Source organism: Chiloscyllium plagiosum, unplaced genomic scaffold, assembly GCF_037043375.1.
Source record: "Chiloscyllium plagiosum isolate Xiang-an unplaced genomic scaffold, Cpla_swu_hap1 HiC_scaffold_35, whole genome shotgun sequence".
Taxonomy (NCBI): domain Eukaryota; kingdom Metazoa; phylum Chordata; class Chondrichthyes; order Orectolobiformes; family Hemiscylliidae; genus Chiloscyllium; species Chiloscyllium plagiosum.
Genome location: NW_028270173.1, coordinates 13094191 through 13166279, shown reverse-complemented (window position 1 = coordinate 13166279; position 72089 = coordinate 13094191). Strand labels below are relative to the sequence as shown.

The following is a 72089-nucleotide window of genomic DNA, read 5'->3' as shown; positions in this document are numbered from 1 at the left end:
TATGATACACTGGATTGTGGAATGTGAGAACCAGGTATCAGTGCTGAGTTGGTCACTGGAGATGGACAGGTGCAGGAAGGGAAGGTAGGGGTCAGAGATGGTCCAGGAGAATTTGAGGTCAGGGTGGAATGTGTTGGTGTGGTGAATGAACTGCTCAAGACCCTCATGGAAGAATAGAGACAGTCTTGTATCCTATTTGGTGGAGTTGGGTGCTGGAAAAAGCAGCATCTGAGAAACAAAAGAGTCAACATTGATATTGTCATTGATGTTGAGGAGGAAAAGGTGCGGGATGGTACCAGTGTAGCTATGGAAGAGGGACTGTTCTATTACCCTACAAAGAGGCAGGCATAGCTGAGACCCATGCAGGTTCCCATAGCCACCTCTCTGGTTTGTAGGAAGTGGGAGGATTGAAAGACGAAGTTGTTAAAGATGAGGACCAATTCTGCCAATTGAAAGAGAGTGTCATTGGATGGCTGGGTCAGCAGGAGAGCTTCTGGGCTTTCCTTGTGGGAAATGCCGGTGTAGCTGGACTGGATACCCACTGTGAAGATGAGGTGTTGGGGCCACAGAATCGGAAGTCAAGGAGGAGGTGGATGGTGTGGCTGATGCCTTGAATGTATGTGGTGAGATCCAAGGCAAAGTCCAACAGGGATTTACTTTTATATCCTCAAACCTCATTTACTGCAACTACTACTCTCAAAGTAGTCTGCTCTACATCGGAGAGACCGAGCGCAAACTCATGGAATAGTTTGTCTCTGGTCCTTACACACCAAACAACCCCATCTTCCTGTAGCCATCCACTTCAATTCCCTTCCCACTCTCCTGATGTCATGTCCATTCTGGGCCTCCTTCACCACCGACACAATGCCCCCCAAGCACTGGAGGACAATCACCTCATCTTTGGCCCCTGGACCTGAAAACCATATGACCTCAACATTGAAATCACCAGTATCCAAATCTCCCCTCCCTCTACCCCAACCCAGATCCAACACTCCAAGTCAACTCTGCCTTCAGGACCTGACCTATCTGTCCATTTTCCCTGTCATATATCTGCTCCACATTTCCTGCCGAAATATCACCATCACTTCCAACCTTCCCCCACCAATTGCTATCCCACCTCCCTTTTCCCAGCCCCACCATCACTATTTATTTCTCAGGCCCCTTCCCTCTCCCCAGTCCTGAAGACGGGTTCTGCCTGAAACGTTGACTCTCTTGCTCCTTAGATGCTGCCTGATGTGCTTCCTGACCTGCTCTGTTTTTTCCAGCACCACACTTTATCAACTTTGAATCTCCAGCATCTGCAGTCCTCACTTTCTCCTTGTTCCTGGATGGTGGAATTGTCTTTTGAAGAGAGATGAGAAAATTGGGTTTGTATTCTGCGGGAATTTGAATATTGAGAAATAATCCCATTTAAATTTATAATGTACTTACAGCTGTGATAGGGTATATGCAGGAAAGGTGTTTCTTGGATAGATGTCCACAAAATATAAAGGGAGATGGCCCTTTTTTCCTGAAGATGAACAGAATTCATTTTCACTTCGAGGGTTTTGTACCTGAAGGCCTGTGGTACTTCAGTATTTAAATATGATTATTAAAAATAAGTTGATAATTTTCAGATTATCATTTATGTATGGGAAAATGGAGATTGGGTGTGTGAAAAGCATTGCAGTGTTCAATTAGCCCATGATAGCACTGAGTGCCTGAACACACTTAATCTGTTGAGTGACTTACTTCTGTTCCTTTTTCCCCATTTCCTCCAGAATCTTTCAGTGAGCATTTATGAAATTCCATGTTTGTTTTGGTTTCGTAATCTACTTATAGCATCCATGTGGACTTTTATAATTGGAAACAAAGCTTTAGCAGATGAAGAAGAAATGTAACTTGCAGCTTATGTTATGTGATAGTTCCTCCTGGAATGGCTGCCTGCTTTTCAGGCCTCAGTCTTGATCCCCTTGGTCACTGCTAAGAAGAGAATTATCACAGGCTCATAGCTGCTAAGGTACAGTATAATTGACAGTGTTGTGAGAAACAAAGCTCACACACTTCAATAATTGCAGTCCGAGACAAAATCTGAATCAGTAGTGTCCTTTATTTTACTCTTGCAAGAGGGTGTGATGTCCACTGTCTATAAGGCAAGAGACATACACACCCCAAATTCAATTAATACACAACATTTATATAATTTGATTTCTTTTGTTTTACATTGCTCCTCCCCTGTTTACATCTTCCACTTCCCTAAGACCGGCACCCATTACTCCTGTTTATCTCTTGCCTTATCCGGCCTTGTCTGTGACAAAATGCTTTTTTCTGGCCTCACAAGGCCGTTTGACCTCATCCCGCTGTAGGTCATTGTTGGGCATATTCTTTCTTCACCATTATCTACTCCCTCCATCTGTACCTTCCCCTGATCCTTATGATCCTTTTAATTGAGGTTTGTTCCTGTGTTTCTGTAAAAATGGGAAACAGATGTTTATACCTACTGTTTGTACAGATGTATCTAGCTTAACTACCTCCCCTCACAGCATCTTATCTATTCGCCTGTAATATCTACCATTGTTTTGCAGTCACGTTTCATTCTAGCATACAATTTTAGCTAATACAAAAACAATTATGTATGTCCTCCACATAGTTTCCATTCTTGTTGACTCAGCTCTTGGCTAAAGCAATTACACACTGGTGTGAGTTCATTTACTTTGTATAAGTAAATGGAATTGCAGAAGTAACACTATTTTTTCCACATCCCACAATTTCCCCTTTTTCTTTAATTACCATTTGTTATCTTCTGCAATTTTTCTTTTAAGCATCGCCCCCGAAATTCGCAAGCATCATTCCGGAGATTTCATCCATCTTGGTCTCACTCATCCCCCTCATTATTTAGTCGATGAAGTTCCTCTGCCTGATTCCCTTTTAGGGGCATCTGTTTCATCAAGGCTGTTTCAATCAGTCTTTGGGTGAGCCCTCATATACAGGGTATGATACAACAGCCAATGGCCACCAATACCCCGACTACTACTATCAGGGAAGTAAGGATAGAAACCACCACCCCCTTCCATTTTCCACACCATGATTCAAGCCATCCCGTGAGAGATGTGTCTACTCCTGAATTCTCAGCCAATTCCTCTGCTAAGATAGTCAATCCCCTTAAGGTCCAAGTAATTGAACCATCAGGTGCAGTGTTATTAGGAATAAAAATACAACAGCTTCCTCCTAACATCACACACACACACCCTTTTTCTGCTAAAATCATATCAAGGGCCAATCTGTTTTCCCATGCCATCCTACTTGTCGCATCAAGCTGTTCTGATATTCCTTTAATCGCATCTCTTGTATAATTTATAAATCGCTGTTGATTATAGTAAATGTAATTTATCCAATCTACATTTTTATTAATTGTTACCCACCAAAAGAGAGCTGACTCAAAGCCTGCTGCAATCTGGTTACGAGCCTTGAATTCATCAGGTACTCCCCTAGGGACTCCTACTGAATCGAGATAAATCCTGTCATCGAAAGAAGTGTCTAACAGTAATCTCTTACCCCTTCCCTTTTTCCCTACTATCTTTTCCTTCTCAAATGCCAGGGTAAATGAAATTGTCAATTGTACAATTGCACATATCCCTCTCCAATCCGGAGGTAGCGTGGGTCTCAATATTTTGCCTCCACAGTACCACCACAGATCCGCTCGGGGAACTTTTAGTGCTGAGTAGTTCCCTCCCTTTTCTGTTTCGGTAACGTTCTTAATCTCTGTACATAATTTCAGCTCCCTCAAATCTCTTGACCGACTCGTACCTCGCCTGTGCACACACGACGTGTGATTTCCAACTGCGGCGGAAAATGTGGGGGAGACTTTTGCATCTTTCTTCTCCAAGGGAGGGAACATCAGAGATAGGGAGGTACAATTCCTATCATTCCATGCAGTCTCATCCTGATACAAGGCTATCATACATTTCATGCCCCTCCTGTCTCGCTTCCACCCGAGTGGAAAGGGAACCACCTGGGCCACTGGTCTACCGGAGGCACGTGCATAGCAATTGCTTTTGTTCAGACTTTTTACAGTATACTTTACCCATTCAATCCAGGCATTTGCATCCCCATACCCAGTTTCTATTTCGATGGTCTGTTTCAAGTCCTTTACCTCTATAATTTTTACTACTTTAATTTTTACTACTGGGCGGCATGGTGGCACAGTGGTTAGCACTGCTGCCTCACAGCGCCTGAGACTCGGGTTCAATTCCCACCTCAGGCGACTGTGTGGAGTTTGCACGTTCTCCCCGTGTCTGCGTGGGTTTCCTTCGGGTGCTCCGGTTTCCTCCCACAGTCCAAAGATGTGCAGGTCAGGTGAATTAGCCATGCCAAATTGCCCATAGTGTTAGGTAAGGAGTAAATGTAGGGGTATGGGTGGGTTGCGATTCGGTGGTTCGGTGTGGACTTGTTGGGCCGAAGGGCCTGTTTCCACACTGTAATGTAATCATAATCTAATCTACTTTAGGATCATCGGGAGAGGTGAAAGGTTGTATCTTATTACCCAGTAATTCTACCCGTTTTCCCTGTCCTATGCTAATTCGAAAACAACAGCCCAAGAAATCCTTCCCATTTGCTTTCATTTCTATCCCAAATGTTTCATTTAATTGTATCTCATAGGTGCCCCCCCCCCCCCCAGAATTGCTTCGTGCCATGTGGTTTTCTTTATTGTTAGGTATATTGGGTTACACTTTTTATCGGGACAATCACGAGCTAGTCGGAAGGGGGCCCAGTGTACTGTGACAAGACCATTATACCAAGTACCATCCCCGAGGCCATCCCCATAGGACTTGAGATGTATCTCAGAGCTGCGGTACTGTCTCTGATTATCTACATCCCCACAATTTACTAAGCTTCATGCATCAGCATCTATTACTTGTGGATTATCAGACTCAGGAACCATTAATAATACATATGAAAATGATATTTGACAAAATCCCAATACTAAGAGGGCTAGCATCATAACTCTAAACATTCCCAGTATTCTAAACATCATGCTGAAGCACAAAAAGATTTAATATACAATCTTACAGAAATAATCCCGCGCTCGTGTCGCCACTGTATAATCAGTTACTCAAAGTCTCTTTGGTCTGAGTTTCAGCGGGTCTTGCGTTGATTCGGCCGTCCAGACTTCTTCCTCAACTGGAGCGTCCACTGGTCCTTTGATCCGAGTGTAGTGAGTCCAGCCTTTCTCCGCCGTCCTTATTGCCGTTTCGGTAGTCAAAAGAGCCTGGTATGGCCCTTCCCAGTCCGGCTGCAATTTAATCTTTACCCATGATTTTACTAAGATCCAATCGCCCGGCCGGATGGGATGAACGGTGAATTCAAGGGGTGGAGTCTGTGTCAATAAACCCTGTTTCCTGAGGAAAGACAAAGAGGAGGACAAGCCCAGTATATACTTCTTTAAAAACAAATCTTTAGTTTTGGCAATTGGGAATTCTCCATTCGTTTCCAGGTAAGGTAATCCAAATAAGATTTCATAGGGGGATAGTCCCAGATCTTTCCTTGGGGCTGTTTGTACTCACAAGAGAGCTATAGGTAAACATTTGGTCCAAGGGAGTCTGGTTTCTATTATCAATTTAGAGAGCTGTCGTTTGAGTGTTTGGTTCATTCTCTCAACCCTTCCTGATGATGGCGGGTGCCATGGTGTATGGAACTCCCAGGAAATTCCCAACCGTTTCATTACCCCCTGTAACACTTTAGAGGTAAAATGAGTGCCTTGGTCAGAATCTATACGGTTCACTAGCCCATATCAGGGAATTGTGTGCTCCAATATTGTTTTAGACACCCCACTCGCAGTGGCAGTAGCTAGGGGGTATGCCTCAACCCAACCGAATAGATGATCTACTATGACCAATATATATTTTCGTCTTCCTACTCTGGGTAGTTCAGTACAATCTACTTGTATACTCTGGTAGGATCTCAGTCCTGGGTCTCTTCCTCCCGGGGTCTGTTTTCTCAAGACTTTCTTATTTATCTTTCTGCATATTACACATCCCTCACATATTTGTTTAGCAATTGTATATATTCCTTTACATCCATATTCCCTAAGAACTAAATCACACATTGCTTGTACTCCCTAATGACTGCCTTGGTGTAGGATGGCCATAATCTCTCACATCATCATTTTGTTTAACATTTCCCTTCCATCAGGTAACCGCCAATGCCCATCTGCTGTTTTTACATCCCCTAAATCTCTCAATTCTTTTTCTTCACTTTTGGTAAATATAGGAGCTTCCCTAGGACCTGGGACAGTAAGTATTAGGGAATGAATCACCACTTCTTGTGGGTTCAGGGCGGCTTCCCTAGCCACTTCATCGGCTAATCTATTTCCCCTAACTTCTGGTTCATTTCCTTTCTGATGACCATTTACATGCACTACTGCTATTTCTCAGGGGAGTAATAGGGATTCCAAGACCCGTTTAATCAATTCTTCATGTACTAATTCCTTCCCCCGGCTATTGATCAGTCCTCTTTCCTGCCATATCTTTCTGAAAGTGTGCACGACACCAAATGCATATTTAGAGTAAGTGTATACTGTTCCCTCTTTATTTTCTAATGCCCTTAGGGCTCTTTCCATTGCATAGAGTTTGCAGGTCTGAGCTGACCACCCATTTGGCAACCTTCCTGCCTCCACTACACTACCTTTTGTCCCGTCTACGACTGCATACCCATTATGTCTTTTCCCTTCAGTCACCTGGGATGACCCGTCTATAAAAAGTCTAGCCCCTGCATGAAGTGAAACATCTCTCAGGTCCATGCGGACCTTAGTTTGGTATTCTATAATGTCAAGGCAGTCGTGCCCTGGATTCTGAGGAGAGTCTCCTTCCCCTTTCCAAAGAAAGGCAGCTGGATTTAAACAATTATCCATGACCAACACTAGATCATCCTTTTCTATTAATATTGCCTCATAGTTCAGAATCCGCGAGTCTGTCAACCATCGCCCAGCTTTTTGGATTAGGATCGTTCTCACTTGGTGTGGGGTGCTTACTATTAGGGCTCCCCCAAATGTAAGCTTTCTGCTTTTCTCCACCAACAGTGCAGTGACAGCCACAACCTGCACACACTCAGGCCACCCCCAGGATACTGGATCCAATATCTTCGAAAGATATGCTACTGGCTGTCTCATTCCTCCCCACCTCTGGGTTAATACTCCCAAAGCCGCTCTCTTATCTACAGTAACAAAGAGGTGGAAAGGTTTATCTAGGGAAGGTAAGGCTAGCACGGGGGCATGGATCAGATCTCTTTTGAGTTCCTCAACTAGTTCTTTTTCCTCATCATCCCAACTTAGACATTTTGGTTCCCCCTCTAATAGTTTGAGATATAATTTCTTAGTCTTCTGAGCATAGGAATCAATCCACAATCTGCAATATCCCGTTAGACCGAAAATTTGCGTAACTCCCGTTTAGTGCTGGGCAGTGGCATCCCCACTATTCCCTCTATCCGTTCCGGGTTTATCTTTCGCTTTCCCTCACTAACTAAATGTCCCAAGTATTTCACTTCTTGCTCCACATATTGTAGTTTGTTTTTAGATACTCACAGTCCCTGCTGGCCCAGGAAATTCAATAATTTGTTAGTGGCTTCTATTACTCTTTCTCTTCTTTTTCCTGTTACTAAGAGGTCGTCTACATACTGCAACAGGGTAGTCCCCTTGGGGCTGCTAAATTTCTCCAATATTTGTTCTAACATCTGTCCAAATAAATTTGCGGATTCCGTAAACCCCTGGGGGAGCACTGTCCACCGGTGTTGCTGTTTCCGTCCTGTCTTGGGGTCTTCCCATTCAAAGGCGAACAAATTCCTCCTTTCCTCCGCCAAGGGACAAGCCCAAAAGGCATCCTTTAAATCTATCACACTAAACCATTTGTGGTCATGAGGGATCTTACTTAATAACGCATAGGGATTTGGCATCACTGGGTGCCTGATCTGTACAATTCGATTTAATGTTTTCAAATCCTGCACCAATCGATAAGTTTCATCAGATTTCCGCACTGGTAGAATTGGGGTATTATAAGGAGACAGTCCATCTCTAATCAGTCCTTCAATTACTGGCTGCAGTTCCCTCGTTTACCTTCTATGGAAATGGGATATTTTCGCTCACAGACAATGTCCCCTTTCCTTTTTAAATTTATTAGAAGGGGAGGGATCTGTAGTTTTCCACGATTCCCTTCTCTAGCCCATACAATAGGGTCTATCTCTCTCTCCACATCCTCTGTCAACATTGCCATTTGTACAACTAATTCTTTATCCTGAATTCCAATCTCCAGTCCTAAGAGGATAATTAAGTCTCTCCCTAGTAACCTCCTTCCTATATCAGGGATATACAGCAGTTCCCCTGTGACCCTGTCCTTAGGACCTTCTATCATCATAGGTTCAAATACTGGAACAGTAAATCCTTCCCCTTTTACCCCCGAAACAGTAATTGACCATGTCGACATTTCTACTTTCTTTGGTTTAAAATTCAGCGATGACCATGCTGCCCCCATATCTACTAGGAAGACTACCTCTTCCCTATAGGGTCCGACCTTCAAGTTTATCAAAGGTTCCTAGTGGGCCCGCGAGGGCAGGAACCCCTGACACCCCTATTCTTCATCAAAATTCATAAGCGGAATTGCCCCTTCTTCCCTTTGTAGATCAGGACAGTCCCGCTTAAAATGCCCTATCTTTCTGCAATAATAGCGTCTTGCCTGTGGAGACCTCCATCTCTGCCCCTGTTGCTTGAACCCTCTATCAAATGCTCCCCTTTGTTCTCTCCCTCTCCCTCTTCCTCTCTGTCCTACATGCTGCCACTCGCCGCTCCGTTTGCTCACTATTGGTTCCATTCTTTTCTTAACTACCTCATCAACCGCAGCTACCATCATTTTCACCTTCTGTTTTTGCCTCTCATCCTCTCTCTTTACAAACACTTTCTGTGCCTCTCTTAACAATTCATCTAATGGTTTTTCACTCCACCCTTCTATCTTCTGTATCTTTCTCTGTATGTCTGGCGATGCCTTTGTCACAAAATGTACTTTTAAAAGACCCTGTGCCACTGGGTCCTCAGGGTTCATTCCAGAATATTTCCGCATTGAATCTCTTAATCTTTGCAAGAAAGCTGAGGGAGTCTCATCTTTCTCCTGTCTAACTTCAAAGGCTTTAGTCAAATTCTGTGACTTCGGAACTGCCTCTCTTATTCCTTTTAGAATCAGGTCTTTCAATTCCCTCATTTCTTCCCTATGCTCCGGGTTTTGGTTTTCCCACTGGGGGTCTCTGAGGGGAAACTTCATCTCTCCCTGTCCAGCATCCCCATCTCCAATCAGGTGTTCCCTGTCCCATATTTTAATGGCTGCTCCTCGTATAAGTCCCCTTTCTTCCCCAGTAAATAGACATTAACTCAGCCCAGGTATACAGATTGGGCCCTAAAAATTGATCAATTTGTTCAGACAACCGCACCGGATCCTCAACCAGGACCTTCATTTCCTTTTTAAATGTTCTGACCTCCCCACTGGTGAGGGGGGCACTTACAAACCCAATCTCTTTGTCCCCTATGGGTACCTCCCGAAGGGGATAAGTCGTTACGTTCTTCCCTTTTTTTTTGTTTTCTCCCCCTTAAGCTTTGATTTAGATCCTCCGGAGGCCTCCTCTACATCTACTGTAGCTTCCCTTTCTTTTGCTGAGGATTGAGGGTCAGGAACAACAACATCCCCGTCCAACGCCCCTTCGCCCTCCTCTTGTGAGTCTCTGTTCCCTGTCCCTGTCTGTCTGTCTCTCCTCCTCCCCCATTTTCACCTAACCTGATTTTATAGTACGGGGGGGGGAACAGCCAAGAGGATCCCAGGGACTAGGTGGGGCAGAGGAGGAATCCTTTGTCTTTACTACCATCATTCCCAAACTGCCCTTCCAACAGGACGCATAGTCCGCCTCCACTTGACTAAAAGGTTGTTTTTTATTCACATGCAAATCTAAATACTGACAGACCCAATCCTCGTCTGAACCATACTTTGGCCAGAAGACAGCCGGACGAAGGATTGGGTCTTTGGTCCATACTAAACAACAATATTTAATCATTTTCTTTTTATCTTTTGCCCTTGTACAAGTATTGCTTGTCCATTCCTGCAACATCCTCCCCAACAGACTTTCAGGAGGAATGTTACCAGGGGGTTTTTCTTCTTCCTTTACTCCGTGACAGCTACTCTGCCTATGCCCCCATTTCGCGGGGCCCTCGTCAGTCCCTCAGCGAGTAAATACCCCTTTTCTCGGCCACCAAGGCAATACTTAAAAGTCAGGTTTCTTACCTTGGTCTGTGCACAGAATTGCCTGGCCCCTTTTCGCCGTATGTTCTATCGAGCTCCTATCACTGTCTGATTCAGATGTCTGTCTTGTGGGATCCGTACCAGTCGCCCAAGAGAGCGGACCAAACCGGAACACGAGACCGCTCCTCAATGGGGAATGGGACACGTCTTCCCAGTGTCCAAGGCCAGCCACTCCCCCCGGCGATGGAAGAACACCCCGGACAGCCGCGAATTGTGAGAAACAAAGCTCACACACTTCAATAATTGCAGTCCGAGACAAAATCTGAATCAGTAGTGTCCTTTATTATACACTTGCAAGAGGGTGTGATGTCCAGAGACATACACACCCCGAATTCAATTAAGACACAACATTTATATAATTTGGTTTCTTTTGTTTTACATTGCTCCTCCCCTGTTTACATCTTCCACTTCCCTAAGACCGGCCCCCATTACTCCTGTTTGTCTCTTGCCTTATCCGGCCTTGTCTGTGACAAAATGCTTTTTTTGGCCTCACAAGGCCGTTTGACCTCATCCCGCTGTAGGTCATTGTTAGGCATATTCTTTCTTCATCATTATCTACTCCCTCCATCTGTGCCTTCCCCTACCATACTGATCCTTATGACCCTTTTAATTTGGGTTTTTTCCTGTGTCTCTGTAAAAGTGGGAAACAGATGTTTATACCTACTGTTTGTACAGGCGTATTGTGAGAGACGATTTCGGTACAAATAGTTAAGATGTGCATGACCTCAGAGTCTAAGGGGAATAGAGCCGTGGGGGTAGGGTAAAACATGCTTCTCTATAATAAAGGACGAGACATCTGCTGCTACAGAGTAGAAAAACAAGTCCTTGATTGATAAGACCACTAACTCTGACAGAGAAGAATAAGTCCTTGACTGATAAGACTACAGGGTAGAAAAACAACTCGGGAAACTGTTGCAGACTTTGTGAGAATGTGAACCTCGTGACTCTTTAGAGCTATAGAGGGGAGGGACTTGTACTGTATTTATTCAGAAACATTGTTAGCCTGGGGCGCCTTTTTTCTAAGGGTGCCCAACTCTGCAGACTTGTTAATAAAACTTTGTTTTCCTGAATTTGTCTAGAGCGATTATTGAGAAGCGATTTTCGTTTCTAACACGTATCTAGCTTAACTTCCTCTCTTCACAGCATCTGAATCGATTTGCCCGTAATATCTACCATTGTTTTGCAGTTACGTTTCATTCTAGCATACAATTTTAGCTAAGACAAAAACAATTATGTATTTCCTCCACATAGTTTCCATTCTTGTTGACTAAGCTCTTGGCTAAAACAATTACACACTGGTGTGAGTTCATTTACTTTGTATAAGTAAATGGAATTGCAGAAGTAACACTATTTTTCCCACATCCCACAACCACCCTTTGGCTGAATGCATACCTCCTCATCTGAGTTCTGAGTTGTCATCCCTTCACTCTGAGGCTGTGCCCTCATCTCTGAGTCTCTCCTTCTGGTGGAAACATCGTTTCGATGTTAGCTCTATCTAGGCATCACAGAATTATGTACGTTTCAATCAGACCCCCTCACGTCATTCTATACACTAATGAGTAAGGACCCAGAGTCCGCATATGGCAGGATATTCATCCCAGAATCATGCTTGTAAACCTCTGCTGGATCCCCTCCCCTTAGAGCTACTGAACAGTGGGATTTAGGAGTCCTCATTCATGTATCACAGAAAACTGGCATCGATTTCAGTGGGTGTTAGAGAAGCCAAATGAGATGTTGGTATTTATTTCAAAGATCATGGAAAATAAAATTAGGTCAGTTCTGTTAAAGGATTATAAAGCACTAGCCAGACCACAGCTGGGTTACATGAATAGTTTTGGGCTCCTTATCTCAGGTAAGATTTACTGGCATTGAAGACAGTACAGAGAAGCTTCATTTTGCTGTTACCATGTTTGGAAGGACTGTCTTGAAAGAGGGGTTGAGTGATTGAGCCTGTGATCATTGGAATATAGAAGAATGAATTCCCTGTAAGCTGCTCATGTGCATGGCCACACGTGGGATTTCAGAACCTACCCACGCAGCAATGTCATCTGTTTGGACAGTCAATGAAAGGAGTGCCCTCGAGCTCCACGCCGTACAAGTCCAACAGCCATATAAACAACCCTGGAATACCAGATGCCTCCACAAACCAGAACAAAGTCCAGGCCTTTGAAGTTCACTACTTAGCCATGCAATCACTTCGAGCTCCAGCCAAGTTGTAATCACCGGTGTTCATTGAAGCAGACTCTGGAAAGAGGAAGGAGTCAGGTCACTTCATCCTCACTTGGGGAGTCAAGTCGCAAGCTGTAGGAATAGGGATTGGAAATCCTGGGGAGTTTGCAGTATTGTCTTATTCATCCTTAAAAATAGTGAGGCAACTTCAACCTGAATGTGATGAATGAACTTGCCCAGGTGGCCCAAAACACTGAAGTGGTCAAATCACTAAAAAGGGCTCCATCCTGAAACTTCGATTCTCCTGCTCCTTGGATGCTGCCTGACCTGCTGCGCTTTTCCAGCAACACATTTTCAGCTCTGATCTCCAGCATCTGCAGTCCTCACTTCCTCCTAAATCACTATGAACACAAGCTGGTACTAATATAAACAATTCCAACTTTATTAGGCAACAAGTTAGAATAAACTTTAATAGTAACATTCTGTTTCCAATCATATTTGACCCCTTAAGCTGACAATATTACCCAAGTCTCTTGTGGATTGACACAATTGCTTGCTCTCTGGCTCTGTCTTTGGGTCTGTAATGTTGTTCTCTCTCTCTCTGTTTCTCTCTCTCTCTCTCTGGATGGTCAGATGGTCTCGGCCTCTTGCCTTTGCTGGTCCCCTCAAAAGGTCTCCACAAGGTGTCAAGAGCTTGTTTTGCAGGTGAACTCTGATTTGATACATTTTTGGATAGTTTTCTGAAACATTCTCCATGTCTAGCGAATCAGTGACACTCATTTAACAGTTTGAAACATTGTTAATCATTTGGATGGCTTGCTGCTGTTTGTTTCGTTGTGCAGCAGGACCCGGTGCCTCTCTGTCTGGGCCCTCCTTTGTTTGGTGGATAAATTGCTGGGGATATTCTGTTCAGAGTAACTGTTGCCTTTTATATTATGCTAACATTATTAGCACCTGACTGCTGCATTTGCACTGCTTCCATTGTCCATGTTTGTGACTTCAGAATTTTACTTGGCCAATGTGCCCAGAATCCCTTGCTGTTTGACCACACTGTCGATCAATTTGCCTTTTTACAGCCAGGAGCCTATGACAACTGCCTTCCCAGCAGTGACCAAGAGGATCAAAACTGAGGCCTGGAAAGCAGGCAGCCATTACAGAAGGAACTACCATATGCAAGTTACATAAGCTGCAAATTTCATTTCTTCTTAATCTGTTAAAGCTTTGTTTCAAATTGAAAAAGACCACATGGGTGCTGTAAGTAGTTTATAAAACCAAAACAAACATGGAATTTCATAAATGTTCGCTGAAAGGTTCTGGAGGAAATTGGGAAAAAGGAACAGAAGTAAGGCATTCAACACATTACGTGTGTTCAGGCACTTAGTGCTATCATGGGCTAATTGAACACTACAATGCTTCTCACACACCCAATCCCCATTTTCCCATACATAAATGATAATCTGAAAATTATCAATTTATTTTTATTAATCATATGTAAATCTAACTGAAAATTAATTCTATTCATCTCCAGGAAAGGGCCATCTCCATTTATATTTTGTAGATATCTATCCAAGAAACAACTTTCCTGCATATACCCTGTCACATTTAAATGGGATTATTTCTCAATATTCAAAATCCTGCAGAATACAAACCCAATTTTCTCATCGCTCTTCAAAAGACAATTCCACCACCCAGGAACAAGGAGAAAGTGAGGACTGCAGATGCTGGAGAGTCAGAGTTGATAAAGTGTGGTGCTGGAAAAAACAGAGCAGGTCAGGAAGCACGTCAGGCAGCATCAGGACTGCGGAGAGGGAAGTGGGCTGAGAAATAAATAGTGGTGGTGGGGCTGGGGAAAGGGAGGTGGGATAGCAATTGGTGGGGGAAAATTGGAGGTGATGGTGATATGTCGGCAAGACGTGTTGAGCGGATAGTTGACAGGGAAAATGGACAGGTAAGTCAGGTCATGAGGCAGAGTTGACTCGGAGTGTTGGGGATCTGGGATGGGGTTTGGGGGAGGGGTGATTTGGAAACTGGTGATTTCATTGTTGAGGCCATGTGGTTCTTGGGTCCAGGGGCCAAAGGTGAGGTGATTGTCCTCCAGTGCTTGGGTGGCATTGTGTCGGTGGTGGAGGAGGCCCAAAATGGACATGTCATCAGGAGAGTGGGAGGGGGAATTGAAGTGGATGGCCACAGGAAGGACCAGAGACAAAGTGTTCCATGGGTTTGTGCTCGGTCTCTCTGGTGTAGAGCAGACTACTTTGACAGCAATGGTTGCAGTAAATGAGGTTTGAGGATATAAAAGTAAATCCCTGCTGGACTTTGCCTTGGATCTCACCACATACATTCAAGACATCATCCACACCATCCACCTCCTCCTTGACTTCCGATTCCCTGACCCCAACACCTCATCTTCACCATGGGCATCCTGTCCATCGACACCGGCATTTCCCACAAGGAAAGCCCAAAAGCTCTCCTGCTGACCCAGCCATCCAATGACACTCTCTTTCAATTGGCAGAATTGGTCCTCATCTTTAACAACTTTGTCTTTCAATCCTCCCACTTCCTACAAACCAGAGGGGTGGCTATGGAAACCTGCATAGGTATCAGCTATGCCTGCCTCTTTGTAGGGTAATAGAACAGTTCCTCATCCATAGCTACACTGGTACCATCCCGCACCTTTTCCTCCTCAACATCAATGACAATATCAATGTTGACTCTTTTGTTTCTCAGATGCTGCCTGACCTGTTGTGCTTTTTCCAGCACCAACTCCACCAAACAGGATACAAGACTGTCTCTATGCTCTCACTAGGGTCTTGAGCAGTTCATTCACCTTCCACCCTGATCTCAAATTCTCCTGGACCATCTCTGACCCCTACCTTCCCTTCCTGCACCTGTCCATCTCCAGTGACCAATTCAGCACTGATTCCTGGTTCTCACATTCCACAATCCAGTGTATCATACTCCGCCAGTTTTGCACCTACTGTCAAATCCCAAAACCAACAATGTATTTCCCTCCCCATTCCTATTTGTATTCCGTAGGGACCATTCCCTCCACAACTCCCTTGTCAGGCCTACAATCCAAACCAAGCCCCTCTCTCAAATTGGAACTATTCCTTACCACTGAAAGTATGCAAAACCTGTGCCCATACCACTCACCATCCCATCCCCCCACCTCCATCCAAGGCCCTGAATGTCAATTCCAAATCTGGCAGAGATTTAGTTGTATATCCTTGAATTTAGTTTGTTGCAATGTTGCTCTTGATGTGGTCTCTTCCAACATCATGTATACTGTGCTCAAACTCATAGAACAGTCCAGGGAAATTTCTCGTCCATACCCACCAACCAACCCCACCTTCCTGTGGCCATCCACTTCAACTCCCCCTCCCACTCTCTCAATGACATGTCCACTCTGAGCCTTCTCCACTGCCTACACAAGGCCACCCACAACTGGAGGAGGAACACCTTATCTTCTATCTCAGGAGTCTACAACCACACAGTCTCAACATTGAATTCACCAGTTTATACATCTCCTCTCCCCCACCCCATCCTGGATCCTACCCTGCAACTCAGCTCCATCCTTTTGACCTGATTTACCTGTCCATCTATCTACCCTCCTGCCTGCTCCACACTTCCCACTGACCTATCATCGTCACCTCCTAACTTTGCCCACCTATTGCCATCCCACAACCTTTCTCCAGTCCCACTCACCGATTTATTTCTCAGCCCACTTCACCCTCCATGTGCCTGAAGAAGAGTTATGCCCGAAACATTGACGCTGCTCCTAGATACTACCTGACCTGTTGTGCTTTTTCCAGCGCCATGCTTTATCAACCCCACCAAGCAGGACACAAGACTGTCTCTATCTATGGCAATATTATGTTGTACTTTTGTACTCAACAACCCTTGCTACAAGGGCTAACATTCTATTAATCAATCAAGCATTCTGCTGAGCCTGCAAATTAGACTTCAGTGACTTATTAACACAGACTACATCCCTTTATACCTCTAGGCATTCCAAATTCTTACCAATTAAAACCAAGCTGTCCATGTCTTTCACCAACAAAGGGATAACTTCACAATTAATCATGTTATATTCCATCTTCTGTGCTTTTTTGTTAATTCAATAATCCTGTCCCAATCCTCCTAATCCTGCCTTACGCCTTTCTCCAACAAACATTCTCACACTGCATTGCATCGGTCACAACTTTTGAAATATTATGCTTGATACTCCCCTTGAAATAACTGATCAATGTTGTGAATTGATGGGGTCCAATTATTAATCTTTGTGTCCCCCACTAGTCACAGCCTGACAATGTGAGAAAGCCCTGTTTATTCCTACTCTGTCTGTCAAGCAATTCTGAATGCACCTCAATATATTGCCTCCTGTTCAATGTGCTTTTATTTTACTAAAGCAATCTCCACTGGGGGATTTTGACAAAAGCCTCCAAGAAATATTAGGATATTGTTTCCATCTGCTCTCTTTTATCAATTTCATTCATAACATTTTCAAAACAAAATCCACAGCTGCATAAAAACTGATTTTCTATTCGTAAATCATGCAGTTTCCAAGTAGATCATTGTCATCCCAAGTGTCTGTTCCATCCTTTTCATTGATTCTAGCATTTTTCATACTACTGTAATATTGTTTTACATAGATGTTTTGATTGAAAGTAAGAATTTTTATAAAATTACAAAATTACAGCAAAATTATAACACTAACAAACCAACAAGAGGAAAGTAACATTACTCTATATGAATATAACAGCGAAAGAGAGAAAAAAATACAAACAAAACACAACTATACTCATGTGCAAAGTAGGCAAATCAGTAAAGGTAATAAATAAATAAATAAATAAATAGAATGTCTCAGCACAGTAAAACATTAACTCCCAACCTCTGAGAGCACTAAGTTTTACACACAATTTTATTCAAAATTCTTCAAGGACATCAAGTGCACTGGATCAGACCATCACAGCTACACAAAACCCTGATTAAAATGGTAGATAAATCTACATCCAAATAGTCCAGAAAGAGCTGCTATAACCTATAAAAACTTTCAGTTTACTGGTGTATCATATTCGGAAGAAAGAACAGAGGAATATGTTCCAATAATAAGCCTATGCCAACCTGACAGACCCGGCAGGGTTTCAAAAGTCCAACACTTTAGAATATATTTCCTTGCACAAGAAGTGACAATATTATAAAGTTTTTTTTCTTATGTTTGCCCAGGGAAGATAATATTGGGTAGGCCCAGGAGAAAAGAGATAGGGTCCCTCTTAAATCTGGCCCCCAAGAATTGCTCTATAACTCCTGCTACAGCACTCCAGTATGTATGGAGCCTGTTGCAAGACCACAGACAATGAGTGAGAGTACTGATGCTTATTTTACACTGAGAACATAAGGAAGATACTCCCACCTCTAATTTTGAGAGGCTGTTTGGGGCCAGATGGACCTCATGCATGGCATGCGTCCTATTACAGACTGAAATCTTCCTCGCATTCCTACAAATGTCCCTCATGCCTCCATAGAGATCTCAACCTGAGTTCTCTCTCCCAGACCATACAGTGTCACTCAACATCTGCTGAAAGATCAACCCCTAACATATGATGAAGAGTAGCAATAGAGAGACCACTTTTAGCATGAAGCATCCTCTTCTCCATAACAGATCTGCAAGGGTTGGTCAAAAGCATTGTCCCTGTTTGAATAAAATCCCTGACCTGCAAAAATCCCTGACCTACTAGCCAGGCCATATTTATGAATTATTTGGTCAAAGGACATCATTATTTCACCTTCAAATAAATCACTCAGACAGGAGATTCCCCGAGCTGCCCAGAGCTTAAATCTGATGCCCATTATCCTGGCTGAAAACCTGGCATATCAGCTATAGAGGTAAGAAAGGACGTTTTGGACATATTAACCTCCCTCTGCTGCATTGCCCTCTATGCCTTCGTAGTATTGATAATTATTGGATTATGGCAATATTCCGTGACCGTCTTCATTTTGTCAAAGAATACAGGATAATAAGGGGACATTTTGGCTGGGAGGACTCAATGTCTAGCCATATTGACACCTAGTCTTTCCAAGTCCAGTTACTGATAAAAGATAGAAGGGAACTTAATTGGTATCTTTTAATATCCGGGAAATCCACATCCCCTCCAACTCATGAGGCAACTGTAATTTAGACAGCTTGTTAAGAGGTCACCTGCAGCACCAAACAGGGGAGCTTAACCATCCATTAAGTCTCTGGAATGTTTCACTCGGAAAAATGAAGGGGAGTGTTTGTGTAAGGTATGACAAAAGGGGGAGAACATTCATTTTGATAAGAGCTACCCAGCCAAGTCAAGATATTGGAAACACCACCCACCGCTGGAGATCTTGCTTAATCCTGGCAAGCAAATGGGCAAAAGTGGCCTTAAGCAACTGATCAAAGTCAAAAATAACAAAGATGCCTAAATAAAGAAAACCCCTGTGACCATTTGAAGGGGAACCATGATTCACCCTCCACCTCAGATGTTCTCATAAGACCACCCCGGCCCCCTCATAGACATAGCCTTCAGTTGAGACGAATTAATCTCATAATCCAAAAAGCAGGTACTGAGTTGATATATTGTATGAGATGAGATACAGAGACCACTGGATGCGACAGAAAAAACAAAAACATTATCTGTGTATAATGAGATCTTATGCGATTTAGATTCTACTTTCAGGGCAGCTATATTCTGATCCCGACGGACCGCCTCTGCCAGCGGCTGAATCACCAATGTGAAAAGTGAGAGAAGGCAACCTTGCTGACAGTCCCGACAAATATTAAAATTATTCGATCTCACACCATTGATGAGAACTGCCGCCAGAGGATGAGTAAAAAGGACCTTCACCCATCAAATACAAACCTCACTCAATCCAAAGTTGTTAAAAAGAGAAGGCCACTTGACCCAATCAAGTGACCTTTCTGTATGTAAAGAGACCACTAATCTCTGAACTGAATGCTGCAAACAAGCTTGAATCATGTTCAGCATCCTCTTGACATTATTAGAGGATCCAGGGCCTTTTATAAAACCAGTCTGGTCATCCTTAATGATGGAAGGCAGCACAGTTTGCAATCTTAATGCAAGAGCTTCAGACAGAATTTTAAAATCAGAATTCAGAAGTGAGATGGGATGAGAGAAGGCACATTCCTCTGAAATCTTCCCTTCCTTCTAAATGAGAGAGATGTTAGCCTCTCTCAGGGAAGGCGGGAGATAGTCGTGGCTGTATGAATAACTCTATATGTCTAACATTGGACCCGACAGTGTACTTATAAATACTTTGAAAAACTCGCTGGGGAGACCATCAGGGCCAGGCGCCTTTCCTCTCTGCATCCATTTCACAACGTCCTGCACTTCTTGTACTGTCGAAGGGACACCAAGGAAAAACGCCTGTTCAGAAGTAACACTTGGAAGATCCAAGTTCTTAAAGAAAGATGCAATTTTAGCCCATCCACCTTCACATGCTCAGACTGTTTTAGTTCAAAACAGAATTTCAGAAATGCTGTATTGATCATTTTAGAGTCATAAGTGACCATCCCAGTCCCATCCCTCATTGAGGTAATGGATTGGGGGGCATTCTTTCTCCTGGCAAGATATGCTAGATAACTGCCTGGCTTGTCACCATGTTCAAATAGTCTTTGTCTCACAAAGGAAAGTTCTTTCCTTGCTGTGTGTGCAAGTACAGAATTCAAGATGGACCAAAAAGGCATAACCCACTGCAGCTTCACCATTGATGGCTTATCAGAATGTGCCTTTTCAGTGGTTTTTACTGTGCCTTAAGCAGGATTTGCTACTTCCCCTTCTGTCATTTCTGACTGGCAGAGTAAGAAATGATTAATCCCCTGACATAATCCTGAGCCATCTCCCAAAGAGTAGGTGGGATACTGGTCGTATCTGAATTGATGGATAAAAATACCTTAAATTCATTGAGGAAATTTTCAATGAATTTACTGTGCCATGAACACAGGGATCCATTTGCCAGTGTTGAGAGCCCGCAGCATTGCCCTTAATCTCAGTCTCTGGCAGAGACTGCAGCAGAGTGATATTTCCAATTATACAGGATATTACTGAATCCGAGGATAATCCAGGGGTTAGGAAAAGATCAATCCTGGTATAACACTTGTGCAGATTAGAAAAGAATGTAAAGTTCCCACCCATGTGGCGGAGACTCCTCCAGACATCCATCAATCCCAATTCCATACATAAATCCACGCATTGTTTCGATTGTGAAGAATGCGTTAAGGGGCCTTTAGGCATTCTGTCCACTGTGGGATCCATGAGGCAATTAAAGTCTTCTTGTATTATAATCTGCCACAGTACAAGAGACATCAATTTGGAGAATGCATCAATCAAAAATTTAAGAGGGTGTGCTGGGGGCCAATGAACATTCAAAATATCATTGTCTTCTCCGTGTATTGAGGCCTTAAGAATGATAAACCGCCTGTCCTCATCTTTAATCAGTTCTAGCAATTTAACTTGAAGATATGGGTCTCCTCTGCTCCTAATATGGATCTTGAAGATATGGGTCTCCCCTGCTCCTAATATGAAGGAAGAGAAGTACCCCTCTCCCCCATCAAACCCACCCTGTTGTAATTTCAAATGTTCTTTATCATTGAGATGAGTCTCCTGCAAAATGGCAATATTCAGCCTCTCCTTTTTCTGTTTAACTGGCAAATGGATCCCTCTCTCATTCCAGGTACACCACTTGAGGACACAATTAGCCATGACCCTTTTTAACATAATTAAGTCTCCAAAAAGGAAGAATTCAACTTATCAACTGCTGAGTATAGACAAAATAGATTCAAAAAAACCTAAAAAAAAACCTAAGCTGAAATTACTATATCTAACATGTACAAAAAAACCAACAGACTAAACCAAATATAAAACATTTAACAAGGGGCTTTAGAGTTCTTTAGATGGTCAGTTTTTGTTCAATGGTTTCCTGATACAGTATGTAGACAAGCCAACAAGGGGCGAGGCCACATTGGATATGGTATTGGGTAACAAACCTGACCAGGTGTTTTATTTAGAGGTACATAAGCACTTTGGTGATAGTGACCACAATTTGGTTATGTGTAATTTAGGGATGAAAAGGGATAGGTATTACCACTGGGCAGAGTTATTGCTGGGGAAAAGGCAATTTTGATGCGATTAGGCAAGTTTGAAGATGCATAGGATGGGGAAGAAAACTGCAGGGGATGGGCACAATTGAAATGTGGAGCTTATTCAATGAACAGCTACTGCATGTCGTTGCTAAATATGTACCTGTCAGGCAGGGAGGAAGTGGTCAAGTGAGGGAGCCATGGTTTACTAAAGGAGTTGAATTTCTCATCAAGAGGCTGAAGAAGGCGGATGTTAGGATGAAACGTGAAGGCTCAGTTAGGGCACTTAAGAGTTACAGGTTAACCAGGAAGGACCTGAAGAGAGAACTAAGAAGAGCCAAGAGGGGACATGAGAAGTTGTTGGTAAATAGGATCAAGGAAAATCCTAAAGCTTTCTATCGCTGTATGAGAAACAAAAGATTAGGGGAATCATGGATTGTGGGAAGTTGTGTGGAGTCTGCGGAGATAGGGGAAGCACTAAATGCATATTTTTCATTAGTAAGCATACTGGGAAAAGACAATGTTTCCAAGGAGAATACTGAGATTCAGGCTACTAGTCTAGATGGGATTGAGGTTCACAAGGAGGAGGTGTTGGCAAATCTGGAAAGTGTGAAATAGTTCGGTCCCCTGGGCCAGATCGGATTTATCCTAGAATTCTCTGGAAAGCCAGGGAGGAGATTGCAGAGCATTTGGCTTTGATCTTTACATCGTCATTGTTTACAGGAACAGTGGCAGAAGATTGTTCAAGAAGGGGAGTAGAGGCAACCCTGGTAATTATAGACCAGTGAGCCTCACTTCGATTGTGGGTCAAGTGTTGGAAAAGTTGAGAAAAGATAGAATTCATAATCAATTATTGATTAAGGATAGTCAACACGGTTTTGTGAAGGGTAGGTCATGCCTCACAAACCTTATTCAGTTCTTTGAGATGGTGACCAAACAAGTGGATGAGGGTAAAGCAGTCAATGTGGTGTATATAGATTTTCGTGAGGCATTTGGTAAGCTTCCCCATGGTAGGCTTTTACACAAAATACGGAGGCATGGGATTGAGGGTGATTCAGTGGTTTGGATCAGAAATTGGTTAGCTGAAAGAAGACAGAGGGTGTTGGTTGATGGGAAATGTTCATGGTGGTGTTCAGTTACTAGTGATGTACTGCAATGGTCTGTTTTGGGGGCATTGTTGTTTGTCATTTTGAGAAATGACCTAGATAAGGGCATCGAAACATGGGTTCATAAATTTGCAGATGACGCTACGGTCAGTGGATTTGTGGACAGTGTGAAAGTTCTTGCAGGTTACACATGGACATAGATAAGCTGCAGAGCTTGGCTGAGAGGTGCCAAATGGAGTTTAATGCAGCAAACTGTGAGATGATTCACTTTGGAAGCAACAACAGGAATAAAGAATAATGGGCTAATGGTAAGATTCTTGTTAGTGTAGATGAGCAGAGAGATTTCGGTGTCCATGTACATAGATAGCTGAAAGTAGCCACCCAGGTTGATCGGGTTGTTAGAAGGCATATGGTGTGTTAGCTTTCATTGATAGAGGGATTGAGTTTCAAATCCATGGTCGGGCAGCATTGTGTCTTAGTGGTTAGCACTGCTGCTTCAAAGTGCCAGGGACGGAGGTTCAATTCCAGCCTCAGCCGACTGTGTATGTGCAGTTTGCACATTCTCCCCATACCTGCGTGGGTTACCTGTGGGTGTTCCAGTTTCCTCCCACAATTCAATGTGCAGGTTAGGTGAATTGGCCATGCTAAATTGCCCATAGTGTTCAGTGACATTTAGGTTAGATGGCTTTGTTTGGGGTAAATATAAGGGAAAGTGTCTGGTTGGTTTGTTCTTCGGATGGTTGGTGTGGACTTGTTGGGTCAAAAGGCCTGTTTCCATGCTGTGGGGATTCTAATTCTTATTCTAAGGTAATGCCTCAGCTGTACAAAGCACTGGTGTGGCTGCACTTGAAACATTGCATACAGTTCTTGTCACCGCTTTACAGGAATGATATGGAAACATTGGAAAGGATACAGAGGAGATTTACTGGGAAGTTGCCTGGTAAGGAGGGAAGGTCTTTTAAGAAGAGGCTGAGGGACTTGAGGCAGTTCTCATGAGAGAGAAGAATGTTGAGATGTAACTTAATTGTGACATATAGTCAGAGGGTCAGATAGAGTGGACAGTGAGAGCCTTTTTCCTCGGATGGTGATAGCTAGCACAAGTGGCCATGGCTTTAAATTGAGGGGTGATAGATACAGCACAGATGTCAGAGTTAGTTTCTGTGCTCAGAAACTAACAAGGGTGTGGAACACACTGCCGGCAACAGCAGCAGACTCGATAATTTTGAGGGCATTTAAATGGTCATTGCATAAACATATGGATGAAAATGGAATAGTTCAGTCTTAACTGCCTCTGGTGGTGTACAAATCACTTGGAAAGACTAAAATTCAAATCAAATAGACATAAAATGAGTTTAACAGAATCTTCTCAAGGCAATAATGAAAGGCAATAGCAAAAGCCTACGCTAGTAGTAACTGCACCCTGTAATGAATTAAAAAAGGGTTTGTGGCATGTGTCCCAAGGATTCCCTGCTCTTTCCTCATATTCTGGCAAAAGTAAAATGCATACCCTGGAACACTTATGAGAATGCAACCTTGGCAGTGCTTCACAGAAAAGATTCTCTAAAGCATCCCACCTTCTGGGCATCACTGAGTGAACGTGTGATTAAAGGAACTGCTTGGACGATAATTGCCATTATGTGTGAGACTGCATGACAGTCGCTACTACGTGTGGGACTCCACTTGTCCATGAATTCCAAGACACCCAATTCTATGATGTCATAATAAACGTGTAACTACAGCTCACATCCGGCTTCCAATGGCGTGCTGGCTACCCATGAGACAACAGGGTGGTGCATCCCCTCTATCTCCTGCGCCGCGATTGTGGAGCAGAGAAAGGACGATGGTTCTGTACCCGAGTGGGGAGGTAGTTTGAGGGTGGGGACGTTGTGTGTGATAGAACAAAGAGCAATACAGCACAGGAAAGACTCTTCGGTCCTCCAAGCCTACGCCAATACATTTTGGACTTCCATAATGCTTGGACTTCCATAATGGAATACAGGCTTGACCAGATCAAGATTGATGAAGTTGATGTGCTGGAAACTTTGGAAAATATTAAGATTGGTAAGTCCCCAGGGCCAGACCAGATTTATCCTCGGTTGTAGCGGGAAGTGAGAAAGGAGGTTGCCAAGCCACTGGCGAAGATCTTTGACTCCTCACTCTCCACGGGAGTCGGTACTGGAGGATTGGAAGGAGGCAAATGTTGTTCCTCTTTTCAAGAAGGGTAATAGGGAAGTCCCTGGCAATTACAGACCATTACATCTGTGGTCAGCAAAGTTTTGGAAAGAATTCGGAGAGATAGGATTTATGACTATTTGACAAAGCAAAGCGTGATTAAAGGCAGTCAGCATGGCTTTGTGAGGGGCAGGTTGTGCCTCACAAATCTTATTGAGTTCTTCGAGGAGATGACAAGACATGTCAACGAAGGTCGAGCAGCGGATGTGGTGCAGATGGACTTCAGCAAGGCAATTGATAAGGTTCCCCATGGTAGGCTCATTCATAAAGTCAGGAAGTATGGGATGCAGGGAGATTTGGCTATCTGGATTCAGAATTGGTTGGCAGACAAAAGGCAGAGAGTGGTTGTAGATGGGAAGTGTTCTGCCTGGAGGTCCGTGTTGAGTGTGGTCCCGCAGGGCTCTCTTCTTGGGCCTCTGCTCTTTGTAGTTTTTCTAAATGACTTGGACAAGGAACTTGAGTGATTTAGTAAATTTGAGATGACACAAAGGTTGGAGTTATTGTCGATAGTATCGAGGGCTATTGCAGGCTGCAGTGCAACATAGACAGGATGCAAAGCTGGGCTGAGAAATAGCAGATGGAGTTCAACCTGGATAAATGCAAAGTGATGCATTTTGGAAGGTCGAACTCAAATGCTGAATATAGGATTAAAGACAGGATTCTTGATAGTGTGGAGAAACTGGGGGATCTGGGTGTGCAAGTACATAGATCCCTCAAAGTTGCCACCCAAGTGGATAGGGTTGTTAAGAAAGCATATGGTGTTTTGGCTTTCATTAACAGGAGGGTTGAGTTTAAGAGCTGCGAGGTTTTGCTCCAGCTCTACAAGTCCCTGGTGAGACCACACTTGGAATATTGTGTCCAGTTCTGGTCGCCCTACTACAGGAAAGATACAGAGGCTTTGAAGAGGGTGCACAGAAAATTTACCAGGATGCTGCCTGGACTGCAGGGCTTGCATTATGAAGAAAGTTTGAAAAAGCTCGGACTTTTCTCTCTGGAGGGAAGGAGGAAGAGAGGTGACCTGATCAAAGTATACAAAATAATGAGAGGCATAGCCAGAGAATTTCCCCAGGGCAGATTGACTGGCACGAGGGGTCATAATTTTAAATTATTAGGAGAAAGGTATAGAGGGTACGTCAGAGGTAGGTTCTTTACACAGAGAGTTGTGAATGCATTGCCAGCGATGGTGGTAGAAGCAGAGTCATTAGGGACGTTTAAGTGACTGCTGGACAGGTACATGGAGAGCAGTGAGTTGAGGGGTGCATAGGTTAAATTATTATATTTTACATTAGGAATAAACCTCGGCACAACATCGTGGGCCAAAGGACCTGGTCTGTGTTGTACTTTTCTACATTTGATGTTCGAATAAAATTTGCCTTTACTTGCAGGATCCATATCCCTCTTCCACCTTCTTATTCATATATTTGTCTAGGTGTATCTTAAATGCTGCTATTGTGTCTGCTTCCACCACCTCCTCTCACAGCACGTTGCAGGCATTCACCAATCTCTGTGTGAAAAAACGTGCCTCACACATCCCTTTTAGATCCTCCATCCTACCGCACTCCATACCTTGAACCTGTGCCCCCGAGTAATTGACATCTCCATCCTGGGAAAAAGCCTCAGACTTTCTACACTATCCATGTCAATCACAATCTTATAAACTTCTCTTGTGTTACCCTTCAACTTCTTGCATTTCAGTGAAATGACATTCTATCCAATCTTTCTTCTCAGCTAAAATCTCTCATACCAGGCAACATTCTGGTAAACATCCTTTCTGTACCCTGAGCAAAGCATTTACATTCTTCTGGTAACCTGGTGATCAGCACTGTAGCTCAGTGTTTTGCACTGGTGCTTCACAGTGCCAGGGACCCGAGTTCAATTCCAGCCTCGGATGACAGTCTGTGTGGAGCTTGCACATTCTCCCTGTGTCTTCCTGGATTTTCTTTTGGTGCTCCGATTTCCTCCCACAATCCAAAGATGTGCAGGTTAGGTGAATTGGCCATACTAAATTGCCCATAGTGTTCAGGGATGTGTAGGTTATGTGCATTAGTCAGAGTTAAATGGAGAGTAATAGAGTAGGGGAATGAGTCTGGGTGGGTAACATTTCGGAGAGTGGGTGTGGACTTGTTGGGCTGAAGCGTCTATTTCCACATTGTAGGGATTCCAACTGCAATATTCCAAGTGTGCCCTAAATAAAGTTTGATAAAGCTGCAGCATAACATTTCTATCATTACACTCAATGCCCCTTCCAATGAAGGCAAGCATGCCATAGGCCTTTTGTTACTAGCTTATCTACCTGTGCTGCCACCTTCAGTGATCATGGACTTGCACCCCAAATCCATCTGCATATCGGTCCTCCTCAGTGTCTCTCACTATACTTCCTACCTGTACCTAACCTTCCAAAATGCAACACCTGACATTTATCCAGATTAAACTAAATCTGCCATTTGTCTGCCCATGCCTCCATGTGATTTATACTCTGCTATGTCTTCGGACAATCCTCCTCACTATCTGCAAACAGCACCAATCTTTGTTACATCTGCAGACTTACTAATTAGAGTATTCCTCCAAATCATTTATACAGGCCATAAAGAGCAGAGATCCCAGCCCTGATCCCTCTGGAACCATTTGTTACAACATTCCATTCTGAAATGCTCCTCTCCATCTCCTGTGACTAAGACAATTCTGTATCAATCTTGCCAATTCACCCCTGATATCATAAGACTTTACCTTTCCCACCAGTTGCATTGGTGCCCTTGTCAGAGGCTTTGCAGAAGACTATGATGTAGATAACACAACCACTTTTCCCTCATCAATCATCTTTGTCACTTTCTTAAAACACACAATCAAGTTAGTGAGGTAAGACCTTCCTTGCACAAAACAATGCAGTCTATAAACAAGACCTTTCACTCTGGGAAATCCTGTGAATCTCCAGATCTCTGCTGAGTAAGGAAACCCAGAGAGAATGACAGGTAGGATATTTCATAAATGCCCATAACCCCTTTGAATCAATGAGTTGTTTCTCGGCCTGGAACTGGAGAACTACAGTTTTATAAAATCACGAGGGGCATGGATAAGGTCATGAAACAATCTCCTCTTCGTAAGGTGGGGGAGGCCAAAATTAGCAGGCAGAGGTTTCAAGTGAGAGCAGAAATATTATAAAATTGCCTGAGGGATAACACACAAAGGACAGTGCATGTTTGAAATGAACTGCCTGAGGAAGTTCTGGAGGCAGGTATAATTGCAACATTAATTGATTGTACGAATAGGAAGTGATTTGAGGGACAAATCTTGGCAGATGGATGAGGTCAGACTGGGATGGATGGTCGGCATGGATGAATTGGATTAAAGGGTCTATTTCCATTCTGTATGACTCTGTGACTTCTTTGTACAGAATGAAGTGAACTACATGGAAAGCATTATATAACAGTATATTCTCCTTAGTTATCTTAATCAGTGGCACATGCTAAATCTGTGACCCCTTCCACCTAGAAATGCAAGGGCAGCAGATGTAAAGGAACCCACAAGTTGCCCTCGAAAACAAGTACCATTCTGATTTTGAACTGTATTGGCATTTCCTCAAATGTCACTGCATCCAAATCTTGTAATCAACACTGTGCATGTCTCCATATGCCAAGGATTGCACCAACTCAAACAACCTACTTCCATCTTCCCAAAAGCTTGTGAGAATGGGCAACAAATGCAGCCCTACCCTGTGATGCCCACATCTTTCCATATATCTTACTGTGCATTGAATTGAATTTTTCCAAGTTCTTAACTATTTACATTCCTTTTCCAAGTTAATCTGTTATCGTTTCTGCTGACTTATCAAAAGCAATTACCTCCTAGTCTGCAATCAGTTGCAACTTTGAGCTTGTGCCTTGATTTTGACTACCATGTTTGATGTAAGCTCCAGGTTGAGAGGATATAACACCAAGCAATCTAAGCATTAGACCATTGACACACATTAAATATGCTCCTATTACTTGTAACGTTTTGAGGTCCTTCTGAGAGCTGGCTTTGCACAGAACACATCATGTTTCATAAATAAGTGCAGAAGTTGCTGAAAAAACTCAGCAGGTCTGGCCATATCTTTCCCGACATGTTAATTTTGATTTATCATCACAAATGCTACCAAACCTGCAGAGCTTTTTCCAGCAACTTCTATTTTTGACTCAGATTTATAGCATTCACAGTTCTTTTTATATGGGCGCCACAGTGGCTCAGTGGGTGGCACTGCTGCCTCACAGCACCAGGGTCCTGGGTTAGATTCCCACCTGTCTGTGTGGAGTTTGCACATTCTCCCTGTGTCCGCATGGGTTTCCTCCGGGTACTCTGGTTTCCTCACACAATTAAGATATGTAGGTCAGGTGAATTGGCCATGCTAAATTGTCAGCAGTGTTAGGTGCCTTAGTCAGGGGGAAGTATAGGGTAGGGGAATGGGTTTGGATGGGTTTCTCTTCGGAGGGACAGATGGACTTGTTGGGACAAAGGGTCTGTTTCCACACTGTAGAGAATCTTATCTACTCCATCACGGTTTGTGTTTAACTCTCCCAACAGCATTGATCAATGTGTTGTCATTCGATGTTTTTTTATTACAGAACAGCTGAAGTATTCATTTCATGCTAACAAAGACAAATCATCATCAGTTTGTAGCTGGCACGAGAAATGAAAATGGTGTGAAATTACATGCAGGACCCATGAGTGATCTTAAATCTCGCAGATTGTCAGTGGTGCTGAATTCTTTCCACCTTTCGTAGATGCCAGATTAAAGAAGGGAAAGACCCTCTCCTTGAAAGTGTGGGTGAAAGTGTGGAGATGGGCCATGGTATCCGCATTGTAAAATGACATCAGTCCACTCTCATGGTCCAGGAAAATGCCAATATTCAGAATGATCGGGGTCAAGAAGACAGTGGTGTTGGCCAAATAAACTTTCCCAGGGAGAAGCTGCATCATCCAACAGCTTGTGTCAAGCTATTCAGTCTAATTTCCTTTTTCCTCTCCAGATACCCGGACCACCCCTAGAATCCACTTAGTCTTGTTTCTCATCTCCGCCTCTCAGTAATGTCTCCCTGATATGAATCCGTCTGATCCCAGGACAAAGGGCCAGTTTTCAAATCTCTCCGGGATCTTAGGGAGCCGTTGTAGTTTGTCTCTGAGTCTCACATTGGTCCGGTTCTCAGATAGGATGACCTGAGGATTCGCTGTATTCAGATCCAGAGTCAGAAAAGCTGGAACTGGGGTAATTAAAATAACATGGTTGGGGAATTCAAGATGGTGGCATCCTGTTAGGATCACATTTGCTGGGTTCCATGCTGCACCACAAACCTGAGAAAGCTAGAACCCATTCCATGCACTTTTCTGTGAATAAAAACACAGTAAAGGAGCAAGAAACCTGAAAAATGGACTTACCTTAGTTCTTGCTGCTCCAGAATGCCGAGAAAAGGAGGAAGCTCTCCCGGAGCCGGGGCCACAGCCCAGCCCACTGAAGCAGCAGGCTTGCTTCCTCAGCAGACCCTGGTTGAGGAGCTGGCCAAATCACACGATGTCGTGAATCTGGGGAAGCAGATCCAGGTCAGTAATTGAAGAGAACCTGGCTCCTGTATTTGCTATGCTGCAAGACTTGGGGAAAAGGACCAATGAACTCGAGCACTGAGCTGCATGTGTAGAGTCAGAGACTGACTCCTGCAAGAGCCAAACTGAAGACCTGGAAACACAAGTTCATGGTCTGTTAGATCTGGTAGACAATCTCAAAAACAGGTGCAGAAGAAAGAACCTGCACATTGTGGCATACGGAGGGGACTGAAAGTGAGTGGCTAGTGGAGTTTTTCAAGAAGTGGTTCCTGGGAATTCCTTGGTTTGCATATTGAGAAGGGAAGGATAATAAATGAAAGAGCCCACTGGATCACGGCATGAAAGCCAGGTGTGGATCAGCGCCAATACCTTGTCCTGGTAAGGTTCCATCATTATAAAATCCAGCAGAGGGTCATGGAAGCCTTGAGAACCCAGGGGAGGGACCCTAGGGCGTTGGTATATGGCAGCTCCAGGGTCATGTTTTTTCTAGACTTCTCAGTGACAGAGATCTGGAAATGAAGTCTTACGATGGCGCCAGGAGGAGATTGAGAGTTTGGGGACCACTATTCTTCAAGATATCCAGCAGTGCTTTGGATCAATCATAATGAATCCATCCATTTTTTACAACATGCCAGAGAAAGGAAAGAATTTTGTGGACACATTGACTTAAGTCGAATGGCCAAATAGGCACAGAGGACAGAGCTGTTTGGGTTTGTTCTTCTTTCAAAAAGACTTTGTGGAGTCTCCTTTCAATTAATCAGTGTGTGAAATGATGTCCGGAATGGAGAGAGTATTTATCTTTAATCAATCAGCTATAATAAGGGATGGGTGACATATTTATTTTTAGTTTACTTGTCTATGGTACTAGCCTTGCTCTTGGTTGGTCTTTGTTTTTCTCGACCAAGTTGTCGGTATATGTGGCATAGCCCTAGTTGGTAGGAGTTAGGGGGACGGTCAGGATGGTTTGTAGAGTTGTAGGATGTGGAAGTTACTCCTTTGAAGGGTGGTGGAAAGTTGGGGTAAATTCCTCCAATCAGTGCCTTTGGCAATTTTTTGTATTTCTGTTTTTGCTACATATAGTTTTTGTAAGTTTTGTAGTTATTTTAGTCTGTAGTTTTTGGGTTTTGTAAATTCTTTTGCATGAAAACTCAGTGATTGGTAGTTCATATTCTTCCTCTCTGGAGTCTAAATGGTGCTATAGAAGGTTATGGCTAAGTATATGTTTAAGTGGTCCATTGGAATATTAAGGGGAGTCATTTGCCTGTCAAGAGAAAGGAGATACTTTCCAGCACTAAAAGGGAGACGATGGATGTTGCCTTATTACAAGAAACACACTTGGATGATGCCGAAACACACTTTGAAGCTGCAACAGAATAGGTATGAGGAGTAGATGAAGAGTAGAGGGGTGGGCATTTTAGTTAAAAAGAACCCCCAATTAAGTGATTAGAGGCTATTAAAAATACTCACAGGAGATTTGTAATCCTTAAAGCTTTGATACATGGGGAAGAATATGGGATCTTAAATGTTAACTGTCCACCTGTCCAACCACTTAAATTCTTGACAGATGCATTTTCTGAACTGGTTAACCTTGCATCTCAACATATTGTCATAGGAAGGGAGTTCAGTTGTCTCATAGACCCTATTGTGAGTAGATTGCCCAAAGGCCAGCCAATATCTTTTTTGTGATCTAAAAAATTAAGGGATTCATGCGCTGATTTGGGGTTGGCTAATGTTTAGAGGCACTTTCACCCTACTGGCAGGGACTTCACATTCTTCTGGAATCCACATAAATGCCATACCAGGATTGATCTTTCTCTGACTCCCACAGCACATCTGGGCTTGGTGGCATCATGTACAATGGGCAGTATCACTATTTCTGATCACAACCTAATGTATTTTATGATTAAGAGTAAAGATACTGTGGTAGGCTCAAGGTACTAGCAACCGGACCCTTTATCCTCAAGGATAGCAAGTTTATTGAATTTTTTTCGACTGAGTTCAGGGATTTTTTTAGATATTAATTCAGCCTCAGCCCATCTATTCTTTGGGAAACAGCTAAAGCCTATGCAAGGGGGTTGGATATTTCCTATTCAGCCAGTAAGAAGTGTCAGACAGGTGAGCAGCAACGCTTGCTTGAGATGCATCTGAAAGTAGCTGAAAAGGCATACTTTGACAAGATCTCGCTGGTTATACTGCAGAGGATCACAGTGCTTCCAGCTACATTGAACTCCATGCTCACATGGACAGCCAAGAGGGAGCCTACATTTGCAAGATAAAGGCTGTTTGAGCATGGGGATAAGTCAGACAAGTACCTAGCATACTTTGTGAGGAAAAACACCCAAGTCATTTCTTTGATCAGGGAGGACACTGGAAATTAAACTACGATTCTAAAAGGATTATTGCAGCATTTCGGAAACTTTACTCTGAATTATACCAATCTGACAGCTCTGAGTCTTCATTTAAGAATTTGGACCTTCTGGGAGTGGCTTCTGAACAAGAGTCTCTCCTCAATGCCCCGTTGTCAGAGCAAAAGGTGCAGGAGACTGTGTGGCATCTCCAGAATGGAAAGGCGCTGGTTTTTGACAGACGCCCGAGTGAACTCTATACGGAATTTGTGAGTACATTGTACATGCATAGTATGTTTAATGACTCACATAGTTGTGGCCTCCTCCCATCATCTTTAGAGGCGAACATCTCTATCATTCTTAAAGGGAAGGACTGGAGAACTGTGCATCCAGTAGGCCCATTTCACTCCTGAATGTCGATTTCAAAATCATATCTAAGACTCTGGCATTAAGGCTATAAACTGTACTGTCCTCCATGATGAAGGAAGACTAGACAGGGTTCATAAAAGTTGGCAGATCGACAGATAATATCAGGAGATTACTTGACATGATCCAAGTATGTCAACAGCCATTGGTATGATGATTGGTGATCTCCTTGGATGCAGAAAATGCATTTGACAGGGTCGAGGGGCCATATCTTTTTCACATGTTGAAGCAGTTTGGCCTGGGAAAGATCTTCATCAGGTGGGTGGCGGTTTTGTTTAGTGATCCTCTTGCCATAGTCCTCACCAATAGTGTATGGTCAAGCAATTTTAATATTTGTAGGGGCAGTGGCCAGGGCTGCACCTTGTCACCATTGCTCTTCACATTGGTGATGGAACCACTGGTGGAGGTAATATATAGGAATCCCAAGATAACCGCTCCAGAAGTGGAGATGAATTCACATAAGATCATGCTGTATGCGGATGATGTTCTTGTGTTCTTATCAAACCAACAGTCTCAGTGCCAAACCTGATACAGTGCATCAATCTATTTTGGGCCTTCTCGGGTTATAAGATCGATTTTGCGAAATCAGAGGCCGTGCCCATGGGTGGTCTCTGGCGAGTGCCTGATCCTGAGGGTGGATCCCCTTTAGATGGTTGCAGGAGGGCCTTCTCTACTTTGGTATATTCATTACTCCCATTTTTGATTGGCCATTTAAATTTTGCCCATTTATTTGACAGAATCAAGCAGGGCTTTCATAGATGGGAGGTGCTTAGTTAGGTCGGATAGCCCACATTAAAATGAACTTCCTGCCCTACCTGTTGAATCCCATGCGAATGCTTCCTCTGCTTTTTAACTAAGCAAATGTTGAGAAGACTGAATGGCTGGTTCAGTTCCTTAATCTGGTATCGCAAGCAGCCCCTAATCAAATTGACTAAATTGCATTTACCTCACAGACTGGGAGAAGTGTGCCTCTCAGATATCAAAAACCATCAATTCATCTCATTGCTATCTTTCGTGAATGATTGGGACAGAGGGGACCCTCACTCACTTTGGTTGGACATCGAAGCATCTGAGGCAAGATGCCCCCTTACTGGCGTGCTCTTCTTCGACAAAATGAAAACAGTTAAGGAATATTGCCATAGCCCAATAGTTATAATTACTGTGAAGGTGTGGAGGGCAATGCATCAGTGTGAGGGCAATATAGCCAAAACATCATTTTTGACACCCATAGTTGGTATGCTGGGCTTTCAGCCAGTGATGCTGGACTCTGGGTTTAAAATATGGGAAGCTAAAGAGCGTATCTTGCCTGGGTGATTATTTTGAAGGGTATGCATTGATGTCGTTTGACCAGGTGGCTCAGAAATATGAATTTCCCAGTGGGGACCTGTTTCATTGCTTTCAAATTAGAAATTTCATTCAAAAAGAGACCATACTTCTAACTGATCCTTATAGGTCTGACATGGAGAAGAGGGCATTATCTGTTAGTAACACTTATTATCTGTTGGGAGAGGGTCCCTTGGAAGAGACCGAACAGCTCTGTCAGGTATGGGAGAGGGAGTTAGACATTGAGATCTCTTCTGAAAAATGTGAGGATATCTGGGAAAATGCAAGAAGGATCTCGATTAGCAACAGGACCCATGTCCTGCATTTGAAGATTCCCCACAGGATCCATTTGGCGCCAGGCAGCCTCGCTAAATTTAAAGCGGGAGATTCTCCAATGTGGCCTAAATGTAAAGTGAGCATAGGCACACATACTCATTGTCTTTGGTTTTGCCACAGACTGCGGACATACTGGAGCACTGGGGCAGGTGAAATAGAGAATGCCTTGGGGATCGGGGTGGAGATGGAGATGGACCTCTTGTTCTTAGCTTTGTTAATTCACTTTCATTGGATGCACACACAAAAAAGGCTTTTTCAGTACCCTCACTTTTGTGCAAGAAAGAACATTCTATTGGAGTGGGTGTCAGATATCCCCTGGGACTGGCAGGCTGGCATGAGCTGGTCATGGAGCACATCACCTTGGGCTTTCTTATGAGTATGGTGTACCAAAAACTGCGAATTTCTATAAGATGTGGCGGTTCTTTTTGGATGATCTGGGTACAGATTTGTCCGCCATACTAATAAGAGCCTTTATAAAGTCATGGCAACTCCATGTAATGAATCTGTATCCAGAGCGGAGGAGCTATGAACATATGAATATATATAAACTTATGCATTTGATGATCATGGGCTATTGCTTTGTTTCACTGAGCTGTGTTATGGGTATTATAATAATAATAATTATTAAGATTTTCCTTTTTAGTTTAGTTCTTAGTTTTCATTTATTACATAATTAGTTGGTTTGCTTTTTAACATTGGTTCGAATTGTTTAGTTTTGTATTTGTTGTAATATGCAAAAGAAAAGCAATTACTTTTGTTCATAGAAGTATATTTTTTATAAAAAACATAGTTATTTATATTCATGCTATCATTTACTTCCATGCTTATTTTTGAAAATGCCACAAAACAATTTGCCCAATTATTTAATAATCAGTCACTAATTTGTGTTATGGACTAAGCCAGACCACACAAACTATTATTAAGCAACAGCTCAGACCATAACTTTGCAATTTGTTTGCGTAAGTGTGCAGTGAAAATTACCCAGATTAATTTAGCTAGATTGACTACTAGATTTTAAAGCAGACAAAAAAATTATTCACAAAATTACACAATGAAACACAAAGAACAGAATAAAGAATCCCGACAGAAGTCAGCCTATCCAACAAGAATTAATTATGCTGTTCCAAATATACACAACAGTCCCAACAAGCAAACTCTCTTTCAAACCCAGTTTAAATGGAACACATGCTTGAGAGAGAGAGAGAGAGAAAGAGAGAGAGAGAGAGAGAGAGAGAGAGAGAGAGAGAGAGAGAGTTTCCAAACAGCTCTCTGTTGAACTTCTCACCAGTTTAAGACTGAACTAAACTACTCAGTTAGAGACAGGATCATTCCCCTTTCATTAGACAGGTCACTTCTAAAACATGACCGCTTTGTCCTGAAGTCTCATCTGTTGACAAATAAACAAAAGGCCTCTCCAAATCATTTTCATCTCTGTACCACACCAGAGAGTCCAGCCTGGTTCATTGCCCTCTGAAAAAAGTCAAGGACTTCCTTGAGCTATGGAACAACATTTAGAAAACAAAAGGGACGAGATTTGTATCATTTGAAATAAATCTTTACGCTACTCTGGAAACTTTTCCTTTTGTTCCTTCAGTCGGGATATGTAAAAGGTAGTTTATAGAAATGGGTAGGTCAGATTCCCTACAGTGTAGAAACAGGCCTTTTGGCCAAACAAGTCCACACCCACCCTCCGAAGAGTAACCATCCAGACCCATTTCTCCTCTGACTCATGCACCCAACACTATGGGAAATTTAACATGGCCAATTCACCTGACCTGCATATTTTTGGATTGTGGGAGGAAACTGGAGCACCCGGAGGAAACCCACACAGACACAGGGAGAATGTGCAAACTCCACATAGACAGTCGCCCAAGGCTGGAATCAAACCTGGGATCCTGGTGCTGTGAGGCAGCAGTGCTAACCACTGAGCCACCGTGCCACCCCATAATGAAGATGGTAGATGAAAATTGCTAATATAAAGAATGGAGAGCGATGGTATAGTAATCATAATCACTAGACTATTAATCCAGAAATTCAGCTCATGTTCTGTGGACCAGGGTTCAAATCGGGTGGGGGCGTGGTGGAATTTGAATTTTAAAAAGCAGATAAAAGCTGGAATTCAGTGTCGACTGCCTACCATAAAATCAATTTCAGGAAATCCCACCTGACTCAATTTGATCCTTCAGGTAAGGAAACTGCCATCCTCACCTGGTCTTGCCTTCATCTAATTCTAAGGTAGTTATCTCTTAATTACCCTCTGAAATGGCCAAGCAAGCCATTCATATGTATTAATCACTATAAAGTCCCTTCAAGGGCAACACACTAACAAGTCAGTGATGTCTCCATGCTACAAATAATTTTTAAAAACGAAGCTGGATTTACTGGTACTTTTCAGATGTAGGTTAGAGAGAGAGATAGAGCTGTCTCCAGATACTTTCTCCACAGAAGTTAGATTCTCCCTTCTTTCTTGCATGGCAAAACTGGTCACGATAATCCAAAAGCTGTTTCCCATTTGATCTGTCTCCAAACCACTCCTCCTGGTCAATGAAAAAGCTAGGCATTGACAACCATTGTCACTGCATATAATTTTCTCAAAAATGAATAGGTAGAGAGAAATCAAATTCAGCAAGTGTTGTTTCTTTGTAAACAGTGGCCATTTTCTTTCTACAGTTCTGTTAATTCAAAGTAATGTTTTCCAATTTTGCTGCATAGTTGAAAAGTAAATAAAGTAGAAGTAAAAATATGTTCTTCCTTTCAGAAGAGAAACTTGCCATTCTAATCTGACCTCCAGATTTCTCCACAAACACAACAAAGTGGTTGAGTCTGAAATACCTGTGGCTGTGTACAAATCATTTGGAAACACTACAATCCAAATGGAATGCAGCAAATAGACCGACAATGAGTTCAATGGAATCTTCTCATGGCTTTTAAGAATGGCAATAACAAAAGACTATGCTGGCAGCAACTTCACCCTTAAGGAGTTAATAAAGAAGCTGTGGCCTGTGTCCCAAGGATTCCCTGCTCTTTCCTCATGTACTGGCATAATTAAACTGCATGCCCTGGTACACTTACGATATTGACTGTTCTCCAAAGAAAACACTCCCTAAAGCATCCCACCTTCTGCGCATCGCTGAGCAAACATTGAAGGAATTGTTCCGGTGATAGTTGTCATTATGTGTGAGACCCAACCATAGTTGTTCCTACGTGTGGGAGTCTGTTTGTCCATTAATTCTGAAACACCTATCTATCCGATGTCACAACAAATGTGTAACCGCAACTACAATACGGATTCCAATGGTGGGGCGGCTACCCATAATACTACAGGGTAATGGACTTCTTCTATCTCCTGCAATGTAGGATACGCTTGCGCAGACATTCCCACGCGTGATCTCTCTTGGTTGTATTTGCAGAGGTAAGTGATGCCTGCAGCAGGTGTTTTCGGAAACTCTGTGAAAGCCTGCAGAATGAGTAGCTCCCGGGTCTGCAGACGGGTATTTTTTTTACCCTCCCTGCCAGGAAGCGTCCCATCAGGGAACAGCCACGATCGTGAGGCGGAGAAAGGGGGATGGTTCATGTACCCGAGGTGGGGGTGGCTGATGTTTTGTGTAATAGAACAAAGAGGAATATAGCACAGGAACAGGCCCTATGGTCCTCTAAACCTGCGCCAATACATTTGGCTCTTCCATACTGAAATGGTCTTTCCTTGCAGTATTCGCATCCCTCTAGTATCTTCCAATTCATGTATTCGACCAGGTGTTTGTTGAATATTGCTATTGTGTCTGTTTTCAGCACCTCCTCTGACAGCGCGTTGCAGGCACTGACCAGTCTCTGTGTGAAAAAACGTGACTCATACATTTCTTTCAGATCATCCATTTCACCGCACTCCACACCTTGAACCTGTGTCCCCTAGTAATTGGCACCTCCACCCTGGGGAAATAAAAAGCTCTATCCATGCCATTCACAATCTCGTAAACTTCACTCGTGTCACCCTTCAATCTTTTTCATTTCAGTAAAAGCTAGTACAGTCAATCCAACCTTTCTTCTTTGCTAAAATATTTCATAGCAGGCAACATCCTGGTAAACATTCTTTTTTGCACTCTGACCAAAGCATCTACATTCTTCTGGTAGTCTGCTGATCGGAACTGCAATATTCCAAATGTGGCATAACTAAAGTTCTATAACGCTGCTGCATATCATTTCTATCCTTACAGTCAATGCCCCTTCCAATGAAGACAAGCAGGTGATATGCCTTATGTACTGCCTTGGCTACATGTGCTGCCACCTTCAGTGATCTGTGGACCTGCACACCCAAATCTCTCTGCATATCAATCCTACTAAGTTTCTGTCACTATAGTTTCTACTTGTATATGACCTTCCAAAATACATCACCTCACATTTGTCCAGATTAAACTACATCAGCCATTTTTTTCCATGCCTCCATCTCATTTATATTCTGCCATATCTTCTGACAATCCTCCTCACTATCTGCATGTACAACGATCGTTGTTCCATCTGCAGATTTATTAATTATACTAGCCACGATTTCCCCCAAATTGTTTATGTAGGCCACAAACAGCAGAGGTCCCAGCACTGATCCCTTTGGAAACACTTGTCACAACCTTCCATTCCGACCCACTGCCATCCTCTGTCTCCTGTGACGAAGCTAATTCTGTGTCGATCTTGCCAGTTCATCCCTGATAGCATGTGACTTCAAATTTTGTACCAATCTCTCTTGAGGGACCTTGTCAAAGGCTTAGCAGAAATCTATGCTGTAGATAACTCCAATCACTTTTCCCTCATCAATTATCTTTGTCACCTCCTCAAAAAACACAATCAAGACAGTGAGGCAAGATCTCCCCTGCACAAAACCATGCTGTCCAGAAGAAAGACCTTTCACTCTAGGGAAATCTAGTGAAGCTCCTGATCTCCAGTGAGGAAGGAAATTCAGAGAGTTTGGCAGGGAGGATTATTCATAAATACTCGTGACCCCATGAATCAGTGACTTGTTTCTCCGTCCTGGAGCTGGAGAACTAGAGGTTTATAAATCATAAGGGGCATGCATCGGATAATTAACTAATCTCCTTTTCTCTGGGTGGGGAAGGCCAAAATGAGAAGACAGAGGTTTCAGGTGAGAGGGAAAAGATTATGAAATGGCCTGAGGCATAACATATAAAGGGCAGTGTATTTTTGGAACGAACTGCCTGAGGAAGCTCTAGAGACAGGTACAATTACAACATTTAAAAGCATCTGGATGGTTGTATGCATAGGAAGTGTTTTAAGGGCCAAACGTTGGCAAGTAGGACTAGATCAGACAGGGATGTATGTTCGGTGCGGACAAATTAGACCAAAGAGTCTGTTTCTGTTCTGTCTGACTCTATGACTTCTATGTACGAATGAATTGAACTACATGGAAAGCATTATATAACTGTAGGTTGTCCTTGGTAATCTTAATCGATAGCACCTTCCAAATCTGTGACTTCTGATACCCAGAAATGCAAGGGCAGCTGATAGTAAGGAACCTACAAGTTACTTTATGAGGTCCCTCTGAGAGCTGGCTTTGCAAACAACTCATCTGTTTCATAAACACAGAAGTTGCTGGAAAAACTCAGCAAGTCTGGCAGCATCTTTCCTGAAATCTTGATTTATCTTCACAAATGCTGCCAGACCTCCAGAGCTTTTCTGGCAACTTCTATTTTTGAATCTGATTTGCAGCATCCACAGTTCTTTTGGTTTTTATTCTATCGCAGTTTGTGTTTTACTCTTCCAACAGCATTGATCAGTGTGTTGTCAATCAGTGTTTCTTTATTACAAAAAAGATAAAGTATTTATTTCATGCTGATGAAGACAAATCTCCATCAGTTTACGGCTGGCAGGGAAAATTAAGATGGTGTGGAGTTACATGCAGGACCTGTGAACGATCTTGAATATCACAGATTGTCAGTGGTGCTGAGTTCTTTCCACATTCCTTAGATCCCAGATTGAAGAAGGGAAAGATCCTCTCATTGAAAGTTTAGGTGAAAATGTGGAAATGGGACATGTTGTCTGCATTGTAAAATGACACCTGTCCATTCTAGTAGGGTCAGAGGTGGGGGTAAAAGAGGGGGAGGTGTGGCATTGCTTGTCAAAGATAGTATTACAGTGGTGGAAAGGACGATGGATGAGGACTTGCCATCTGAGGTAGTTTGGGCTGAGGTTCGGAATAGGAAAGGTGAGGTCACCCTGTTAGGAGTCTTTTACAGGCCTCCCAATAGTCCTAGAAACGTAGAAGAAAGGATAGGGAAGGTGATTCAGGAGATGAGTGACAGTAATAGGGTGGTGGTTATGGGGGACTTTAACCTTCCTGATATTGATTGGGAAAGCTATAGCTCAAGTTCGTTAGATGGGTCAGTGTTTGTTCAATGTGTGCAGGAGAGTTTCCTGACACAATATGTAGACAGGCCAACAAGAGGTGAGGCCATACTGGATTTGGTTCTGGGTAACGAACCAGGCCAGGTGTTAGAATTAGAGGTAGGTGAGCACTTTGGGGATAGTGACCATAATTCGGTGATTTTTACTCTCGTGATGGAGAGGGATAAGTGTGTACTACAGGGCAAGAGTTATAGCTGGGGTCAGGGAAATTATGATGCGGTGAGGCATGACTTAGGATGTGTGGCTTGGAAAAGTAGACTCCAAGGCAAGAGTGTAAATGATATGTGGAGCTTGTTCAAGGAGCAACTATTGAGTGTCCTTGATAATTATGTACCTGTCAGGCAGGGAGGAAAGGGTCGTGCGAGGGAGCCGTGGTTTAATAAGGAATTGGAATCCCTTGTTAAATGGAAGAGGGCGGCCTATCTCAAGATGAGACGTGAAGGTTCAATTGGGGCGATTGAGAGTTATAGGGTAGCCAGGAAGGACCTGAAGAGAGAGCTAAGAGCAGCAAGGAGGGGACATGAAAGGTCCTTAGTCGGTAGGATTAGGGAAAACCCTAAGGCTTTCTATAGGTATGTTAGGAATAAAAGAATGACTAGGGTAGGAATAGGTCCAGTCAAGGATAGTAGTGGGAAGTTGCGTGTGGAGGCGGAAGAGATTGGGGAGACACTGAATGAATACTTTTCTTCAGTATTTACTCAGGAACAGGGCATTGTCGTCGATGTGAATACTGAGTCACAAATAAGTAGAATGGATGGCTTTGAGGTATGTAGAGAAGAGGTGTTGGAAATCCTGGAAAAGGTGAAAATAGATAAGTCCCCTGGGCCTGATGGCATTTATCCTAGGATTCTGTGGGAAGCAAGGGAGGAGATTGCAGAGCCATTGGCCTTGATTTTTATGTCCTCTTTGTCTACAGGAGTAGTGCCAGAAGACTGGAGGATAGCAAATGTGGTTCCCTTGTTCAAAAAGGGGAGTAGGGATAACCCTAGTAACTATAGGCCGGTGAGTCTCACTTCTGTTGTGGGCAAAGTCTTAGAGAGAATTGTAAGGGATAGGATTTATGCACATCTGGATAGGAATAATGTGATCAAGGATAGTCAGCATGGTTTTGTGAAGGGCAGGTCGTGCCTCACAAACCTTATTGAATTCTTTGAAAAGGTGACAAAGGAGGTTGATGAGGGGAAAGCGGTAGATGTGGTATATATGGATTTTAGTAAGGCGTTTGATAAGGTTCCCCATGGTAGGCTACTGCAGAAAGTACGGAGATATGGCATTGAGGGTGAGTTGGAGGTTTGGATTAGGAATTGGCTGGATGGAAGAAGACAGAGGGTAGTAGTTGATGGCAAAGTTTCTTCATGGAGTGCCGTCACAGCGGTGTTCCGCAAGGATCTGTTTTGGGACCATTGCTGTTTGTCATTTTTATAAATGACCTGGAAGAGGGGTTAGAAGGTTGGGTGAGCAAGTTTGCGGATGATACGAAAGTCGGAGGAGTTGTTGACAGTGAGGAAGGATGTGGCAGGTTACAGCAGGATATAGAGAAGCTGCAGAGCTGGGCAGAAAGGTGGCAAATGGAATTCAATGTAGCTAAATGTGAGGTGATTCACTTTGGGAAGAATAACAAAAAGATGGGGTACTGGGCTAATGGTCGGATACTTGGTAGTGTGGATGAGCAGAGGGATCTTGGTGTCCATGTACACAGATCTCTGAAAGTTGCCACCCAGGTAAATAGTGCGGTGAGGAAGGCATATGGCGTACTGGCTTTTATTGGTAGAGGAATTGAGTTCCGGAGTCCTGAGGTCATGATGCAGTTGTATAAAACTCTGGTGCGGCCGCATCTGGAATATTGTGTGCAGTTTTGGTCGCCATACTATAGGAAGGATGTGGAGGCACTGGAACGGGTGCAGAGGAGGTTTACCAGGATGTTGCCTGGTATGGAAGGAAGATCGTATGAGGAAAGACTGAGACACTTGGGGCTGTTTTCATTAGAGAAAAGAAGGTTTAGGGGTGACTTGATTGAGGTGTACAAGATGATTAGGGGGTTAGATAGGGTTGACAGTGTGAACCTTTTCCCGCGTATGGAGTCGGGTATTACAAGGGGGCATAGCTTTAAATTAAGGGGGGGGTAGATATAGGACTGAAGTTAGGGGTAGGTTCTTCACTCAGCGAGTCGTAAGTTCATGGAATGCCCTGCCAGCAGCAGTGGTGGACTCTCCCTCTTTATGGGCATTTAAGCGGGCATTGGATAGGTATATGGAGGATAGTGGGTTAGTATAGGTTAGGTGGGCTTGGATCGGCGCAACATCGAGGGCCAAAGGGCCTGTACTGCGCTGTATTCTTCTATGTTCTATGTTCTATGTTCATTCTCACAATCCAGGAAAACGCCAATATTTTGGCATTTAGCTTTCGGGATGAGAAGGGTCGAGAAGATGGTGGTGTTGCAAAATAACCTTTTCCAGGAAAAAGCTGCACAATTCAATAGCCAGTGTCAGCATTGAAACTAACTTCCTTTTGTCCCCTCCAAAGACCCTTAGACCACTTCCAGAATCCACTCAGTATTGTTTTCTCCCTCCACTTGCCCGTAATGTCTCCCTGATATCAATCTTTCTGATCCCAGGACAAATGGCCAGTTGACAAATCTCTCCGGGATGTTAGGTTGTAGTTTGTTTCTGAGTCTTACACTGGTCCGGCCCTCAGACAGGATGAGCCAAGGGTTTGCTGTGTTCAGATCCAATGTCAGATCATCTGGAGCTGGAGTAATTTACGTAACATAGTTATTTATACTCATGCTGTCATTTATTTTATCAATTATATTTGAAAATGCCTCTTTATGTTTTGTGTGATATTTGAAATTTGCTGCCACAACAGTTCTTAAATGCTGCGGGGGAGTTATCTCGGCTGATCACTATAATGAATCACCAAAAACAGTGTGGGAAGGAGGGGAAAGCCATCATGTGAGGCTGGGGGAGATGCAATCATTGTGGTAATATGAAATAGCATGTAAATGATCACAAAGATAACAGACGATATGAAGAAATGCTGGACTAAGAGGTAATGATGGAGAGAACCCACTATGTTTGGAGAACTGGTGAGTGTGATGAGTAGGACAATCAGAGCTCTGACAACAGATATATATTTGGATAGAAGACATGGAAGAGAAGAGGAGGATGCAAGTTGATGGCATGAGGAGGAAAAGCAGTTGAGGAGCAGAGACACAACAGTGAAGGTGAGACAACTGATGAGGCATGTGCTCGAAAGGTGTGGAGGGAAATGGTGTCTGGGAGAGACATGATGGTGGAGAGTTTCTGCAAAGATGGTTTAAAGCAGAAAGTGAGGACTGCAGATGATGGAGTTCAGAGTCAAAAAGTGTGGTGTTCGAAAAGCACAGCCAGTCAGGCAACATACATTTTGAGCATAAGCTCTTCATCAGGAAATGAGGGCATGGCCCAAGGGGCTGAGAGATAAATGGGAGATGGGTGGGCCTGGTGAGAACCTTGATAGGAATGTGATAGGTAGATGGAGGTTGGGGGATGATGGTGATAGTTTGGAAAGGAATGTGGAGCAGAGAGTTGTGAAGGAAGGTGGACAGGTAGGACAGTTCAAGAGGGTGGTGCTCAGTTGGAAGGTTGAATTGGGAAAAGGTGACAGGAGGGGAAATGAAGAAACTGGTGAAATCTACATTGTTCCCGTGTGGTTGGAAGTCCCCAAGGCAGAAGACAATGTGTTCCTCCTCCAGGCAAAGGGTGGCTAGAGTTTGGCAGTGGAGGAGGCAGAGGACTTGCATGTCCTTGGTGCAGTGGGAGGGGGAGTTAAAGTGTTTGGCCACAGGCCAGTGGGGTTCTTTCATGCATGTGTCCCAGAGATGTTTTCTGAAACATTCCATGAGTTGGCGTCCTGTCTCCCAAGTTAGAGACCACATTGAGAGAGCCCTGTAGCTGAACACTTCATCTCCCCCTCCTACTCCACCAAAGACATGTAAATCCTGGACCTCTTACTTGGCCAAATTCAAGGCACCCAACTCCTGGAGGGAGAACACCTCATTTTCCGCCTTGGGACCCTCCAACCACATGAGATCAATGTTGATTTCCTCACCTCCCCTCTACCACACTTTATCCCAGATCCAACCCTCCAACTCAGCACTGACCTCTTGAACTGTCCTACCTGTCTATCTTCCTTCCCACCTATGTGCACCACCCTCCACTCCGACTGATCATTACCCACCACCTTCATCAAAATATTGCATTCCCAGCTGCCTTTCCCCCAGCCCCAACCTCTCCTATTTAGCTCTCAGCCACTTTGAACCTCACATTCCAGCTGATGTTCGAAACGTCGACTCTCCTGATCCTCAGGTGCTGTCTCACAGCTGTGCTTTTTCAGTACCACACTTTTTGACTCTGATCTCCAGAATCTGCAATCCTCACTTTCTCATCGCATTGTCTTGTGTGATGCTGGTTCCATCGTGTCAGGTCATGATGGTTCAATGAGACTTATGTTTACATCACAGAAGAGGGGGGGGGGATTCTCCAAGTACATGTTCATTTACAGACCTACTCTCTCTGAAATATTGTGCTCTTAGATAACAACAATGGTGTGCAAGAAATGCACCTTCCCAGGAGTAATAATCACAATGGAAACATTCACAAAAGAGATCCCATATTTCCTTCCTTTGATTGTCTTGAGAATGACCAGGGTTCCAAATTCTGAAGTTGTGGGGAATCCACTGATTAGTAGAATGCAGCACCAACAGAATTTCTTCCTTCGTTTGCCTTGTCCCAAATGTTTACTTATTTATGAAGGCCCTGCAGACATTTATTCTCCTGTCTTCCTGAATCCAGTTCACTCCGTGGGTCGGAGTGTTTTACTGTTTACCACTTGGATAAAGTACCAACCTGGGTCTCACAGATCAATATGTCAGAACCATGCTTCTCACAATGTCAATTCACCTTTTCCTTGGTCCAACATTGGAACGATCATTGCTGGGGCCTACTGGTTGCTTCTTACCTTTCCCTATTCTTTCATGGGCTGTGGGCATCATTGACAGTCAGCATTTGTTGCCCATCCCTAACTGCCCATGAACTGAGTGACACGTGGGACTGTTGTAGAGGACAGTTAAAATTCAACTTTGCTGTGGTGCTGAGTCACCTGTAAGTCAGATCAGGTAAGGGTGGCAGTTTACCTTCCCTAAAGGAAATAAATGACCCACTCTTCCTATCTCTCTGTTAGATCCTCACTCTTCTCCTCAGTCCCTTCTCCCTCTCCCTCTCTCTCTCTCTTTCTCCTCTCCTCACTCTCTCTCACTCTCTTTCTATCTCTCTCTCCCTCCTCCCCCCCCAACCCCACATCGCTCTGCTCCCTTGCGTTCCTGAGTTCCTCCCTCTCTGATTTTTACCTGCTCCTGCAATGTTACTTTTATCTCCGGTTGTGATGACAAATGGAAAGTATCTGTTCTATTTGTTTGTTATTTCCTTATTTTCCATTATTAATTCTTCATCCTCACTTTCTATAGAATCAAAACTCACTTTAACTTTTCCATTCTAAATATTTATAATGCTACTTACTTTCTGGTTTTTGTATTTCTGGTTCCCTTTCTCTGACAGAGTAATTTCTCATTCGTCTTTTGGTCATTTTTTACTTTTTAAAAATATTTTGATCAATCTTCTGACCTGTCATCTGTCTTTCCAGAATGGCATTTTAAAAAAATGTTTGATATCACCTTTAAAATTTTGTGTTAAATTTTGGTTGTTGATCCATCCTTTGGAATTTTTCTTACACATTGAAATATATCTGCTATCAAATGTGCCCATTTGGAAAATGTTGCATAAATAGAATTTTTCTTTGGAAATTCTGCAATGTAAGTTCATGGAAGTCTATACATTAGTCAATACATCTAGATGCATATTCATGAATCTTCCATTTACTGAGGCCAGAATGTTTGCTTTGATGATTTCATATGTACTTTGTGTGTGATGAAAACTATGGATATGGTTGCAAGGCAATTGCAACCCAATATTTTCGAAATGTGCTGACACTGGCTTTCTGAAATTCTGGAATGTTTCTTCAGCTTCAGTTTCCAGTTTGGATCTTCCAAGGTTGGAAAAAGAAATTGCACAAAAAATTACTTGTTTCAATTTTGCAATTTCTCTGGTGGAAATAGTCTCTCATCAAAACACCGACTTAGAGGAGCAAGGTACTTTTTATTCATTGATGAATGTAGGTTTTCTTGGCTATCCTTAATTGTGCAGAAAAGGTGGTACTGAGCTGCCTCCTGCCAAGATGCCTCTTTGTTCATCAACACTTCCTGGCACCTTAACTTTAAGTGGAAAGTCCTGCCCTGATTTGCCTTTCCAAAATGCAGCACCTCACATTTATCTAAATGAAATTCAATCTGCCACTCCTCAGCCCATTGGCTCATCTGATCAAGTTCCCATTATACTCTGAGGTAGCCTTCTTTGCTGTTCACCATTCCTCCAGTTTTGGTGTGATCTGCAAACTTACTAACTTTACCACCTACATTCAAATTCAACTCGTTTCTATGTCTGACAAAAAGCAGTGGACCCAGTGCGTATCCTTGTGGCACACCACTGGTCACAGGCCTCCAGTCTGAAAAGCAACCCTTCAGCACCACCCTCTATCTTCTACTTTCAAGCCAGTTCTGTATCCAAATGGCTAGTTCTCCCTGTATTTCATGTGATCTGACCTTGCTACCCAGTATACCATGAGGAAACTTGTCGAATGCCTTACTGAAATACAGATAGATCACATCCACCACTCCGCCTTCATCAATCCTATTCATTACTTCTTCAAAAACTTCTGTCACATTCAATTCTGGTCTTACGGTATCGAAAGATGGAAATGTTCAGAAAAGTTTTCCAAGGTTGTTGCCAGGATTGGAGGCTTTGAGTGGTAGGGAGAGGCTGAATAGGCTGTGGCTTTTTTTCCCCTGGAGGTCTGGAGTCTGAGGATGACTTGCAGAAGTTTATATAATCACGCAGAGCACAGACAGAGTAAATAGCCCTGGTCTTTTTTCCAGGGTAGAGGCATCCAAAACTAGAGGGCACAGGTTTAAGGTGAGAGGGGAAAGATTGAAAAGGGACCTTGGGGGATCCAAGATTGTGGCGATTGGAAAGGTCTGCTTTGCTGAGCTCGGCATCTCAACTCAGGCAAAGTAACACCTTCATCATCCCCACTGAAGTTATCTTTGTGAAAATCAGCATTTAAAGAGCTTTAGAACCTCTACCAATTTTTACAATGTCTGTTAAAGAAATATGACAAATTGTAAAGGTTTGAATAAGACCCAACACACAGGCAACTCACCGGAGATGTCAGACATGCCCGTGGCCGCAGCTGCAGCCCCCCTCCACTAGTCTGTCAAAGTCACTCACCCATCAGGCCCTGGCTGCAGAGGGTTTGTGAAACAATGAGAAATGATCGAGTTGTTGATCGAGGAGAAGTTCTGCAGTAGGCTAGAACCAATCTCAGCAATGCTCCACAAGCACGAGGAGCAGTTGGAAGGCCTTGGATGCCAAATGGAGAAGGTTGAATGAAGGATCACAGCTTCAGAGACCGTGATCAACTCTTCAAAGGAACAGATTTGAGCTCTTGAGAAGCTGCTCCTTACTGAACTGGAACAAGTCGACTACCTCAAGAACAGAGGTAGGTGGAAGAATATCCACACCATCGGGTTGCCAGAGGGAGCGGAGGACAATCAGTCAGCGACTATTTGAAAGCTGACTATTGCGATTTTTTGGCTTGGAGATTGCATCAGGCCGGGTGAAAGCTGAGAGGGCTCATCGGGTCACGGTGTGTAGGCTCGGCTTGGAACACCCTTGCATGGTCCTCGTGCAACTCCACAGTTAGAGGGACAAAGTTAAAGTTATGGAGGCCTCCAGAATGAAGTGGAAGGATCCACAAGACTTAACTCACAAAGGTTCCAGGATAATGTTCTTCCAGAACTTTTCTGTGGCTGTGATTCATGAAAGGGACTCCTTTGATGAAGCCAAAAGAAGACTGAGAAACCTCGGTATTCAATATTCCTTGAGGTATCCTTTGTTTCATTTATGATGGGTCTTTGCACTTCCTTGACTCTTCAGAAAAAGTGAAAAAATGTTTGGATGCTTTAAAATAGACTGGATGATTTAAAGGATGTGGACAATAGTGGCTCTTCTCTCTCTCTCCTTTTCTGAAAGAAAGTGTTTTTGAATTTTTTTCTGATATCAATGGGTATTAATGTATATTTGGGGATGAGTGCAGAGCCTACTTTGAATTTCCTTGTTAATATTACTTTTTTCTTCTTTCCTTTCTTGGCTTGAATCTGGGATGCGGCTCAAACTAGAAGGAATTATGAAGATGTTGTTGAGATATGTAAGTGCCCACGTTGGCATGAGGTACAGTCCCTCACTAAGTGTTCGGTTTGTTGGTTTTTTTGCTATATGTAGTAGTTTTAGTTTCTCTATTTTTTAGGCTTCATGAGGTTTGTTTTGTTTAAGCTCAGCAATTGATCAGTCGAATTCTTCCTTTTCGATGTTAACATGTTGTTAGACGTGTCATGGTTAATTGTATCCTCAAATGATGTACCTGGACTATTAGAGGGAGCCATTTGCTTGTTCAGAGAAAAAAAGTGCTTTCTAGTCTTAGAAAGCAGAGTTGGATATTACCCTTTTGCAGGAGACTCATCTTGATGACCAGGAACGCCTGAAATTGCAGCAGGGTGAGTTTGGTCGGTTGTATTTCTCCTCCTTCAATACTAGCAGTAGGGGAGAGGCCATATTTATTAGGAAGAATCTTCCATTTAATTTGCTAGATCAGATTAAAGATGAGTATGGGTGATTGGTCATTCTTAAAGCCTCAACACATGGAGAAGGGTATGGTATTATGAATGTTTATTAACTCCCAGCGCATCCCCTTAAATTTTAGATAGATGCATTCTTCAAACTGGTGGCTCTTGTGCCATGGCAGATTGTTATTGGGGGAGACTTTAATTGTTTTATAGATCCCACAGTGGACAGAATACCTAGGGGCCCCTCAATACCTTCTTTAGAGTCTAAGCAACTGGGGGACTTATGTGCGGAATTGGGATTGGTGGATGTCTGGAGGTGTTTCCACCCCTGGTTCGGGACAGTACATTTTGTTCTAATCCACCTATAGTGTCATACTAGGATTGATCTTTTCCTAACCCCTGCATTATTCTTGGACTCAATAACGTTCTACAATTGGAAATATTACTATTTCTGACCACACTGCATTATATTTAGAGACTGAGGTAAAGGAATATGTTACAGGCTCTCGGCACTGGCAAATGCATCCCTTTATTCTTAAAGACAGTAAGTTCATTGAATGTTTCTTTAATGAATTTAAAGTATTTTTAGTCGCCAATTCGTATGCGGCCAGTAACCTGTCTATTCTTTGGAAACTGCAAAGGCTTATGCCGGGGGATAACCATTTCTTATTTTGCCAGTCAGAAATGACAGAAGGGGAAGCAGCAATGCCTGCTTGAAGTACGGCTAAAAACAACAGGGAAGGTATATTGTGATCGGCCATCAGTGGCTAAGCTTTAGCAGGTTACAGCTCTTTAGTCCACCTTGAACTCTGTGCTCATGCAGACAGCAAAGAAGAAACTTTCTTTTGTGAAATAAATGGTGACAAGCTGGGCAGGTATCTAACATATCTTTCCAGGAGAAAGAATGCCCCCCAATCAATTACCTCAATTAGGGACGAGACTGGGATGGTTACATGTGATTCTAAAAAAGATACATGCTGCATTTCAGAAATTTTATTTTGAACTGTACCAGTCTGAATGTTTTGAGGGAAAAGATGGAATCTTTCTTTAAGAACCTGGATCTTCCAGGTATTACATCTGAACAGATGTCGTTCCTTAATGCCCCTTTAACAGAGCAAGAGATACAGGAGGCTATGAAGCAGATGCAGAGTGGGAAGGTGCCTGGTCCTGACGGTCTTCCTCGTGCGTTTTACAAATAATTTATAAATATATTCTTGACGCCGATGTTAGACATGTACAATTACTCATAAAGCCACGATTTCCTCACACCATCCTTGAGAGAAGCAAGTATTTCTCTTCTCCTTAAGAAAGGGAAGACCACAGAGGAATCTGCCTCCTGTAGGTCCATCTCACTTTTAAATTCGGATTTTAAAATCTTGTCCAAGGTGCTTGCATTAAGATTGGAAACTGTGCTGTCTTCCATTGTTAAAGATGACCAGACTGGTTTTATAAAAGGCCATAGATCCTCCAATAATGTCATGAGGCTACTGAATATGATTGAAGTGTGTCAGCAACAGTCATTTCAGGGATTAGTGAGCTCCTTGGATACAGAAAAGGCATTTGATTGGGTCGAGTGGCCATATCTTTTTTATACCCTTGAAAGATTTGGTTTAGGGGAGGTTTTTATTAGGTGGGTGATGGTCCTCCATCGTGATCCTCTCGTGGTGGTTCTTGCCAATGGTGTGAGATCTAGTAATTTTAATATCCATGGGGACAGTCGACAAGGCATTCCCCTCTCACCACTACTTTTTACATTGGTCACTGAGCCACTGGCAGAGGGTATTCACAGGGATTTTCATTAGCTGCCCCAGAAGTAGGATCAAAATCGCATAAGAACGTGTTATACGTGGAATGATGTTTTTGTCTTTTTGTCAAATCTAGTGGTCTCGGTACACCATCTGATACAATATATCCATTCGTTTGGCTCCTTTTCAGGTTATAAGATTAATTTCTCAATATCAGAGGTTACACCTATGTTGGGGGGGAGTGTGGAATTCTACAGCAATTATCTGATGTGGAGGGTGATTCATGGTTCCGCTTCAAATGGTCACGGGGTTGGGGTGGGGGAGGCCGGTGCGGGTTTCTTTATTGTGACATCTTTGTTCCTCCTGTCTTTGAACAGTTGCTTCAGGCCAATTTTGCCCATTTGCTTGACAGGATTCAGCAAATTCTTCAGCAATGGGAGGTGCTTCCAACATCCTGGTGAGACTGAGTAGCTCTCATTAAAGTGAATGTCCTTCCATCTTTGCTATACCCTTTCTGAATGCTCCCCTTTGTTTTTTCCTATGCAAACATTCCAGAGACTTAATGGCTGGTTTAGTTCCTTTATCTGGAGCCACCCGTGGCCTCTCATTAAGCTGGCTAAATTGCAGTTGCCCCATGGGTTGGGGGGGTGGACCTCCCAATTTTAAAAGATATCAACTAACTGCTCTTTTATCTTTTGTTAGTGACTGGGCTTGTAAGGATCAGGATCAATATGGCTAGATATTGAGGCTTCCCAGGTAAAATTCCCCCTCATTAGCCTGCAGTTCTTTGATAAATTGAAGACAGTTCTGGAATATTTTCATAATCTGATAATTACTGTCAAAGCATGGGTGGAACGTGGCAGTGTGAGGGTAGCATATCCAAAACATCTTTTCTTACCCCTATAGCTGGTATGCCGGGTTTTTAGTTGAGGATAATGGACCCCACGTTTAAACTTTGGGGAAGCAAGTGGAATCTCCTGTATGGGTGATTTATGTGAAGGTGAAATAATGATGTCCTTTGACAAATAACCCGTAAATATGGTTAGGCTAGGAGTGAACTTTTTCATTTTTTCTCAGTCAGGGATTTTATTTAAAAAGGGACTACACTTTTGACCGACTCCTGCAGATCTGTCACAGAGGAGAAGGTGCTTCATGCTATAAGTACTCTCCATGTTAGTGCTGTTTATCATCTTTCAGAAGATGTTGAGCAGCTTTGTGGGTTCTGGGAGAGAGAGCTAGGGGTTGAGATGTCTATGGAGATATGGGAGGACATTTGTGAAAATGCAAAAAAAAATTCAATCCGTAACAGACGCATGCCATGCAGGTAAAGATTCTGCACAGGACCCATTTGGCACCAGAGCGTCTCACAAAATTTAAGGTGGGAGTATCTTCCCTCTGTCCTCAGTGTAAAGTAAGTATTGGTACACTCACTCCTTGTCTGTGGTCTTGCTTCAGGCAGATATTGAAGTGTTGTGGCAGGAGTAATAGAGAGGTTCTTGGGGATCAATGTTAAGAGAGACGTTATCTCCCTTCTCCTGGCCCTCCCCAATTTTTCTTTATTGACGCTCTTGGACACACCAGATCCCACCTCCCAGCCCTGCCAAGTTTTCACCATCCCTCCAGACCATCCCCTCACTGAGGACGAACGAACAGTCCTCAGCAAAGGACTCATCTTCATCCCCCTCCGTCCACGCATCAATGAATTTAATACACGTCTAACATTTCTTCCGCCGCCTCTGCCTCCGAGCTTACTTTCAAAATCAGGACTCCCGCCCACCTTCCGAGGACCCCTTTGCCCACCTCCAACACACTGCATCCACCTGGACACCCCATGCTGGCCGATTACCCGCCCTCGACCTCTTCATTTCCAACTGCCGCCGGGACATTAACTGCCTCAACCTGTCTACCCCCCTCCCCCACTCCAACCTCTCACCCTCACAGCGCGCAGCCCTCCAATCCCTCTGCTCCAATACTGACCTCACCATCAAGCCAGCAGATAAAGGGGGGCGCAGTGGTAGTCTGGTGCACTGACCTCTACACCACTGAAGCCAAACGCCAACTCGTGGACACCTCTTCCTACCGTCCCCTCGACCGTGACCTCACCCCCCATCACCAAACCATCATCTCCCAGACCATACAGAACCTCATCACCTCAGGAGGTCTCCCACCCACAGCTTCCAACCTCATAGGCTGGGAACCCCGCACTGCCCGGTTCTACCTCCTTCCCAAGATCCACAAGCCTGACCACCCTGGCCGACCCATTGTCTCAACATGCTCCTGCCCCACTGATCTCATTTCTACCTACCTTGATACTGTCCTATCCCCCCTAGTCCAGGAGCCCCCAGCATACGTTCGAGACACCACCCACGCCCTCCACCTCTTCCAAGACTTCCGTTTCCCTGGCCCCCAATGCCTCAGATTCTCCATGGATATCCAATCCCCCTACACTTCCATCCGCCATGACCAGAGCCTCCAAGCCCTCCGTTTCTTCCTCTCCCGACATCCCCAACAGTACCCTTCCACCAACAATCTCATTCGTTTGGCCGAACTGGTCCTCACGCTTAACAATTTCTCCTTCGAATCCTCCCACTTCCTCCAGACCAAAGGGGTAGCCATAGACACCCATATGAGCCCCAGCTATGCCTGTCTCTTTGTTGGCTTCATAGAATAGTCCATCTTCCGTAATTACACCGGCACCACTCGCCACCTCTTCCTCTGCTACATTGATGGCGCCACCTTGTGCTCAAGCGAGGATGTTGAGCAATTCGTCAACTTCACCAACACATTCCACCCTGACCTTAAATTTACCTGGACCATCTCTGACACCTCCCTCCCCTTCCTGGACCTCTCCATCTCCATTAATGACGACTGACTTGACACCGACATTTTTCAAAAACCCACCAACTCCCACAGCTACCTGGATTACACCATTTCCCACCCTACCTCCTGCAAAAATGCCATCCCATATTCCCAATTCCTCTGCCTCCGCCATATCTGCTCCCAGGAGGACCAGTTCCATCACAGAATACGCTAGATGGCCTCCTTCTTTAGAGACCGCAATTTCCCTTCCCACATGATTAAAGATGCCCTCCAATGCATCTCGTCCACATCCCGCATCTCCGCCCTCAGACCCCACCCCCCAACTGTAACAAGGACAGAACCACCCTGGTGCTTACCTTCCACCCTACCAACCTTTGCATAAACCAAATCATCCGCCGACATTTCCGCCACCTCCAATCAGACCCCACCACCAGGGATATATTTCCCTCCCCACCCCTTTCCGTCTTCCGCAAAAACCATTCCCTCCGTAACTACCTGGTCAGGTCTACGCCCCCCTACAACCCACCTTCCCATCCTGGCACCTTCCCCTACCACCGCAGGAATTGCAAAACCTGTGCCCACACCTCCTCCCTCACCTCCATCCAAGGCCCTAAAGGAGCCTTCCACATCCATCAAAGTTTTACCTGCACATCCACTAATATCATTTATTGTATCCGTTGCTCCCGATGTGGTCTCCTCTACATTGGGGAGACTGGACACCTCCTAGCACAGCGCTTTCGGGAACATCTCCGGGACACCCGCACCAATCAACCACACTGCCCTGTGGCCCAACATTTCAACTCCCCCTCTCACTCTGCCGAGAACATGGAGGTCCTGGGCTTCCTTCACCGCAGCTCCCTCACCACCAGACGCCTGGAGGAAGAACGCCTCATCTTCCGCCTCGGAACACTTCAACCCCAGGGCATCAATGTGGACTTCAATAGTTTCCTCATTTCCCCTTCCACCACCTCACCCCAGTTCCAAACTTCCAGCTCAGCACTTGTCCTACCTGCCTATCTTCTTTTCCACCTATCCACTCCCCACTTCCTCCCTCCTGACCGATCACCTTCATCCCCTCCCCCACTCACCTATTGTTCTCCATGCTACTTTATCCCCACCCCCACCCTCCTCTCACTTATCTCTCCACTCTTCAGGCTCTCTGCCTGTATTCCTGATGAAGGGCTTTTCCCCGAAATGTCGATTTTACTGCTCCTCGAATGCTGCCTGAACTGCTGTGCTCTTCCAGCACCACGAATCCAGAATCTGGTTTCCAGCATCTGCTGTCATTGTTTTTACCATCACTTTCAAAGCTGAGGTTTTCAAATTTTCCAATTATATGAAAGAGCAGTAATATTCTAGACAATAGTTACAAAGCTGAGCAAAACAAGACCAGTTTCTCAATGTTATTAAATCATTTGTGGGAGATACATTACTAATACATGTTGGAACACTAAAGATCAGTTTGACATTTTTTATTTTGATTTAGCCCAGTCCCCGTGGAAAGACTCCACTCACCTGGCAGTGAAGTGATTTGGTGTCACCCCCTGGAAAGACCCCACTGACCCTGCAGTGAAATGATTTGGTGTCCCAAACCCGAGAAAGACTCCCCTGAGCCCAGTCTGAGAACCACTGACTGATTCATCTCCAACACCGTCATGTAGCGCCACCTCCCGCCTGTGGAGCAACATTACAGGCAGGAAGGTCCCCGGGTTCCGGCAGCTCACAGCTCACTCGACCCAGTCAGTCCCTCTCGACAATTGAGCTTCTATTTGTTTCTTCTCTCCCCCTCCTTCTTTCCACCAGACTGAGACCAACTCCCATCAGTTTCCAGCTGGCAGGAGGCAGGGGGACGGGGTGAAATTATGGGATGGATCTGTCAGTGCCCTTTAATCCCGCAGATTATCAGCGGGGCGGAGTTTTTCCCGGCATCATTCAATCCCGGATTAAAGAAGGGAAAGATCCTCTCAGTGAAAGTGTGGGTGAAAGTGTGGAGATGGGACATGGTGTCCGCATTGTAAAATGACACCTGTCCACCCTCATAGTCCAGGAAAACCCCGATCTTCCGGGGATTCACACTCGGGGAGAGGGAGGTCTCCCAGAGGGAGGTGGAGGCAAAATAATCACATCCAGGTAACAGCCCCACAATCCAGAATCCGGTCTGCGGGCCCGGGATGATCCTCCCTTTCCTCTTCACAGACTCTCGGGCCACTCCCAGACACCACCAGGTCTTCTCCCCCACCTCCACCTCCCAGTAATGCCTCCCTGATGTGAATCCCTCTGATCCCAGGACACAGGCCCAGGAATCAAATCTCTCCGGGGAGTCAGGGAGCGGCTGCTCTGTGTCTCCGAGTCTCACACTGGTCCGGTCCTCAGACAGGATGAGCCAGGGATGCGCTGTGTTCAGATCCAGAGTCAGAGAGGCTGGAGCTGGGGGAGAGATCAAATAGCACCGTCAGAGAGAGGGAGCGAGAGAGAGGCCAGGGAGAATGAGGGGAGCAGGTAGTGAGGAGTTGAGCGATAGAGGGGGTGGGAGTGAAGGGTAGATAGGGCGAGTCTGGAAAAAGGGAGTTTGAAGGAGGGGAGGGACAGGGAAAGGGGAGTGAGTGAGAGAGAGTGCAGTGAGTGATGAGAGTGGAGGAATGAGGAGGAAGGATGGTAAGGCGGAGGGCTGGGGAGGGAGGAGGGAGGTGAGGTGAGAGGGCTCATTTGGAGGGGAGTTAGTGGGGAAATGAAGAACAGGACACTAACCCTAACATTAACCTTATCGCAGGAAGGAGAGGAAGGTTAAAGAGAGGGAGAGAGTGAGGAGAGTTGGGATAGAGGGTGGAGAGTGAGGAGAGGTGGGAGGGAGAGCAGGGAGACTGAGGGGGTGGTATGAGAGAGAGTGGTGTGGAGATTAAGGGGGAGCTCAGAGGATGGTGAGCAATGCGAGGGTGAGTGCTCAGGTAAGAGCAATGGGAAGGGGTATTCCTAGGGCCGGGTAAGGGAGAGAGCAATTTGGGGAATGCCTGCAGTGCCATCATGTGGAGAGCCAGGAGGAGTGGGGAGAAGAAGGGGGAATTGTGGGGATGGGAAGTGTGATGGTCGTGACAAATAGCAGTGTGCTGGGGACAGTAAACTGAAGCAGAAAGTGAGGGAAGAGCGAGGGGCAGATTGTGTGGCAGAAGAGGATGGAGTAGAAGCAGTAAAGGTTGGGGAAGTAGAGGGGAGAGTGAGGGGAGTGCAAGGGGGTGTGGGACAGCATAGGGGAGTGTCAGATGATAGGGGCCAGAAGGGAGATGGGAGAGCGATGGAAAGACTGAGGGGTATGGGAGAGGTTAGGGAGACTGAAGGAGTTAGTGAGAATGAATTATATGGACAGGATGGGGGGAGGGCAGAATGAGGGAAAGGAGAGATCGAGAGGGACGGATGGACATTGTCTGCAATGGGAGATGGCTAGGTGCAGGAGGAAGATACAATTAGAAGGAGAGAGTGAGTTGGAGACTGAGGGTGATGGAATTAGGAAAGGAGAGGGACAGGAAGGGGAGAATGAGAGGAGGGAAGAGTAATGGGGAAGTGAGCACAGGGAGGATTGCGATAATAAAATGAGTGTCAGTGAAAATGGAGAGTGAGGAAAGTGGACGGTAAGTGGAACTGGAAGGGTAGGGAACAGTAAGTGGAAGGTTGGTGAATGCAAGAGGAAGGAGTGAGTGAGGTGATGTGGGTGGGAATGAGGATAGTGAGGGGAGGCAGGAATGATGGGCAGCAAGGGAGAGGGAGACTGAGGGAGGGGTAGATGGAGTTACATTTATAAGGGAGGTTTCAGGGAAGGGCAAGGGGAGAATGATGGAGAGTGGGAGGAAATGAGAGCAGGTTTTTTAAAAATTTCAAATCAGGGAATGGTAGATTGAAGAAATGGGGAAGTGATGGTGGAAAGAATGAGTGGAAGCTGAGTAAGGATGGGGGAAGAGGGTGTAGAAGTTTTGTGAGGGAAGGGAACTGTTTGGGATGGGATAGGAGAGAGTTATTGATAGTGTAGAATGGAAGGATAAGGAAAGGAGATTTGCCTAATAAGTGGACGATTGAGGATTGGAGATGGAGACAGTGAATGGGAGGGTTGAGAGATGAAGATGCAGTGAGTGAGGGGAAGAGAGAAAGGGAGGTGAGACTGAGGAGGAAGGGATGGCTGAGCTGGAGGGAAGAAGAACAGGTTCCTTTTGGGCATGGGAGGGATAAGTGAGCGGGAGAGAAAAATGTGTGGCAGGGAGTGATGAGGTATATGAGAGGGATGGGACGTGTTAAGGGTATGGGGAATTAATTCGTATGTGGAAGTGAGAGAACAAAATAAGGGAATTCTGAAGGTCAGTGAATTGGAGGATGAGGTCGAGTCTGTGAGGGGGAGAGGAGAGTCAAGATGAGGGGACTGTAGGCCAGGGATTTAAAAGGAAGGAGACAATCAGGTCTTGGAAGTTGAGCAAGTCTGAGGAATGTGGAGAAGGTGGGTGAATTTGAGGATGAGGTGGAGGGGAAGAGAAGTGGAGGTGAGAGTGAAGAGGAAGGGGATAGTGAGGAGGCAAGATTAAAAGAGGGGAGAGTCTGGGGTCAGGGAAGTCATGGCAGAGTGATTATGGAGTAATGGAGTGGAAGGGGAGGGTGAATGTGAGATTGGAGTGGAAGGGGAGGGTGAATGTGAGATGGGAGTGAGGGGCAGTGTGAAGCAGAGGGTGAGAGCAGTGTGAGGTTGAGGGAAGACTGACCGGATTGGGAAGCTGTGCTTGAGGGGACAGTGAGGGAGAGCTGAGAGGGTGTGAGGAATGAGCAGGAGGGGGCTGTGGTATATTGAGGGGGAAAGGGAAAGCAGGAGGGAGTGAGGGAGCATTGATAGCAATGGAGATTGGAGAGTGTGGAAAACCAGAGTGTAAGGGGGAGGTGGAGTGACAGGGAGAGTGAGGTGGAAGGGAGAATGAGGTTGAGGGAAGAAGTTGTCAAAGTTTGGAAATGGAGGGAAGGTGGGGGTAGGACTGAATGGTGAACAATTGAGAGGAATGATGGATGTGAAGAATGTGGAGGTGAGTCGGGTGGAGGGTGGAGAATGCAGTGAGGCCATGGTCTGTCAGGCTAAAGGACAATTAATGGCAGATACAAACCAAGAGAAGAATGAGGTCAAGGAGTAAATGACCAGAATGGGAAGCTAAGCTACAGGGAACAGTGAAGGAGAGGGAAGAATGAATGGAGAGTGATCAGGTGGGCAGAGAGGGAGTGGGAGAGGAGAGGGTTGGTAGTAGAGAGAATAGGTCAAGAGAGTAGAAGTAGGGAGTGAGCAGAAGGGAGACAGTGAGAGCAGGAGATAGTGGGGTGGGAGACCAGGAGGGAGTGTCGCTTAGAGGTAGGGAGTGGAGATCCATGGAAAAATGTTGGGGAGGGAGAGTGAGGAGAGTACGGCCTGTATGGAGACAGAAGTGAGGGATAGGGACAAGGAATCGGAGGAGAGAGTGATGAGGTGAATAAAGAGATGGGCTGTGTGAAAGGTCACGAGATTGGAGGAGGTGAAAGGCAGGGGTTAAGGGAAATGGAGAGGGAAATTGGCAGCGAGGGGGAGGGGGTTTGAAAATGAGGAGGATGACTCTGAGGAGGAGAATTGGGAGAGGGGAGGAGAGAGTGAAAATGAGATGTGTGGGCGAAGGTTGAGAGTGTCGGGTGAGTGAGAGGGGTGACAATGTTGCTCCTTTAACAACGTTAGGTTGTTTCCCTGTGTTTTTTTTTCCAGGGGTTGGAGGGGGTGGGGGGGCGCTCATAACCGCATATCTTCCCAATTTGGTTATAGCTAACAGATAATGCCTCAGGTTTTAAAAGGCTTTCAAGTTTTTTTAAAAATGCAATGTCTGTACACCTCCATCCCCCACCAAGATGGTCTCAGGGCTGTCCGCTTCTTCCTGGAACAAAGGCCTGAACTGTGCCCACCCCCCCACCACCCTCCTCCCCTTGGCTGAGCTTAGCCTCACCCTCAACAACTTCTCTTTTAACTCCCCTCATTTTCTTCAGGTCGGAGGAGTAGGAATCATTTCCCACATGGGCCCCTGTTATACCTGTCACTTTGGGGTGTATGTGAAACATTCCTTTTCTCGTCCTATTCCGGGCCCCCACCCACAAGGCTTTCTGCAGTATGTCGATGATAACATTAATGCTGCCTCCTCACTCTCATGTCTGGAACTGGAAAATTTTATCCATTTCACTTCAAGCTTCCACACCGCTCTCACCTTAACCTATTCCAGCTCTGACTCCTCCGTTCCTTTCCTGGGAATATACAGGCCACCAATATCCATTATAAATCCACTGATTCCCACAGTTTCCTGGACTGCACATCCTTGCATCCTGCTACATGTAACGATTCCAGTCCATTCTCCCAATTCTCCACCCCATCACATTTTTTCCGATGATGCCAACTTTGAAAAGGGAATTTCCGAGATGTCCAGTTTCTTCCTCAACCAAGGATACCCCAGCACTGTTGTTTACAGGGCCCTCAACTAGGTCCAACCTTTCTCCCACACTTCCGCCCTCACCTTCTCTTCCCTCCTGTAACAACAATCGGCTTCCCTTGTCCTTTCCTAACATCCCACCAGCATCCACATCTTGAGGATATTAGCCACATTTCCACCATGTCCGGTGAGATGCCACTACCAACATATATTCCCTTCCCCTCTCTTAACCACCTTCCGCAGGGATCGTTCGTCAGGGACATCCTGTTGCAATCTTCCTTCATTCCCACCTCCCCCCGACACACACACACACACACAGCCCCAAAGCACCTTTGCCTGCAATTGCCGAAGTCGTAACACCTGCCTATTTACTTCATCTCTCCACAATATCCAAGACTCCAAATGTACCCTCCTGGTGAAGCAGGACTTTACCTGCACTTCCCACAATCTAGTCTACTGTATTCACTGCTCACAATGTGGTCTCTGCTACCTTGGGGAAACAAAGCATTAACCGGATGACCACTTTTTTTTTAGATTACATTACAGTGTGGAAACAGGCCCTTCGGCCCAACAAGTCCACACTGACCCGCCGAAGCGCAACCCACCCATACCCCTACATTTACCCCTTACCTAACACTACGGGCAATTTAGTATGGCCAATTCACCTGACCTGCACATCTTTGGACTGTGGGAGGAAACCAGTGCACCCGGAGGAAACCCACGCAGACACAGGGAGAACGTGCAAACTCCACACAGTCAGTCGCCTGAGGCAGGAATTGAACCCGGGTTTCTGGCGCTGTGAGGTAGCAGTGCTAACCACTGGGCCACCGTGCCGCTACTTTGAAGAAGACCTACTTTCTGCTCACAAAAAAAGACCCTGAGTTTCTAGTTGCCTGCCACTTTAACACAGCATTCCTGATTCCTGATGAAGGGCTTATGCCTGAAAAGTCAATTCTCCTACTCCTCAGATGCTGTCTGACCGGCTGTACATTTGACCTTAACGCACCATCCTGTTCCCTGCCGAATATCTCCATCAGAAGCTTGCTGCAGTGCTCATTTTCTGCTCGCAAACACTGCAGCCCTCTGGAATTAGTATTCACTTCAATAACTTTAGGGTCTGAGTTCTCCCATGTCCAGCCTTGTTATCACATAGTCTGACATTACACACAACCTATTGCTGGCCATTAACAGTCTCTATTAACAGCTATTCACCCTCATACCCAGATCATTATCCACGCCTTTGTCTGTCTAACTGCTCTTCTCTCTCTTTGGGGTCTATCCCCAGTTATTCTTTACACCTTACTCCCTCATCCCACCCAATCCTGTGCATTTAAACTGACATTTTCCGAGTTAGAATCTATTCTGAGGAAGGTCACTCAATCAGAAATGCTAACTCTGATTTCTCTCCACAGATGCTGCCAAACCTGCTGAGTTTTTCAAGCAACTTCTCTTTTTGCTTCTCAAACATTCCCCATTCGATATGTGCCTGTCAACACTGGCTCTTTAATGTCTACCCGTCTTCCTTATAGTCTGGTAAAAACTGTTCCTCCAATGTCACACCAGATGGAGCCAGCCCAGTCTCCTCTCGAAATCCTGTTTCCGTGCTCTATTCCTCTGGTTAGACAGAACCCTCTGACACACAGAGCTGATGGCTCCAGACACTTATCCAAGTGAACCCACAGAAAGTACAATGTTTCCAGGGAGAGTGACTCTGAATTTACAACTAATGATGTGAAGATGTAACCTGGGGCCTTGGAGATCCTGCACAACTGGATTATCATCAGGCAAAATGAATACACATGTTTACCTGGGTGAATGGTGTGTGTCATTTCTCTCCAGACTGTGTACTGTAAAGGGCCAGTGAACTGTGCGAGAGACAGAGAGCTGTCAGCAGCTGAGAATTCGTTCCCCTCCTTACTAATCCTGTAAATATTAAACAGTTGACATTATAAATTCAGTTTTGTTCAAATATTAGAAATGATTTAAATAATCATGCTTTCAGTGTTGTTCATGTTTGAGTCAATGAGCTTGAATGTGAAATGTTCATCTTATTTTAAAACTGATCCAAAAATAATTAGATATTGCAAGGGCAAGGATTGGAAATCCCCACATCCAGAGAAAGGCCCATGCCCTGACAACAGATTAGTTACTGAGACATCACACACCATGCAGATGATAGACATTTCCTCCATCCCCTTGCTGTATGATCAAGAGAGCTTGTGGAACAGAGACAAAAAAACTGAAATATCTAAAAGCCTTTTTATAAATATATGAAGGACAAAAGGGTAATGAGGGTGGGAGTAGTGCCTCTCAAAGATTAGCAAGGCAGCCTTTGCGTGGAGGTGCAGGAGATCGTGATATACTAAACACCTGTTTTGTATCAGTGTTTACTGTGAAGAAGGACATGAAAGATAAAGAAATAGGTGGCGACATCTTAAAAATGTTCATATTTCAGAGGAGGAGGTGCTGGATGTCTTGAAATGGATAAAAGTGGATAGATCCTCTGGACTTGATCAGGTGTGCCCTCAAACTCTATGGGAAGCTAGGGAAGTGATTGTTGGGTCCCTTGCTAAGATATTGCATCATTAACAGTCACAGGTGAGGTGCTGGAAGACTGGAGGTTGGCTAACATGGTGCCACTATTTAAGAAAAATGGTAAGAAAAAGCCAGGGAACTATAGACTGGTGAGCTTGACATTGGTGGTGGGCAAGTTCTTGGAATGAATCCTAAGGGACAGGATTTCGAAAACTGTGGAAAGGCAAGGACTGATTAGTGATTGTCAGCATGGCTTTATGCATGGGAAATCATGTCTCCTGAACTTGACTGAGTTTTTTGAAGAAGTAACAAAGAGGATTGATGAGGGCGGAGCAGTAGACATGAGCTATATGGACTTCAGTAAGGCATTTGACATGGTTCCCCATGGGAGATTGATGAACAAGGTTAGATCTCATGGAATACAGGGAGAACTTGCTAGTTGGATACAGAATTGGCTCGAAGGTAGAAGACAGAATGTGGTGGTGGAGGGTTATTTTTCAGACTGGAGGCCAGTGGCGTGCCACAAGGATCGGTGCTGGGTCCAGTATGTTTCTTCATTTATATGAAAGATTTGGATGTGAACATTGGATATATGGTTAGTACGTTTGCAGATGACACCTAAACTGGAGGTGTAATGGACAGTGAAGAAGGTTACGTCAAAGTACAACAGGATTTGGATTAGATAGGCCAGTGGGCTGAAGAGTAGCAGATGGAGTTTAATTTAGATAAATTCAAGGTGTTGCATTTTGGAAAAGCAAATCAGAGCAGAACTTATACACTAAATGGAAAGTTCTTAGGGAGTGTTGCTGAACAAAGAGACCTTGGAGTGCAGCTTTATAGTTCCTTGAAAATACAATCGCAGGAGATAAGATAGTGAAGAAGGTGTTGGGTATGATTTCTTTTATTGGACAAAGCATTGAGTTTCGGAGTAGGGTGGTCATGTTGTGGCTATACAGGACAATGTATCAGGTACTTTTGGAATTTTCATGCAATTCTGGTCTTGTTCCTAGTGGAAGCATGTTATGAAACTTGAAAGACTGGAAATGCTTTACGAGGATTTTGCCAGGGTTGGAAGATTTGCACTATAGGGAGAGGTTGAATCGGCTGGGGTTGTTTTCTCTGGAACATCGGAAGCTGAGGGATGACCGTGTAGAGGTTAATAAAATCATGAGGGGCATGAATAGGGTAAATAGACAAGGTCTTTTCCCTGGGGTGGGGAAGTCCAAAAGTAGAGGGTTCGGGGTGAGACTGGAAAGATATAAAAGGACATAAGGGGCATCGTTTTCATGCAGAGGGTGGTGTGTGTATGGAATGAGCTGCCAGATGAAGTGGTGGAGACTGGTAAAATTGCAACATTTAAAAGGCATATGCGTGGGTATATAAATAGGAAGGGTGCAGTGAGATATGGGCCAAGTGCTGGCAAGTGAAACGAGATTAGGTTAGGATAACTGGTCAGCATGGACGAGTTGGCCCAAAGAGTCTTTCTGTGCCGTATTCCACTATAATTCTATGACTCTGTGATTCCCCATTTACACTCTGACTGTCTCAGGTTGGTCAGGAGCCATGCAGGGACAGGGATCGCCATTCCCTGGAAACATGGGCCGTGTCTCTCTCTCAGGGTCAGAGGAAGGTCACAGTCACACAAACAGCCCAAATCAGAGCAGTGATCACTTCCAGCCTGAGAACCAGGCTGTACTATTTACAGACATCTTGTCATTGTTTACAATACTGTAGAACAGTTTTATCAAAGCTAATGCTGTTTCACACCTGTAATGAGCTTCTTGTTGTAAAACACACTTTGTGTGTGAGCATAACCGGAGTTCATGTCGCCCGATAAACGACCCTTTAAAGCAATGACAATAGCCAGGAAATGAACACTAAATAACCCAGCCCTGAGCAAACTGTGCAGAGTTTCAGTAAAGAGCATGTCCTACCTTCTCTTCCGACAAGCTTCCTCCTGAAAGAAATGAATCACAAACAGTGAGGATGGCAGTAACAGGTTTCAGGAGGAGACAGACAGGCTGCTGAAATGAACAGACACAACACGGGAGTGTAAAGTGATACATTTTGGAAGGAAAATTGAGGAGGAGGTAAAATAAGCTGGAACTGACCATCAGTCCCGTTCACAGACACAGTGACTCTCACACTCCCACTGTATCAGACATACCCACACACCCTCCACATGGAACTGGAACTGGATTATAATGGGAGTTCCAGGAGATCATTAAGCTTTGGGAACACAGATAATAATACAAAAACAAAATAACAACCAATTCTCGGGAGAATGTCTGTAATCCCCAGAATCTGCGGACAGTGTGGCAACAGTTACAGAAAACAGAGATTACTGGAAATTCTCAACAGGTTTGGAAGGATCTGTGGACAGACTTCAGAGTGAACGTTTCGGGAGCACTGAGCCTAATTCAGAGACAACAGCAGAATCGTCCAGACAGTCACAAGTTCAGTTAACTTTCTTTGCACTAAATTCAATATTATTTCTACAGTCAGCATTATGTCTGAAATGTATCTGAAATAACATGCAATATCTTCCCTTACCTTCAGAAATATCAGCTCGTCTTTTTGCTCCATCTGTTTCTGCAACTTTGAGAGTTCCTCCTCAATAGAATTTAAATTCTCCTGAATCTCTCGAAGGTTTCTCTCCATTGGTTCTACAACCCTCTCCTCTTCTTCCCTGAGATCTCTGAGTAAACGCTGCTCTTTCTCAGTGAGAATCTGGTGCATTTTAGTGAACTCGGATGTGATGTGGATCTGCAGACTGCTCGCCTGTTCCTACCAAATGAAATGTGAAACCTCATTAATGTCCCGCGATAAAGGGAACAAAACTAACCGAGATCCCAGAAAATCAGCACAGGGAGAGCTCACCCTCACTTCGGAAATCTTCCGTTTCTGCTTCAGTTCAGTTTGGAGAACCGCCGATTTCTTCTCTGTGAGAGAATCTAAGTAAGATTTCAGCTGATCCTAGAATTGGAAAATAAAATTACATTCTCAAAGTGTTCGCCCCTGAAAATGTGCTAATTCCTTATTAAAACTATTTCAGAAGAACACTAACGCTGCAGGAGAGCAATTGTCAGCGATACAATTCCTGTTTCTGGTCTCTGACGGAGGTGTGTGAGTCCAGACGAGTCTCAAAGATGGTCTGAACAGATTGCTCAGAAATATCGATGACAAAATACACTGTTTACCTTGTAGATTTCAACAGCCTCATTGATCGGCAGGAAGCGGTGCTCTCTGTGTTCCCGCGAATCTCTACAAATCAGACAGATCAACTTCTTGTCAGTTTCACAAAACAGCTTCAGATCTTCCTGATGTACCTCACAGTGAGGTTTACTTTCCTTCTCTGTCGGATCCAGCTTTAATTTTCGAGCTTTCTCCGCCAGATTCGCTAAGGCCCGATTTACCCTGAGGTTTCTTTCCGGAAACTCCTCTCTACATTCCGGACAGGAGTTTATCTCCTTCTTTTCCCAACTCTGGGTGATACAGGAGCGGCAGAAGTTGTGTCCACAATCCAGTATAACCGGATCGGTGAAGAAATCCAGACAAATGGGACAAATTGTCTCCTCGGTGAAACTCAGGAGCTGCTGTCTGGACGCCATGTTCACCCTCAGCGCTTCCTGATTCAAACCACTTTCAGTTTCGATATCCCTGCGCTGGTAAATACATCCAGTTCAGCGTTTCCCCGAGGAATTTCACCGCAATACTCAGAGACTGATTACAGGAAATCGGAATGAGTCTCGGCTATTCAGCCCCCACCATTCAACATGATTCTGTCTGATCGATTACTCCAGTGCCTTTTACCCTCCCGATTCCAATAACCCTGAATGCCGTTGGTAATCAGAAACCTGGAAACTCCATCCTGAAGCATGCTGAAAGAGTGATCTCTCACGCCCCTCTGCTGTAGAGAATCACAAAGATTCACAGCCATCCAAGGGAATTCAAAATTCTCCTCATCTCAGACCGAAGTGAGAACCGCCTTATGTTGAAGTTGGGTCCTGGTTCAGGAATCTCCAGCCCGGCGGGAATATCTCACCTGAAGCGGCACTGTCCACCTCTTTAAGCATTTTGTAAATTTCAGCTTGATCGCCTCTCATTTTTCAAAACTCTGGGGAATACAGGCTCCGTTTGCCCAGTTTCTCGTCATTGGACACAGTTCCGCCATCCGGGGAATAAGTCAGGTGACCCTTCTCTGTGTTCCCTGGATGGTGACGATATAGTTCCTCCGATATGGAGACCAAATATACACACAGTCCTGCAGATGCAGGCTAACTGAGCTCCTATCCAACTGAAGCAAGTCGTTCCTGCTCCTGTACTCAGATCCCCGAGCAATGAAGGCTCACTCACATTACTTTAGCCTTCCTCATACCTTGCTGCACCCGCGTGAAAGCTTTCGGTGATTTATTGACAATGACACTGAGGTCCCACTGTACATCTGCACTCTTCAACCTCATCCTTTCCGAAATACCCTTCAAATCTCTTTCTCCACATTGTTTGCACATTTATCCACATTATGTTCCATCCGGTATATTCTTGCCCATTCATGAAGCCTGGCAATTCCTCAGAAGCCGTTTTACATCTTCCTCACAATACACTTTCCCCCTACGAATTTTCCTCCCCACAAATCTGTAAAGATTACATTTGGCCCCCAGCTTCTATTCACTGATATATTTTGTGGACAGCTGGAGCACAAATACTGATCCTTATGGCTCCTGTCAGTCACAGCCTGTCACCGCGGGAATTTCCCAGTCACTCCTCCTGTTTGTGTCCCTATGTTCACCAGTCATTAATCCATACCTGTCCCTTATCGTAAACAAGTCTTTATTCTGTCGACATATTTGAAAGAGAAACAGGTTTAAAATGTGGAAGGGGAATTGACTGCGGGCGAGGAGTGTGAATGTACACATGATGCTGCCAATCGAGATGGGGTGGGAGAAACAGACACAGAGAGAGGGCGGTGGGGGTGATGGCTGGGAACCACTGTGTCTTCCACCCTGCTGCAGACTGACCTCATGGCCGGTGACAACCCCTCTGGTGAAATCCGGTGTAAGACCCAGATCCATAACCGATATTGTGTAGGTCGCTCAACCTCATGCACAAAATATTGTCAATGTTCAGCAGATAGCGGGATAGCAGATATCGAAACGGTCTTTCCAGGGATTGGATTTCAAAGTTCTTGCATTTATTTAGTGCCTTTCACAACAATAGGAAGCCACTTTACGGACCATGGAACATTTTCTGTGATGGAGGGAATACGTCGGGTACCTGGAGCCCAGTGAGCAGAGCAGCTGCCTTGTCCCCTCTCAGTCCCGCACGGCAGGCTCCGTCTGAATTATTGTCCAGGCCTCGATACCCCTGACCTGACTCAGAGGGAAGAGCACTCCCACTCATCCACAACTGACATCTCCCACTGGAGCTGAGGCAGTTCCCCACCCGTTTCTGAAAGGTTCCTTTCCAAAGGAAGGCTGGAGAGATGAGGCAGTGCATTTCCAATCAATGCTGTGAACTCTAGACACTTCCAAAAAATCGGCCTCTGTTTTCAATGGATCCTTCCCACTGACACTGGCTCAGAAAGAAAGAAAATCAACTGACAGTAAAAGGCGTTACAATGGATCCTTCCTTCTAATACCCGAAATTATTTCTTTCCAGATGGTAATGGGATTATGAAACTCTCTGCCAAACGGAATGGTTAACCTGGAGAGTATAATGGATGTGAAACTGCGATACTGTGAGCACATGAGATTGAAAGGGCAAGCAAGGACTGCAGAAGCTGGCGAACAGAGTCGAAGAGCGTGATTCTGGAAAAGCACAGCCGGTCAGGTAGCATCCGAGGAGCAGGAGAATAGACGTTTTGAGCGGAGTCTTATGACCGAAACGTCGATTTTCCAGCTCTTAGGATGCTGCCTGACCGGCTGTACTTTTCCAGCACCACATTCTTGGACATGAGATTGAAGACCTGTCTGGGAAATTGGCTGTGAGACAGGAGGCAGAGAGGAGGGAGAATGGACAGGTATTTACTTCCCTCATTTCCCTTCTCCCTGTCCAACATCCTGCAAAGGCCTCTGTCTGTCTGTCTGTCAGTCTGTCCTGTTGAGTCTGATTCCATCCAGTCACATGGTCACTCATTGTGACATCAGCAATTTGTTCCAAAAATACCCAGAGCTCAGAATGAGCCAGGGGACACTGTGACTCTCTGCAGCTTTTTTTTATTTTACCCATGCCCCGTTGGTAGGAACCTCTTTTATTGTTAGTTTCTGAATGTGTCAACTCATCCCCTCCTTATTCCTGTGTTCTTGGTCCACTGCCCGGACTATTCTCTATCACACCAAAATATTCCTACTATATTTCTTGCGAACTTTTAGTAATTTTATCCACTTTATAGCATAGCTTTACATTTTCATTCTTTCTATCACCCCATTGGTTAATGATTTAGATGCTGGGCTCATTATTCCCAATGGTACAACAATAGCTTCATTGTCAGAGAAGCATCACATTACAGAGTGACATTGCCACGTTCATTCCATGAACAAGACAGTGGTGAATTAATTCCAATATTGGGCACAATAAGGTCTTACAAGAATAGAATAAGCGGGGCATGTTCTAAATTTAGAGTCAAGAGATTGAAGAACAAAAAGAGAATTAAAATTAAAAAAAGAACTTAATGTCTTAACAGAAAGCTAATCTTCACACCCAGAGACCTGGAATTCTATCCAATAGCACATTGTGATTTACGCCAGAAGCTGTACATTACCTTAATTCGGCCACTTTGGAATATTGTGTGCAATTATGGTTTCCCTCATATGGAAGGTTATTATGGAATTTGAAAGGGTTCAGAAAAGATTTACAAGGATATTGCCACGGTTGGAGTGTTTGAGCTGTAGGAGAGGCTGAGGTGGTTTTCCCTGGAGCATTGGAGGCTAAGGGGTGACTTTACAGAGGTTTACAAAATCATGAAGGACATAGATTGGGTAAAAGACAAGGTATTTTCCCTGTGGTAGGGGAGTCCAGAACTTGAGGGCATAGCTTTCGGGTAAGAAGGGAAAGATTTAAAATGGACCTAAGGGGTAACTTTTTCACACATGTATGGAAGGAGCTTCCAAAGAAAGTGGTGAAGGCTCATACAATTACAACACTTAACACCCATGACGTGGAGGTGCCGGTGTTGGACTGGGGTGGACAAAATCACTCAACGCCAGATAATAGTCCAACAAGTTTATTTGGAAATTCTAACTTTCAGAGTGCCGCTCTTTCATCAGGTAGCTGTGGAGGCAACTGTACTGTAAATGGAAATACCTTGGGGAAAGTTAATGAGCAGAGAGATCTGGGGGTTCAGGTCCATTGTACCCTGAAGGTGGCTGCTCAGGTGGATAGAGTAGTCAAGAAGGCATATGATATGCTTACCTTCATCAGACAGGGTATTGAGTAGAAGAGCTGGCAGGTCACGTTAAAATTGTACAAGACTTTGGTTCAGCTGCATGTAGCAAACTGTGTACAGTTCTGGTTGCCACATTATTAAAAGGATGTGGACAATTTGGAGAGGGTGCAGAGGAGGTTTACAAGGATATTGCCTGTTATGGAAGGTGCTAGCTATGAAGAGAGGTTGAGTAGGTTAGGATTGTTTTCATTAGGTAAAAGGAGATTGAGGGGGATCTAATTGAGGTCTAAAGAACCATGAAGGGTATAGACCGGGTCGATAGAGATAAGCTTTTTCCCAGGGTAAGGGATTCAATAATGAGAGGTCACATGTTCATGGTGAGAGGTGAAATGTTGAAGGGGGGTACACGTGGAAAGTAGTTTACACAGAGGATGGTAGGTGTCTGGAATGCGTTGCCAGCAGAGGTAGTAGGGGCAGGCACGGTAGATTCATTTAAGGTGTGTCTGGACAGATGCATGAGTTGGAGGAGAGTAGAGGGATACAAATGCTTAGGAATTGGGTGATAGGTTTGGACAGTGGATTTGGATTGTCTCAGGCATTGAGGGTTGAAGGGCCTGTTCCTGGGCTGTAAATTTTCCTGGAGCAGTTTTTGCAGAGAAATAAGATGGTGCTATTTTCTGGGTCTGCAAATTGGAAGAAACAAAAATGGCCCTTAATAGACTGATATGCACTTCTTGCTGGATGTGGGAGTTCAGGGAGAGGTTACATGTTACTGAGGATGATATTTGCAATAAATGCAGCTGGTTGTGAAACCTATCAGATTGAAAGGATTGGTTGAAGTGACAGTTAGTGGTAATGAGGAAGGGGTGTGATAGAAGGCAGATGTAGGAAGGGAGAAACATCACAGACACAGTCACATAGATGAGTTAACTTAAGGAAAAATAAGAGAGGTGGGCAGGCAGTGCAGAAGTCTTCATGGCTATCCCCATTTCAAACAAGTATGCTGTTTTGGAAAATATAAGGGGTGATG

At 44.4% G+C, this 72089-nt stretch overlaps 1 protein-coding gene across 1 annotated transcript; it reads right to left on the bottom strand.

Annotated features, from left to right (window-relative positions):
* Positions 1-56073: 56073 nt before the first annotated feature.
* LOC148140068 (zinc-binding protein A33-like) lies at positions 56074-67697 on the bottom strand. Its single transcript, XM_087979266.1, has 6 exons — positions 66876-67697; positions 66556-66651; positions 66229-66462; positions 65610-65632; positions 62948-63063; positions 56074-57112 (listed from the first exon to the last, which is right to left on the bottom strand). The coding sequence occupies exons 1-6, from the start codon at positions 67284-67286 to the stop codon at positions 56562-56564; spliced, it is 1431 nt and encodes a 476-aa protein (XP_087835392.1). The 5' UTR covers positions 67287-67697; the 3' UTR covers positions 56074-56561.
* Positions 67698-72089: the final 4392 nt, after the last annotated feature.

What these genes read in the sequence shown, in the direction of transcription:
- LOC148140068 (XM_087979266.1), bottom strand. Translation starts at nt 67,286, where the DNA reads ATGGCGTCCAGACAGCAGCTCCTGAGTTTCACCGAGGAGACAATTTGT. An exon ending in GGAAGATTTCCGAAGTGAGG is followed by an intron (nt 66,463 to 66,555) that starts GTGAGCTCTCCC and finishes TTCATTTGGTAG; the next exon opens with GAACAGGCGAGCAGTCTGCA. An exon ending in GAAGCTTGTCGGAAGAGAAG is followed by an intron (nt 63,064 to 65,609) that starts GTAGGACATGCT and finishes TAATATTTACAG; the next exon opens with GATTAGTAAGGAGGGGAACG.